Consider the following 71,002-nt stretch of genomic DNA (forward strand, 5'->3'; position numbering starts at 1 on the left):
AGTCTACTTTTTTTATTCACTTTATAGTTTTACCTTTCATCTTTAGGTTTTAATCCATCTAGAATCCACTCTTATATGTAGTGATAGGTAGGGATGCAATTTTTTTCCCACATAGGGAGCCACAATTTCCCACCATCAAATACTAAACAGTCGTTTTTTCATAGATTTGCTGTGCCACCTTTGTCATATATTATAAAACATACACACATAGGTCTGTTTCTGTTCTTACATTAATACCACCTTTTTTTGAGGATTTTGTAATGTATCTTAATATCTTATGGGACAAGTCCCTCCTCTTTAGTCTTGTTTAGGGTTGTCTTAGCTATATCTCCACATCAATTTTAAAAAGAGTTTATCAAGCTCTTCAAAAATCCAATTAGGAGTGCACTGAATTTATAGATTAATTTGGGGGACTTGACATCATCATAATATTAACTTGTCCCATCCTAGAGAATGAACTACCTCCTCATTCGTTCAGTTTACCTTCTATCTGTGTTCTTTACTGAGTTTAAAGTTTCCTTTTTAGAAGTGTGTTTTTAGTAATGTAATTCCTAGTTGCCTTATAGTTTTTGTTATACTGTGAATATTTTATTTATTTTTAAGTAAATAATACATGTAGATTTTGAATATCAAATCTATATGAAAATTATATTCTGAGAAGTGTCACTCACCCTCGTCCATTCTACCCAGTTGCCACCATAGATACCCCCCAAAAGTTCCCAGTTTTATTAGTTTATTTTATATTTGTCCAGTGTTTCTTTATGCAGATACAAACAAATATAAATGTATTTCCTATTCCATCTCTCTCTTTCTTACACAAAAGGTGACATACTATACATATAGTTACACATGTTGCTTTTTTCACTTAATACATCCTGCAGGTCCTTACATATCAAGCATTAGAAAGTTTCCAGTACATAGAAAGTCATTGTTTGGAAGTGTATCGAGTACTTCTTCAAAGTGTTATTTTGTGGATGTACAATGGTTTATTTAATGACTGCAGTACCCTATTGGTAGATGTTGGGGGTATTCTCAGTCCTTCGGTATTACAAATGGTGCCATGATAAGTAGACATTTCTTATGTATGCAAATATTTTTGTAGGATAAATTCTAAGAATCACATTTGTAACTTTGGTAGATATTGCCAAAATTTCCCTCCATAGGTGTACCATTTTGTACTTACCACCCATGTATGAGTTTATGTGTTTCACCACAGCTTCACTTGGAAAATGTATCATTAAATAAAGACTTTCGGATTTTTAACACTGTGATATGAGAAACGGTATCTCATTGTAGTTTTAATTTACATTTCTTTTATGATGAGTGAGGTTGAGCATCTTTTCATATGTTTAAGGGTCATTTTTGTCTTTTTCTTTGAATTATCTGTGTATATACTCTATATTTTCTTTTGGGTTATTGGCCTTTCCTCAATTTCTATAACCTTGTTATATAATTAGAGAGATTAGACCTTTGTGAATGATACCAGTTGTCAATATTTTTCCCAGTTTGTCATTCTTTTGTTTTTGCTAATGGATTTTTTCCAAACAAATATTATTTTTATGTAAATAAATGTATTTATGTTTTCTATTATGGATTCTAGATTTTGATTCATATTTTTGTGATAGATTGCATTAATGACCCCAGTTTTTCATGTGTCTTTGTATCCATACCCTTTGGTAGTGCCCTCCCATACTGACTGAGTTTGGCCATATAATTTACTTCAACCAACAGGATAGTAGCAAACTTGATATAAAGAACTGAAAAAGCTCTTGCATATACTACTTCCTCTCTTGGACCCCTGGCACTGCTATGAGAACATACTCAGGCTAGCCTGCTGGAGCAATCAGAGAGACATGCAGAAATGTCAGCAATTCCACTCCTGGGTATATATCCAAAAAAAACCAAAACCACTAATCTGAAAAGATATGTGCACCCCAATGTTCATAGCAGCATTATTTACAATTGCCAAGATATAGAAGCAACCTAAGTGTCCATCAACAGATGAATGGATAAAGAAGATATGGTGTGTATACACACACACACACACACACACACACACACACACACACACACACACACACACACACATATATATACAGATATACAGAGAGAGAGAGAATAACAATGGAATACTACTCAGCCATAAAAAGGAATGAAATTTTGCCATTTGCAGCACATGGATGGATTTGGAGGGCATTATGCTAAGTGAAATAAGCCAAACAAAGACAAATTCTGTGTGATATCACTTATACATGGAATCTAAAAAATACAACTAGTGAATAATACAAAAAAGGATACTCAACATATACAGAGGAAAAAAACTAATGGTTACCAGTGAGGAGAGGGAAGGGGGAGGGGCAATATAGGAGTAGCAGGGGAAAGGGGATTATTATGGGATTATATGAAATTATGTGTGTGAAACTTTAAAAAATTGTTAAGCACTATAGAATTTAAAGAATCATTTAATTTAAAAAGAAAATTGAGGGAGGGTATAGCTCAATGGTAGAGTGCATGCTTAGCATGCAGGAGGTCCTGGGTTCAATCCCACATACCTCCATTAAAAATAAGTAAATAAATAAACCTAATTATCTCCCCCCCCAAAAAACCCAAAATTTAAAAAATTTTAAAAGAAAAGAAAAGAAATGAACCTGGTCCTCCCAGCCAAGGCATCCTGTAGCAGCCAGCCTCCAGCCAAGCTGCCAACTTAGTGCAGACCCATGACCTAGCAGAGTTGAGATCAACAGAGCTTGATCCAGATTATAGAACCTGCCAGCTGACCATAAATTCTGTCTAAGTGTGGGTATCTAAATATTCATTTTGGGTTTTTTACAGAGAATTATTGTGGCAATAGTCTCCCATCTTCATTCTTTCAGAGATATGCTGGGCGCGCTTGCTTGTGATTTTTCCATTTGAACTTTAATTCAGCTTGTCTAGTTTCAGAAAAAGAAAAAATGGTACTTTTAATGAGCTTATACTAAGTGTATAAATTAATTTTACATCTTTATGATTTTGAGTCTTCCTGTTTAAGAAAATGGGGTGCCTTCCTATTTGTTCCTTCAGAGTGTTATAAATGTTTTCTCTGGAAGGTTTTAGACATTTTTTAAGTTCATTTCTAGGTCTTTGCTATAGACTGAATGTTTGTGTCCCCCCTCCTCCCCAGAATTTATATATTGAAACCTAACTCCCAATGTGATAGTGTTTGGAGGTGGGACATTAAGCCGGTGATTAGATCATGAGAGTAGAGTCCTCTTTTTTTTTTTTTTTTTGCAGCAAATGGCATTATTTTAATCAGAAATAGATATTTTTAAAAAGAGAAATACATTTGTAACATGTGTCTCTTTTTTTTTTTTGGTAGAAACTGTATGTTTTTGAAACATTTTTTATTGAGTTACAGTCATTTTACAATGTTGTATCAAATTCCAGTGTAGAGCACAATTTTTCAGTTATACCTGAACATACATATATTCATTGTCACATTTTTTTTCGCTGTGAGCTACCACAGGATCTTGTATATATTTCCCTGTGCTATACAGTATAATCTTGTTTATCAATTCTACATTTTGAAATCCCAATCTGTCCCTTCCCACCCCTGCCCCCTTGGCAACCACAAGTTTGTATTCTATGTTTATGAGTCTGTTTTTGTTTTGTATTTATTTTTTGTTTTGTTTTGTTTTGTTTTTAGATTCCTCATATGAGCGATCTCATATGGTATTTTTCTTTCTCTTTCTGGCTTACTTCACTTAGAATGACATTCTCCAGGAACATCCATGTTGCTGCAAATGGCGTTATGTTGTCAGTTTTTATGGCTGAATAGTATTCCATTGTATAAATATACCACAGCTTCTTTATCCAGTCATCTGTTGATGGACATTTAGGCTGTTTCCATGTCTTGGCTACTGTAAATAGTGCTGCTATGAACATTGGGGTGCAGGTGTCATTTTGAAGTAGGGTTCCTTCTGGATATATGCCCAGGGGTGGGATGACTGGGTCATATGGTAAGTCTATTCCTAGTCTTTTGAGGAATCTCCATACTGTTTTCCACAGTGGCTGCACCAAACTGCATTCCCACCAGCAGTGTAGGAGGGCTCCCTTTTCTGAGTGGAGCCGTCTTGAATGGAAGTAGTACCCTTATAAAAGAGACCCAAGAGAGCTCCCTTGCGCCTCCTGCCATGTAAGGACACAGCAAGAAGATGTTTGTCTTTGAACCAGGAGTGGGCCCTCACCAGACATGAAATCTGTGGGTGCCTTAATCTTGGACTTCCTTGCCTCCAGAACTGTTAAAAATAAATTTCTGTTCTTTATAAGCCACCCAGTCTATGGCATTCTATTATAGCAGCCCAAACAGACTAAGACAGTATTTGTCTTTTTGGGTTCCTGTGATAAATGGAGCCTTCTTTTCCATGTATCTCCTAACTGAATGGTTTCTATATATTAAGTTTATATGCTGCTACCTTACTGAGTTATTTTGTTTGTAATAGTTTTTCTTTTGGTTTGCTTGGGTTTTCTGGCTCTACAGTCTTATCTATAAGTAATGATAGCTTTACCTCCTCCATTCCTATTGTAACTTCTAATTTCTTTCTTTTTTCTAATCACAATGCTTTTGCTATCTCCAATATAATGTTAAATTTTAGCAGAGAGAGTAGGTTCCCTTATGTGATTTGTGATTTTAGCATATGATTGCTGCTAGTGTTTCCTGGTTAAGTGGATTGCTGGATTTGAGGAGTTACATACACACAAACACACACACACAAACACACACACGCACACAATTTTATCAAGGAAGACACCATGTATTTCTTTTATTGAATGTTTTTATAAAGAATGGATATTGAATTTTGTCAAATGATTCTTTGACATCTCTGAAAATGCTGACACGATTTTTCTCCTTAGATTTAATAATATGTTAGATTATGTTAATGGATTTCCTAATATTGGGTGATTCTTGCATTCAGGGAATAAACTCCACACAATCATGGATTCTGTTTGCTAATATTTTATTTAGGATTTTGTGTCAATATTCATATGTGGAGATTGGTCTATATCATGTCCTTTTTCTTCTGGAATCATTGCTAGATCTTGTTATCAGTGTTATACTCACTTCGTGAAAAGAATTTGAAACTGTTCCTTCGTTATCTAGGCTCAAAAAAATAAAAATAGCATTCAAATTATCTGCTTTTCAGTGTTAATAGACTTCCCCTGTGAAAGCATCATGGCATAGTGCTTTGGGGAAAAGTAACTCTTTATTAACTTTTTCTATTTCTTCCATGGAAATTGGTCTGTATGGACTTTTCTCTTTTAGAGTTTTGGTAAATTACATTTTCCTAGGATGTTTTCCACTTCTTCCAGGTCTTTAAAATGATTTGCACAGAGTTTTATGAGGAAGTCCTTTATGGTGTTTAATCTTACTGTGGTTATGTCCAACTCTTCGTTTCCTGGTTTGTGTATTTGTGCTTTCTCCTTTTCTTGATTGTTATTTAATGGCTTATATGTTTCTTTTTTACAGAATCGGCTCATCTGTTTATTCGTTCTACAGTTACCTGTTTTCTAGCTCCTTTATTTAAACTTTTCTCTTTGTTAATTCTTTCCTTCTTTTCCCCTTAAATTTACTTTGTTTCTCTTTCCCTAACTTTTTGAACTGGGTGCTTATTCATTTAATTTTTCCTTGTTTTTAATATAAGTATTTTGAGGCTATGAACTGTCTTCTGACTGCTGCTTTGCCTGTATCCATAGATTCTGATATGTATTGTTTTCATTGTCATTATTGTCTAGAAATTCAGCAGTTTTGGTTTGAGTTTCCCTTTTGACACAAGAGTCGTTTGACAGTTTTTACATACTCAGATGGAAGATCTATTTTACATAGATTTCTAATTTTATCCAGTTGTAATCGGAGAACATTGTATTAGTTCCACTTTGGGGAATTTATTGAGATTTTCTTCTTAGCCTAATATTAATTTTGTTGTTTAGGTTTTCTGTATTCTTACTGGGTTTTTTGTTGTTCATTTATTCTGTCCTGGTATGAGAAAGGGGAGTTAAATTTCCTTGCTTTTGGTCTGTTTCAACCTATTATCTATTTCTCCTTGTACCCTTTAACATTTCAGTTTTGTGAAAGATGCTATGTTATTTGATACATAAATAATTTTATATTTTCATTGTGAATTGTGGCCTTTTTTGTCTCAATTAATGCTTTAAAAATTGTTTTTTAATTTTAGTGGGGAAGTAATTAGATCTATTTATTTATTTTTAGAGGAGATTCCGGGGATTGAACTGAGGACCTCATGCATGCTAAGCATGCACTCTACCACTTGAGCTACACCCTCCCCCCAATTAGTGCTTTTTTTAATAAGCTTTTTTGTTGGTTTTTTGGGGGGGGAGGAGGAAGGGGGAGGTAATTAGGTTTATTCTTATATATTTATTTTTATTTTAATGGAGGTACTAGGAATTGAACCTAGGACCTCATGCATGCTAAGAATGTGCGCTACCATTCTGCTATACCCTCCCCCTAATAATTAGAATAATTTTAGATTTACAGAAGAGTTGCAAAGATACTGCAGAATTTCCATATACCCTTCACCTAGTTGCCCCTCATGTTAATATTTTATATGACTACATTTGTCAAAACTAAGAGATTAGCATTGGTACATTGCTAATAACTAAACTCCAGGCTTTATTCAGATTTCACCAGATTTTCCACTAATACCCTTTTTCTGTTCCAGGCTCCAGTCGAGGATCCCACGTTGCATTTAGTTATCATATTTCCTCCAGTCTGTGACAGTTCCTCAGTCTTTCCTTTTTATAATGCTGACAGCCAATTAATGTCTCTCATTCTGAATTCCCAACTTGTCTGATAATTAAGATTGCAACCTCTGCTTTCTTCATTTGCATTTGACTGGTGTACCTTTGCCCTTCTTGTATTTTTAACCTTTCTGAATCAGTTTGTTTCAGTTGATCCTCTTGAATACAGCAATTGGGTTTTGCTCAGTGATCCAATAGAAAAATGTTTTTCTTTAAATAAGTGAGCTAAGACTGCTTATATTTATTGATACAAAAGGTTTGGTGTTAATATGTCATATTATTTTAAGTTTTGTATTTTTTAGCTATATGTTTATATATTAAAAGCATTTTGCTATGTAGTTTATTTTGTTTGGTTTTTTAAATTATCCTGACATTTAGAAAAGTTTATATTTTTGGTCTAGTGGTTAATTTTTGGTATCGTTTTTATTTCTTTTTTCTAGTTTATTGCTAATATAAAGAAATGCTATTCATTTTTATAAGTTGATTTTGTACCTGGCAACCTTGCTGAACTCTTTTTGATTCTAATTTTTATGTCTGTTGAATCTGTTGGTTTTATTTCTTTTCTTCCAATCCTTACACCCCTCATTTCTTTTTCTCCCTTTACAATATTGACCAAGACTTACAGTTCTATATTAAACAGTAGTTGATGTGGTAGAGTGCATGCTTAGCACGCATGAAATCCTGGGTTCAATCCCCAGTACCTCCATTAAAATAAGTAAATAAAGAAAGAGCCTAGTTACCTCCTCCCCATCAATCAATCAATCAATAGAAACTTTAAAAAAAAAACAGTAGTTGGTGAGAGTAAGTATCTAGTCTTATTTTCAATCTTTAAGAAAATGCATCTTAAGTTTCTCCATTTAGTACAAAATTTCATGTAAGATTTTGGTATGTAACCTTCAGCAAGTTAAGAAATCTGCCTTCTATTCCTAGTTTGGTAAGAATTTTCTTCATAAGTAGGCATGTAACATACATTTTCTACATTAACTGAGATAATCATATGATTATTCTCCTTTAGTCTATTCACATGGTAAATTACATTGATAGATTTTTCTGAGGTTGAATGCAGTCTCCTTGCATTCTTGGAATAAACTCCATTTGATTGTGATGTATTTTTTTTAACATACTGTTAGATTTGATTAGCTAATATTTTATTTAAGATTTGTGCATCTATATTGGTAAGTGAAATGAGCCTGTAATTTTCCTTTCTTTTATTGTCCTTATCTGGTTTTAGAACCAAGATTTCAAGATTGTACTAGACAAATAAAATGAGCTGGGTAGCTTTCTTTCTTTTTCTGTTTTCTGGAATAACTTGTCTTAGAGTTAGAAGTAACTCTTGAGGGTCTGGCACAATATACCTGCAAACCTATCTGGGCCTGGATTTGGGGAAAGGAAGGTCCTTGCCGACCATTTCAATTTCATTACTAGTTACTGGACTAGTCAAGTTCTCTACTTCTTCCTATGCCATTTTTATCATTTTATGTTTTTTTCTAGGAAAAACTTTACCTAGATATTTCCAATTATTTGTCTAGTTCCTAACAGTCAGGTTTCTGACTTGAGTACCTGGTCGTGTCTGTACAGAGAGCGGGGAATGAGAGGAGCAGCATGTCTGTCATTTGGAGGCCAGAGAAAGTCTGGCTACATCTGCACTTCCAGCAAAGCAATGGCTGTAATTCTGTGTTGCTTTGGATGTTTGTGACTGTGTATGAATGTGCACACTTCTATAAAGGTGTGTGTGTATACATGATGTGCTGGTGTGTTTCTGTTTGTATGAAAATGACAGGCTGAAAAAGAACAATTTTTCAAAGGGAAATTAGCAGGATGATTCTCTGTGTAGTTATTTTTCTGTATCTGTTTGCATGGGTCCCTGAGCTATGATGGGGTGAGTCCATGGATCTCTCAATGTCCCCATGTACATCTGCATCTCTGCCAGCAGGTAATTCATTCTGTGTGCTTTTCCATGTCTCAGAGTATCTGCAACTATGAGGGTTCGTGATTCTATGTGTATCTTTGTCTCTGCACATGTCTGCATCTCTAAGGGCGGGGGAGTCTGTATGCATCTCTGTGTTTTACTGTAGAAATATATGCATGGAGTGCACATGCTACGTGGCAAGTTCAGACTCTCCAAGTCTGGAAGAAACATTACAACAGGAAATGCTCTGGATTCCAGCTTCCGGATGGAATTTCACTCAGAAAAATACCCCTTCCTGGTCCTCCCAATAACTGCAGCATTCTTTGTCTTTCTTGAAGAGGCTGAGTTGAGGGGGGTTATGCTAACCTTGACCTCAGAGGCCATGTCTTTCAGGAGGATTTGGCAGAGCCATGAAATTCCACACCCTGCCACTCGCCTCTTGCCAGGCCTACTTCTTCCTCCTAAACCCTTTTATAGCTCCACATTATCTACCAGACCAGTTCTGATCTACATTGTCCAGAGAGGCCAGAGGAAGACACAGGGAGATGAGGAGAAAGAAGCAGAATAAAATTATTTTAAGGAAATAGATAAACAAAAACAGGTATGGGAACCAACAGATACTTACAGAAATGAGAACAGGAGATAAAGACAAAGAGACAGAGACCAAGAAATAGGGCCTGAATGGTGGGAGCAGATAGTCAGAAATGGTGATAAAGAAACAAACAAGGATGGGGGCAGAAAGATAGATAAATGGAATGGGCAGAGTGGAAAAAGACGGACTGGCAGAAATAAGGTAGGGATGTAGGGAGAGAGAGATGGGGACAGAGACAGAGAGACTGGGGTCAGAAAGGCAGTCCCATAAAACATGAGGACAGAGAGATACACAGATGATTATAGCCAGGTAGATAGGGAATGAATGGGATTAGACAAAGACAGAGATGGAGATGGTAAGGAGGAGGAGGAGGAGGAGGTTTATGATGTAGAACCTCCATCATCTGAGGGTTTGGTACATCTGAAGCATGGTTCTACAAGCTGTACATGTGTTAGTTCATTTAATGCTCATGGCAGTGCCAGAACAGGTACTGTTAGCAGCCCTATTTTACAGATGAGGACACTGAGGCTCAACAAGTCAGCAGCACAACCAGGATTGGAATACGGACAATCTAGCACCAGCAACCATATGTTTGACTGCTCTGTAAGTGACAGAGGAATAGAGACAGAGGGACAGGGATCTGGGGACAAGGTAGCAAACAAATGAAACACACATGGGAACAGAAAGATGGAGACGAGACACAGGCCCATGAGGAGCCACTCAACAAGAGAGATGGTAACAGGTAGAAAAGGGGTGATAGGGAGATGAGGAGAGAATCAAATAGGGAAATAAAGGCAAGAAGACCAACAGGGGTATGTGTGTGAGAGAGAAACAGAGACAGAGAATGTGAACGTTAGTGGGGGGGAGCAGGTAAAGACAGAGATTGGAACAGAAAGGTGAGAATAGAAATAGAGAAAGATAACACAACGTTGTAAATCAACTATACTTCAGTTAAAAAAAGAAAAATAGAGAAAGACAGGTAGGAAACAGAGACAGATTCATGCAGCAACACAAATAGAAAGATGAGGACTGAGAGACAGCCAGAGATAAGATAAATAGGTACAAAGTGAAGGAAACAGAGAGGCAGACAGAAAAGAGGCCAAGGAGCCGAAGGAAACTGAAAGAGAAACAGACAAGACAGAAAGTTTGGAACACAAATTCAGAAACAGATGAGGTAGAGTGATGTGGTATTATATATGTGAGGATGGAGACACAGACCAAGAGGAGAATCATAAGTTAGATGGGGATGGGGACACAGGGAATAGAGAGAGAGTGAGAGCAAGAGCAAGAAGGAGGGAGAGATTGAGAGAGAATAGAAGTGACAGAAAAGAGAAACCACCAGCAAGATGTAAACAGAAAGACAAGAGAACAAAATAAGAGACAAAGATATGGGACAGCCTGAGAGGTGGTGACATTGATGGTGAACTGGGGAGGAAGAGATAGTAAAAAGTAAAAAGAAATAGAGACAAAGAATGAAGTTATTTTTTTGTTTGTTTGTTTCGGGGGAGAGGGTGATTAGGTTTATTCATTTATTTATTTTTAATGGATGTACTAGGGATTAAACCCAGGACTTTGTGCATGCTAGACAGGCACTCTACCACTGAGCTATACCCTCCCCTCCTTATTTTGGTGCAACAACCATTCACAAGTCTCAGCTATATCAGGGCTGTCACTGGGCTCTGTGGTGCCCACTAAGCTGTGAGCTCAGAAAGGCAGAGCCTGGGCCTTTGTCATCCACTGCTGTATCCTACACCCACAGTATAGTCTCAGTCATGTGGAGGGCTACCATTTATTAAACATTACGTACCAGGGACTATGCATGCATTGCATGGATTATGTCATTGCATCCTCACAACTCTGATGTAGTAGGTATTCTTATCATTCCCACTTTACAGATGGGAAGACAGGCTTAGAGTGATGAGTAACTTACCCAGAGTCACACAGAGGAGCTAGGAGTGAAGCCCCAGCCTGGACTAATAGTGAGAGTATGTTAGGATGAACCCTGTTCTGGATTAGGATTAGGATGAACCCTGTTCTGTCTGTGCACCCAAGGTGCAAAAAAAATTCCACTCTGACTCCAAGGCCACTGTGCCTCACTGCTCCAGTGATGACTTGCCCACAGAATGAAGGAAGACTTCTAAACCAAGGTAAGCATGTCCTGATTCCTTACCCTCTGAAGCCAGCCCCCTTTATCTAGCGAAGGAGGCTGACGTGGCTACCCAGAGAGATTGAGAAAAGTATTATGAGTGGCAGGAATAAAGCCTTGTGGGAGAACCTTGGTCAGGAAAAATCAGAGAATCCTTCCTGGGGGAGGAAGTATTTCAAAGAGGACAGAGGCAGATTTACACAGAAGTCAATGAAGCTTCAGGGCCCCTCATTTGCACAGGTCCCTTCCAAGGCCCTGCTTAACAGTCAGTGAAAAATCAAAGAGTACTGATGATATGTCACTCTACAAGAATATTGAAATGCCCTGACATCTTACAGTTCTTATGTGAAAAAACTAAAGAGAAGATTTCCCAAATTTGACAAGTCCTTAAAATGTCCATTATTGTAAAGCTGAAACTTTTCTAAACTATCATTAGTAAAAAACAAATTTCTATCAACCATGCTATTAAGAAAGACTAATGTTTATGTTCTCTCTACAGAAAATGATTTTATCTCTTGCTTCAGAGATAAAATAAAAGCCATCAGACATGGGAGAATTGTTCCAGGACCCTCATCTTCCCACCGCTGAATCTCTAAACCTGCCAGTATCTGTGTTCATCCTTTGTCTCATTCCTTCCTGTTACAGTGAGGGGCCTGAAGACCTCTCCTCCTCTCTGAGGCCCAGTGCCCCAGACCCCGACCCCTCCTTTTCCTTCCATTCTTCCCTTTCTCTGCTGTGTTCCTGTCCTGTCCCTCTCTATGATCACTGGGTCATTCCCAGCAGCAAACAATTATAGTCTGGTATCTCCCATCTTAAAAAAAGTCATTCCTTGCCCATCTGCCTACCACCACCTTGGCTCTCTGGGCTCTGTTCTCATTCACAGTCATGTTTCTCAAGGGAATGGCCTACACACCTAGTTCCACTTAAGCAGAGGGTTGCAGGGAGGGGAGGGGGTTCTCTTCCGTCTGACCTCAGGGAAGGTCCTGTAACAATCTACACTCCCACCAGCACTCTATCCAATTATTCTGGTTTTTTTAGTTAATTTTATTTATTTTTCATAATACATAATAAATTTTAGAATAGACATATCTGTATAGTTTGAATAAGTTATAAAACAACTACCAATGTACCCATCACCTAGCTTCAAAAACATCATTTCTGGATGACAACACCCCCTGGGTATTCCTCCCCAGTCACATCTCCTTCCCCTCCCAGAGGTAACCACTGTCATCTTTCATGCCTTGCTTTTCTGTATGATTTTACAGCATATGACTGCATCCATATATTGTATAATTTTGCATGTTCGTCAATTTTGTATAAACATATTCTTTCATGACTTTTTTCAATCAGTATTAGGTTTCCTGAGTTTCATCCAAGTTGATACATGTAGCTAGAGTTCATTCATTTATTTCAGTATAGTATTCATTCCATTGTATAAATGTGTCTCAATTTATTCATCTCATGTTCTTGTTTCTGGTTCTTGATGTTACAAACAGGCTTTGGTGAACACTCTTGTAGTGTCTCCCAGTACGCATGTGGGAGGATTTCTTTAGAGAACAGTTCTTAAACTTTTTGGTCTTAGGACTTCCTTTACGTTCTTAAAAATCATCGCAGACCCTAAAGAGCTTTGGTATATATGGGTTATACCAATTGATATTTGCTATATTAGAAATTAAAACTGAGAAAGCTTAACTATGTTAATTTTAAGATAATAAACCCAGTACATTTAATAAAAACAACATTTTATGAAAAATACTGTATTTTCCAAAACAAAAAGAATGTAGTGAGAAGAGTGGCATTGTTTTACATTTTTGCAAATCTCTTTACTGTATGGCTTAATAGAAGACAGCTGGATTCTCCTATCTGCTTCTGCATTCAATCTGTTGTGCTATCACATGTCATGTAGCCTCTGGAAAACTCCACTCTACATTCTTGAGAGAATGAGAGTAAAAGAAGCAAATAACATCTTTCGAGTATTATGGTTTTGGCTCCCTTACCCCCCACCCCTGCCCCCAGGATCCCGAGACCACACTGTGAGAACCACTGCTCTGGGGTAGACACCTAAAATTGCTGGTCCTAGAGTATGTGCATCATTCAGCTTTTCTAGAAAATGTCCAACTTTTTCTAGAGAGTGATTGTATCCCTTTACACTCCTACCAATGGTGTATTCATTCCCTCATCATCCATTCTAGTTTTCGCTGCTACCACTTCTCCAAAACTACGTCTATCAAGGTCACTACCAATACCATAGCCAATGGACCCTTTTCAATCCTCATCTTAGCTGACTTCTTCAGCACTCTTAAAACATCCCTGACACACCCCTAATTATGTCCCTACCTCTTTACCTCTTTTTCAGTCTCTTTCCCACCTCCTACTCCTACACCCAACCTCTATAAAGTTGAAATTCCTCAGAACTCAGTCACGGATCTTTCTTTCTCTTTGCTCTGTCTCAGACTGACCTCTTCTCTTGTGGTTTTTAATGCTGTCTCTATACTGACAGCTCTCATTTATATATGAAACCAGACCTCTCCCCTGGGATGTACATACCACTATCTGCTTGACTTCTTCATTTGGCTATGTCAAGGGCAAGTAAAACTGAACTCTTGATCTTCCCCTGAAAACCTGTTCCTCTTTCTGTCTTCCTCATCTCAGTGAAAGACCTGGCCCCACATCACCATGTCCCTGGGAAGCATCCTTGATTCCTCCCTCTCCCTCCCACCCCAAAGCCACCATACTAAGCCCTTTCAATTTCTAAATATCTCAAATCTATCTACCTTTCTCCATCTATGCCTCCACAACTATAGTCCACTAACCATCATCTCAGATTACAGTAGCCTCTTAATCTTGTTCATCTCCAATCCAATCTACAGCAGCCAAAGTAATCGTTTTTAACTATAGTTAAACATTAACTATACCTGTGTCAACCCCAAGCTTAAAACTTTACAATGTAGAGTATTTCAGCATTTGGGGAATGTGAAGTATCTACAAAAGAGATACTATTTCATCATGATCATATATGATGCAAACTGAAACAAAACTTTCATGAAACATGCTCTTCCTACCTGATCCTGATACATTCTGCTATTTTCTATTCTTTTCTCAAAGTGATTTCAGTACCTTGTTCAGTTTGACCCACATTTGAAAGCACTGCTTCAGTACATTTTTATTTTTCATAGAATAAGATCCATTCAACTTAGCCATGACCTATAAAGCCCCACATAATCTGGCTCTTGCCTACCTCCTCAACCTCATATCCCACCCCTCTTGCCCTCAGCTCACTGTGCTGCAGCCACACTGGCCTTCCTGCACTTCCTAAGAACACCATTCCCCTTTCTTCCCAGGGTCTTCTCACTTGCCATGGCATCAGGTGGGAACACCATTGCCTCCATTCTTCTAACTCTCCCTCCTTCAGGTCTCAGGTTAAATATCAGGCCCTGCCTGACCCTCAGGCTAAATTGCCCCCACCCTTATTCTCTTTCCTGTCACCCTGTTCTGTCTCTTTATAGCCTTATCACAATTTGTAATTTGTATTTGTTTACCTCCGATCCTCTCCAGCACCAGACCTAAACTCTTGAGGGCTGAGTTTGTTCACCAAGATCTTGTTCCTGTCTGTCTGATTCACCACTGCATAACTAGTACCTCAACATGGTGCCTGGCCCAAAGTGCATGCTCAAAAGACACATCAAATGAGCAGAGATCTGAAGAACAAATGAAATGGCATTGGGGAGATGTGGAGAGAGTTTCTTGCAGATTCAACAGCATATGCAAAGACTTGGAAGCTAGACAGACTAAGAAACAGCCTAAGAATTTCAGCTTTGACTCAAGCATGGAGTCTGGAAAGGATGGCAGGAGTTAAATCATGAAGGGCCCAGCATAACCTTCCCTGTTGAGGAAGGTAGGTGTCCTTTTGAACCAATGGGGACTCACAGAAGGGTTCTAAACATGACGGTGATATGACTTGATTTGCCTTTTCAAAAGATCACACTGCCTACAGTGAAGAGTCTAGATTCCAGAGAACAAGACAAACAGGGAGGCCGTGACAGTATTCAGGTTAGAAATGGTGCTGGCCTTGATTAGGATAGTGGTGGCAGTCTCTTCATTAAGAGATGACATAATAAAATTTGGGAGATATTCAGAAGATAAAAATGACAGGACTTGGTAATTGCGTGGAGGAGAGAGGAGTCAGGGGAGTAGCTCAGGTTTCAGCTTTAACTGGGGTCATTCACAAAGGTAAGATAGAAAGAAGGACAAAAAGGTTGGGAAGAGAAAAAAAAAAGGTTGGGAGGAGGATGCCTTGAGTTGGAAAGAAGCTGAGGTCTTAGGTGTCTCTGGGGTATTCAGGTAGAGCTGTTGAGTAACCTGTTGAATGCATAGGTCAGGAGAAATACCTGGACTTGAGGTATCAAATTAGCAAAGAGATAATAACTGAAGCCATGGAAGTGACTGTGATAATTTTAGGAAAAAGCAGAGAGACAGAAGACAAGAGAGCTCAGGCCAAACCCTAAAGGGCAACAACATTTAAGAGTTGGACAAGGAGGAGTCTGGAAAGTAAAAAGGAATTACCAAGGAAGTAGAACACTGAGAGTGTGGTGTCATGGAAGGGGTTTAAGGAGGGAGTAGTCACTAGTGCCAGATGCTACTAAGTCAAGCAGGATAACCTCTGAAAAGATTCCATTGGATTTAGTGACACAGGCCATGGCAGATCTTGATAGGAGCGCAGTATCAGGCAAGTAGTAGAGGCAGATTGGAGTGGGTTGAAAGATACGTGGGAAGTGGGAAAATTAAGACAGTTAAATGTAGGCGACTCTTTTGAGAACATTTATAGAGAGAAGAGAGGGAGGTGGTTGGAGAGGGAGTTTTTTTGGTGATTGCTTGTTTTTAGATGGAAGAGACCTTCGCATGTTTAAATGGTGATGGTAAGGAGCAAGGGACAGATTCTAGGCTTGGTGGAAGAAGTCAAGAACTTCCTTTTTGATGACTTCTGTTTACTCTCTGAAGTAGGAGGTGGGGTCATCTGCTGAGGGCTAGGGGGCAAATGGAGAAGTTAGGGGTTTGAGGAGAAGGGAGGTTAGAAATGGCTGTTGTGGAGCACGGGAGAGAAGGTTGCCTAGAGACCCATAGTAGAATTGTGGGTCAGCACCGAGGGCCTGGTAGAAGCTGGGGACCATGAGTTTACAGTGGCATGAATCTGTGAGGTTGAATAGTTTTCTCCAGTAGTGTTTAGCTGCCTGGGCGCAGATATGGAAAAGGCGGACAGTTGGACTGATCCAAGGTTGGGATGTTGCCAGGCGGATGCGACAATCTTGGGAACTGATGCTACTGGCAAGAGAGTGGCGAAGTAAAGGACCACGATGTCAGGTCTGAGCAGAGTAAAGAGTATCAAAGGCAAGTCCCCTATGAGCCAAGCCCTAGGGAAACTCTGGAACATGTGGAAGGGCTTCTAGAAAAGAGATTGGAGGAGAGCAGAGGGAGGAAGACCTGAGGTGGGACAGAAAGGCAGATTTAGGGGGTTGAGCCCGTAGACTAGGTAGTGTGGGACCAGGGAAAGGAAGGGAGGGCAGGCATAGGGGGAATTTTTAAGGGGAAGAAGGAGGGCCTTGAGGGCGGCCGCTGCGAGAATTGAGGCCGGCCCGACTGAGGGGGCGTGGCCAGGCGCAAATCCCGGGCGAGGGGGCGGGGCCCGGGTAACTGGGTCCCAGCGCCTCTGTGGCTGCGGCTGCCTCAGCGACGGCTCCCGCCTCCCCACCCCCCTTCCTCGGGCTCCTTCCCGCCCGCCGCCGCGGAGACCCAGGCCGAGGCTGGGGAGGACGGTGGAGCCGGGCCCAGGCTGTTCCCCTGCCCCCGCGGCTGGAGCGTCGTCCGGAGGGATTGGCTGAGGGAGAGTCCCGCAGCCCGAGCTCAAGGCGCACACGCGCGCCCCCCGCCACCGCCGTCCTCTCTTCCCTCCCTCCCCTTCCCTCTCCTCCCCTCCTCTCCGCCCCCCAGCCTCCGCTGCGGCGGGAGGAAGAACCCTTTCCGACCAGCCAGGAGAACCCAGATCGATTCCCATTTGGGGAGAAAGAAGAGACCCCGCACTCGGAACAGACCGGCAGCTCGCCCCGGGGCCACGGAAGTGGCTCGTCGCTGAGGAGAGAGCCCTTGCCGAGCGTAGCCCCCCGACCCTCACCCAGCCGCTGCCGCATAGACAGCGCTCCCCAGCGGGCCCCCGGCCCCGCCGAGCCCACACCCCGCGCGGGGCCCGGGCCGGCGATGCCTGGCACCGCAGCGGCGGTGGCCGCGGCTGCTGCTGGTATTGCCACCGCTGCCACGGCTGCTGGTCCGGGCCCGGGCCGGGGGCTCAAGTCTCCGCAGTGGGGCTGAGCCCGCAGCCCCGCCCCCCGAGCCTGAGGCCGCTGCTCCGCCGGGCGCCGGGCCTCCTCCGCCCGCGCCTCCGCCCCAGGAGCTGGAGCCAAGCGGGGAGCCTGGGCCCCGCGCCCAGGCCCGGACCATGCATGGCCACCGAGCCCCGGGGGGCGCCGGGCCTTCCGAACCCGAACACCCAACCGCGAACTCCCCCGGCATCGCTCCACCGGCCTATGTCGACTCGGACCCTGGAGCTTCGGAGCCTGGACTGCCGGTGCCCAGGGGCTCAGGTTTGGCTCTCGGCACCCCCTTGGATTCCCAGTTTGCCGGACCCTCGGACGCCAGCCTGGGCGTTGCTCCAGGCCCCCGGGTCTTGCCCTGCGGCCCCAGTCCTCAGCACCATCGGGCCCTGCGCTTCTCCTACCACCTGGAGGGCTCACAGCCCCGGCCTGGTGAGTGATCGAGAGAGCATGGGAGCCCGGGCCACGGGCCTGGGAGCGGGTTCTTGTTCTCGGGCCCTCTAAGCCCCACCTCGGGGCCGGCCCGTTCATCCCAGCCCTTCGAGTCTCCTCATCCCCCAATCCCTTCCTTCGCTTCTCGGCCTTCGTCCAATTCTTTCAAACCCTGTCCCCTGTCTCCTTTCTGTCCCCTGTGCCCCCTCAACCCTTCTGACCCCCTTCTCTTCTTCTGTCTGCTGAGGCTAATGGGAGAGGGAGCACTCTAAGTAAAGGGAGCAAGATTTCAAGGCAGTAAGGGGGGTTTGGTTGGAGGAACCGGGGTTTGTTTGGAGGAATGGGAGAAAAGGAGTCTCCCATTTGCCAAGCGCCTGCATTGTGCCGGGCACTGGGCTGGGTGCTTTACATGGGTTCTCATTTCATCCTCAGGAGCCTCCTGTGAAGTAGGTATCATTAGCCCCATTTTTTAGGGGAGGAAACTGAGGCTCAGAGAAGTTAAGTAACTTGCCCAAGGTCACACAGCTAGTATGGAGACAGGATTCAAAACCAGATCTATTTGAGTCTAAAGTCTGTGGTCTTTCTGCTTTCCAAACTGAGGTTGGAGACCATGAAAGTAATGCCAAGCCTTCTGCTTATGTGATTTTCTCCTGTACTGTTCAGCAGCTCTGGAGTATGAGTGGAAAAAAAAAAAGAAGGATGGTGGATTGATCCAAGGTTGGGGTTTTGCCAGATGTGTGTGGCAGGAGGACAAGGGAAGGAGGGAGTAGAAGGTGCTGATGAGAGAGAAAGGTAGAAGAGGTGGGCCTTGAGGGCCAAGCCAGAGGGGAGGGCTGGAGGGGCTGGTAGGCAGGGAGACAGCAGAAAGGTGAGGGGGAGGCAGAAGCCAGTTGTAGCAGAGCTGGAGAGCTGCAGGCCTACAAGGTTGTGAGGAGAAGTCAGGATGCTTGAACTTGGATTTGCAGAGATGGGGCAGCTCTAGGTCAGAATGGGGCCACAGACCACTGCCTAGAGAAGCCTTTGTGCTGCACAGACTTGAGTGTCTGAGGAGTCCAGCAGGGCCTCCTCCATCTGGGGACACCCTATGTGGACCTGAGCCCAGGAGCTATGGAGGAAGAGCAGTATCTTCCACTGGGCAGCACTGAAGGAGCTATTGAGCCTCTGGGGCCTCCCAGGGCTCACATCCCAGGCTCCACGGCTTGGGGGGCTGTGGCCCAGCACCAGGTAGCAGCAGTAAAGCATAAAGTATGAGCAAGATGTGTCCCTTGCTGCTCTTATGACCTTGGGCTAGTCATGGAACCTCTGGGAGTTTTCAGGGGCTCCCTGGGTGTGGGGCCAGAGATAACCAGCTGACAAGAGGCCTTTAACACCCTGCCCAGCATGTTGCTCCTGCTGACTTTCCAAACTCCCCTTGACAGACACTGTGTGGAGCAGGCTACTTGCCCACTTTACTGCAGCACCTTCTTTCAGATCCCAAAATAATGCCAGAAGCACTACCACCTCAGGGCGTTTGCATCTGCTTTTCCCTCTGCCTGGCAGCTCTTCCCCCTGCTGTCCACCTGGCTTGTTCCTCATCTTTCAGATCTCAGCTCAGATGTCAGCCTCCTCTGAGAGACCTTCCCTGATCACTTTAGGTAGGGCAACTTGTGGGTCTCCAAGGAAGGCACTTCCATGCTTGCCCTTAGTACATCTGCAATTAGCTTCTCCTATGTGCCTACTTATTTATTGCCTGTCTTTCACAACTAGAACATGAGCTCTGTGAGGGCAAGGGGATTGTTTCTGTTTTGTTCACCGTTGTATTCCCAGCAGTTAGCATAGTGCCTAGCACACAGAAGGTGCTCAACAAACCCTTGTTGAAGAAGTGCCTGAACAGATACAAAGGGAGCACATAGTAGGCCATCAGTAACTACTGTCTAAGAGAAGGACAACTGAACTCTTACCCTCCAGATACTCTTGGTGTGGGAGTCAGTAGCTGGGCAGCATCTAGACCCCAGGTCTCTGGCCTCTGGCCTCTGATCAATACACAGTGGTGATTCTGAGTCGCCTTCCCACTCCCCCAATCCTTCCAAATTGCCAATCACAGTACCTATCCTGAACCACACTCCCCTCCTCCCTGCAAAAAAGCAACACAAAGTTCCTGCAATACTTTTTCCCTGTGAAGTCCCTGCCTCTGTAATTGGTGGGTGTCTTTTTCTTTTTCTATTTGTTTTTTTTTTTTTTCACTTCAAGATGAGGATTGGGAATAAGAAAGGGGTCAGGGAAGGACCTGGCCTTCCATCCAACTGTTCCTAACTGACTCACTGTGGGACCTTGGGTGAGTGACTTCCCTTCTCTGAGCCTCAATTTCCTCATCTAGAGAGTGCCATGAGGAGTCTATGAGATACTGGTTGCAAAGCCTGCAGAATGAAATGAAATTTAAAAAAAAATAAGAGAAAAACCTTCTGAAGAGGAGGTGGAGGAATTACTCAGGCCCTGGCAAGACAAGCGCTGGGCCATGTGATTCACAGCAACATGGGGTGTGAGAGGCCCGCCTCCCCCACTGCCCAGCCAGCCCAGGGGTAGGCACAAGTGACTTGCTTCTCTCTCCACAGGACTCGCCTATAATTGGCCCAAAGAGGGCAGGGTTGGCAGTTGTAGGGTGTGTGTGTGTGAGAGAGAGAGAGAGAGTCTTGAGCTACAATTAAAGGGTTGAAACATTTTAGTCCACATGTTAAGATTTCTGTGTGCCTCCCAGCTTCCTCCCTCAGACTGCTGAGGCCTTTATTGAATCACCCTTCTTAAGGGCCAGTGGCCCCATCCTGGGGGGGGGGGTACTTTTAAAATTAATATATGTTATCCATGTGAAAAGTTTTGAATTGCTTCAAACTGCTTTCTCTTTTAGTTACCCTGATTCCTCATGGGAGGATGGGGGGATTGTTTTTATGCCCATTTCCTGGGATGATAAAACCTAAGGCCTTATTGGGTTACTGAGATAATTCATGAGATACCAGAGAGGGCTCTGAGAGAGTCAGAAAGGAGTTCCCAGATGATGGTTTGCTCATAGAGATTTAGGGGGAAGGTGTGAGAATATCTTTCCAGGTGCTGGGTGAGGGATAGCTTGGGCCTGTCCTTAGCTTAGTTGAAAGAGTTGCACCTGATGTTAAAGCCTTTTCGTGGGTAGTGGAAAAACTGGTCCAGTTGAAGGGGTAGCAAGAGGGGCTGCTCCTTCTGATTTGGAGCCTGGGGCATCATGAGAGACTCTAAGAGTTAGAATTGGAGCTGGAAAGGCCCCTAGTCATTGTCTGGCTCTGGGTTTCCCAAACTGGATGAACATCAGAATCTCTTGTTGACTTTGAAAAAAGTAAATGTGATTCCCAGACTCTATGTCCAGAATCTTAGGGTTGCAACCCAGGAATTTATTTTCAAAGCTCCCCAGGTGATTCTGATATATAGCCTAGAATGGGAACCATGTTTGAGCTGGGGCATTGGAGGCTCCAAGAGGCAGTTTAGCCTGGTCCTACAGTGAGTCAGCATCATTAGGATGCTACACCAGCCTCCACTCTAAGGCCCTCTCCCCAAAGGCCCTATGTGGGCCTCCCACCATAACTCCCAACCTTGAAGGGAGGCATGGGACCTAAGCTAAAGGGAGTAAGTCAACCTCTCACCCACATACACACAAACACTAGCAGCCTCAGTTTACCCTTTATGCCTAGCTCTCGTGTATGGCTGCCATTTGGCAATTCAAGCTGAAAGGAAGTTGCAGTTCAGGGACTCTAGGCAGAGGAAACCCTGGTATCAGCAGCACCCAGTGCACGGCCTGACCCAAAGGAAGGGCTCTAGAGGGGTGTCGGCAAGGTTTGTAGATTTAGGAGGAACTGGGAGGGCAGTTCAGGTAGGAAGTTTGGTGGGAGCAAAGTCACAGAGACATAGGGCATCCTGGGATGGGGGCTGGTATTGAAAGGGGTGAAGAGATAAGGCTTCGAAAGGGACTTTATCCTGAGGGCAAAGGTAGGGGAATGATGTGCTCAAATGCCGGTGTTTGCGAAATCCCCGTAGCTGCATGTGGAGAGTGGATGGTAGGGGCTCAAGAGTGGGATCAGGGAGACAGGCAGGTGGGGGTTGCAGTCATCCCAGCAAGAGGTGATGGTAGCTTGGGTTAGAGCGATGGCAGGAGAGGAAGGTAAGATCTGAGAGATATTTTGGTGCTCACACAGACAGGTATTGGTGGTGGCTTGTATGTAGAGGCCAAGGAAGAAAGAAAAGTCCAGGATGAGCCTGGGTTGTTTTCTGAAACCAACTACAGTGACCTGGTGGATGATGGTGTGGCCATCTACATGCAAGAGAAGGAGCAGGTTTGGGGGCAGATACTGAGTTATGTTTGAGACTTGTTGCATTTGAGAGGCCTGGGGGGACATCCAAGGTGGATATGGTCAGCAGGCATTTGGATGTAGGGTTGGAAAGCCCAGAAGAGAGGTCTACACCAGAGATGTTTGGGAGTTCTCACCACCAATGTATACCACAGACCACATAGCGGCTCATGGGGAGAGTGTGCATGGTTCTGGGGGCTGGTCCCATCCTTGAAGACAGAGATAGTGAGGGGAGCAGAGTCACTCTGGGGAGGATCATTCATTACCTGCAAAACTTGTTTGCCTTAGAAGTGGCAAAGCAGTTTTTAAAACATTTGCATAAAGCTGAGACCCGTTTCAAATAAACTGAGGGTAGTTGCTATTGCAAAGAACCGAGGGAGTACTCCCGAAAAGCAAATCAAACACTGGTAAAGTAAATTCCTATGGCTCCCTTGATGTTCTCCCTGTTGAGGGCATCCCGAGAGGCCATAGGGGGAGGTTGCGCATGGAAGGGAGAAGAGGGGACTCATGACAGGAGGGGATGGTGGGCTCTGCTGGAGATTTTTGGAAAGCAGCAGTTTGAGATTCCAGGGTTGTGTCTGGGAAAAGGCCCAGATTTGGTGCCTATTCAGCTGGGGCCTTCCAGATCAATACAACCCAATGTAAAGACTCTGGGTAGCTGTGAAAAGGACTTCCCCAGACAGAACTAAAACAATTGAAGTTTCCAAGTTGCAAATGGTTGGCCTCTTCAGGTGCCTCTGCCCCAGGGGGAGGGCCTGGCTGGGGCTACCTGCTCCTTCAAGGGTGAGTGGCAGCTAACAGTGCCCCAGACAGATACCAACCATGGCTTTCTGGGGGCCAGTTAGCTAAATGTCTTAGGCAGATGTGGAGCTGGCCAGACATTGACTGGGTGGGGCTAGGACCTGTCTGGAACGAGGGCAGGAAGCGCAGTCTGCCATTGGCCAGCCCCGAAGAGTTAAGTGCCCTCATCTGGGGAGAGCAGACATCCTTGGAGCAGTGAGTCCAGTCTCCAGGCTTCAATACCAAGTTCCTTGGAGCTGCAAGAACTCACACCTCCAAAAGGTGCCCCAAGATGCAGGGTAATAGCACTCCTGACTCTGCCCCTGGTTCACTGTGTCCCCAGGCTTCCCTTCCCACCGCAGGGTCTTAGTTTCCCCGTTTGTAACATGGAGGACCTAGTCATCGCATTTGCCTGGCATGTAATAGGGCATCAATAAGTACTTGGTGAGCAAATAGAGCATTTCTCCATTTAACAAGTTCTTATTGAGTACCTACTACGTGCTTGGCCCTGTGTGAGTTGCTGGGTGGCAGCAAGGCAGGCACAATCCCTGTTCTCATGGAGCTCCTTTCTGGCAGGGAAGACACACATTCCTGACAAGTAATTCCAAGCGCAGATGCTGCAGGACCATATGAGGAGGAAGCGGGCGGGGAAAAGAGGACACTTGAGTTGAGATCCGAAGGATAAATAGGAGTCCAGAGGTAAAAGAGAAGCAGAAAAACCGTTCAGGCCCATGGGAATGACATGTGCCAAAGCCCCAGGCAGAGGAGAGCACTTTCGAGGAACAGACAAGAGGCCTTTGTGGCTGGAGGGTGGGGGTGGGGAAGTGCTCACGAGCTGGGCCTTACTTGTCCCCTGCTCAGGAGTTTGGAGTTCACCCCGGAGGCAATGGGAGCCCTTCCCCAGACTGCAGGAATTGAAGGGGACTGTGTTTTCACAAGCCGGTTGTGGTGTGGAGAATAGCTTGTAGAGGGCCCTGAGGATGGGCGGGAAATCAGTTAGGAGGCTGGAGTGGGAGGGGGGAAGTCTATGGATTCCTGAGCTCCTAGGAAGTTGAATCTGCAGGGCTTGGGGTCTGGCTGGATGTGTGAGATGAGCGAGAGGGAGGAGTCGCAGAGAAAGCCCAGCCTCTGGCTTAGGGAGCTGGGTGGATGGAGGTGCCTTTCCTGGGGTGGGGAAGCAGGAGGAGGAGCCACTAGGGGCTGGGGTACGCCTGTGGTTCAGGATGCCCTGAGTCTGAGGAGCCCGAAGAAGGGGAATCTAGGTGGCAGTGCCCAGTAGACATCAACCGTGCCCATCTGGGCCCCAGACTGAGGGTAGAAGGGTGAGGGGCACAGGTGTGTTGCTGAGGCCCAGAGAGGGAACTGAAGGCTTTTCTGGGTGCTGGCGCCTTCTCACCCTCCGTGGCACTTCCCCATGGCCCGTGCAGAGAAGGGGTTAAGTCAGGGAGGGAAGGCTCCTGTAGAAAGAGGGAAAAAGGCGGGACTGGCAGGGCTGGCCCCAAGGAGCTGCAGCTGGCATAGAAGCCCTTCCGCCTGGGCCTGCTAGGCCCTCGCCGCCGCCTACGCCGCCTTCAACTTCACCTTCACCTTCCCTGCTCCCCCTCCAGCTTCTTCCTGGCTCCCCTAGGCCGGGCCTCCCTGCCTAATGCATTCCAGGTGTAGACTCAGCCCCCCTCCCCCACCAGGGTAGGCCAGGGAAGGGGGCAGGGAAGGTGCGGGTCTCTTTCACTCTGCATCTCTTAGGGGCTCCCAGTCTCCAGATCTCACTGCTTGTCTCCGGAGAATTCCTTCAGGGCTCTCTGTTTGGGCCCCTTGTCTCTGGCAGGGGCAGGCAATGGTGAGAGGCCCTCACAGCTCTGCCACTTTCTGGCTTCATGTGACCCTGGGTGAATCAGCTCATGCCTCTGAGCCTCGGTTTACTCATCTATAAAATAGGGTTATCGGCCCCACCTCCTAGGGTTGTTAGGATTAAATGCCACAGGTAAAGCACTCAGTATGGTACATTGTAGCCATGTTCAACAAGTGGCCCTGGCCTGCCTTTTTGGTCCCTACCCCTTTGCCTCTCTGGGCCGTCATCCCTCACTGTCTCTGTCTTCTCGCTTCTAACTTGTCCTCCCTTTTTTTCTGTCTCCTCCTCTAGCTGTCTAATTCTCTAGGTCTCTGTAGTTTTCCTGTCTTCTTCCTCGTCTTTGTCCCGTCTCTGTCTTTTTCCCTCATAATCTCTGTGTCGCCACCACTCGATTTTGACCAGGCCTCTGGGGATGGGGGAGGGGGGAATGGGTGGGTGTTGGGGTCCCTGGGGTTACACACAACATGGGTCAGAGGGGCCATCCCCTAGCGGCTTTGTCCTCTAGGGGAGGGAAATCCCGGCCAGCGTGGCAGCCCCAGCACCGGGTAATTACTGCCCCCAGTGCTCCCAGCTGCAGCTCCACTCCCTTCCCTTCCTGTCCTCTGAAGTCCCCAGCCCCTCCCCGGGGGTGGAGCTACCACCCCCAGCCTTCTCTGGCCTCAGGTCCAGAGACGCTTGGGAGGAGGTAGCCAGGCCCTCACAGCAGTCAAGCAACTGGAAGAGGGATGGGCTGCCTCACAGCGGTCAAGCAACTGGAAGAGGGATGGGCTGCCTCTGCTCCCATGTGGCTGTGTGGTTTGTGTGTGTGTGTATATGTGTGTGTGTGGGGGGTGCGCACACGCACACTAATATGCCTGGCTGCCTAGCTGTCTTTGTCGCTGTGGATATCTTAATGTTCTTGTTTCTATATATCCATGTGTATGTTTGAGTATGTGTCATTATATATCCGTGTGTGTCTGTGTGTATCTTTGGGTCTGTATATGTTATATGTTCCTGTATTCCTACTTGTGTGGCACCTTGGCTCAGTCTGAGCCCCTGAGGGCTTTTAGATGTTTCTGCATGTAGGTCTCTGTAGATCGTGTGTGTGTGTGTGTGTGTGTGTACGTGTGTGTACGTGTATGTGTGTGTGTTTCTGTGCCAGTGTCTGTCTCTGTACGGCCCCTATGGGTCTGTATCTTGGTACTAGTGGTTGGCGTAGGAGGAGGGTGCCTGTCTGTCTTTTGGCCTTTCTTGCCCCTTCCTCCTGTTCTGGAACTTTCTGGCAAACCCAGGACTCTGTTCAGTGTGCCCTTCAAACACACTCTCACCTCCCCACCCCTAGTATCCACACCTTTTCTCACTTTTTTTCCCTTGCCTGCAGAACTATAACCCGAAAAAATGCACCCCAGCCTGGACAGCTGAACTCAAAAACCATTTCCTTTAGAAAGGCCTCTCCCCTCCCCCTTCAAATATGCCTTCTTTCCCAACTCAGCAAATGTTGACTAAGGATGTGCTCTGTGACTCCTGTCACAGACGCACTTGGGATCCAGTCCCAGCTCAAGCACTTCTAGCTGTGTATCCTCAGGTAAATTATTTTGCTTCTCTGTGCCTCAATTTCGTCATCTGTAAAATGGAGCTAATAACATACAGGGTTGTTAGGAGGATGCCATACAAGAAAATAGCAATACAATGCCTGGAGCAGAGTAGAAACAACAAACAGTTGACTCCCCCATACCTTATATCCTCCATTAAAAAGTGAACACCTCGAGTTCCAGAGAGTTCTAAAAGTTCTTGCAATCCCCTCCTGTCTTCGCCCGGCATCCTGCACAGGGCAGAACGTAAACTGGACCAGACAGAACAAAAGGCAGATTCCAGTTCAGGAACTGCTGACCAGTATCGCATGAGCCAACTTCCTGAGGCTGCTCAGGCCTAGAAGAGACTGGGCCCTTCACGGGGTGGAGGAGGGGACCTCCAAAGCTGCCGCCCAAGGGCCAGAGCACATCAGATAGAGCAGGAGGTAAATGGCAGAGGTGGAAGGAGCCTTGAGGACCATCTAACTAAGACATTGCAAAGGGGTGGCCCACAAGTTGAATTTGACTCACAAATTTCATTTGGCCTACTCATTGTTTTTAAAATTAGGATATTTCACATAAAAGCCTGGATTTCTGATTCTTTTGAAATATTGGAAGACCTGAAATTTCAGGGCTCCTTTACTGCAAGGTGACAGAGGGGAGAAGCTGCTGTCCCTACTTTAGGTGAGGCTTATGCTCTCCCATTTACCCCTGTCCTCACCATTCCCTATTGCATTATTGTCCCATTTTACAGAATGTCCTCACTTTACACAAGGGGCCACACTTTACAGAAATGTGCTTCACTTTACAGAAGAAGCCTCACTTTACAAAAGAGTTCCTCCCGTTTACAGAACAGCCTTCTATTTTGTCAAAGAGCCCTTCATTTACAGAAGTCACCCATTTTACAAAAAGGTCTTTATAGAACTCTCCTCACTTTACAGAATGTCCGTCCACTTTGAAGAAAGCGCCTCCGTTTTGTAGAAACTTCTTCCCTTTACAGAAGGGGCCTTCTTTTTATCAGAGAGAGCTCCATTTTACAGACTGTTTCTCCATTTTTCAGGAGGGAAGCGCCTTACTTGCCAGAATGAGTCCCACTTTACAGAAGTGCCTTCACTCTACAGAAGGTGCCTCCATTTTTCTGCAGAATCCTTATGTTCACAAGACCAGTCCACTTCAAGAGAGAAACCTTCAGGCTACACACACAAGGTTCCTGTAGACAGCACCCCTTGCACTTCTGATTCTTGACAGAGCTTTGTGTTTAAACTTTCAGAGAGAACATCTGCCAGGCCAAGCAAGGCCTGGGTACAGTCTGACCGCAAAGGAGGAACAGGGCAGCTGGGCTGGACCTCACATTCAAGGGGCAGGTGGGAAGAGGTGGGGCAGCTACGCCTTTACTCCCTGCTTTTTTTCTCAAGCTGCGGAACTCTCCTTCCCCCACGGAGCTGGCTTGCCAAAGGACACTTTCTTATTTGCTGTTGTTCTTTTTTCTCCACTCCCTCTGTTCTTTTTCCCCACCCCACCACACCCCACCCCACCCCCAGGAATTCCAACTGTCCCAGGGGCCTACCTCAGCCTGGAGAGGCAGAGATCTGGGGGCTGCTGGGAGAAACGTGCACTGGGAGTCAGGAGGCCTGAGTGCTGGGGCTGGCTTCTGCCTGCTCTAGCATCTCATCGGTTCCTCATCATGAGAAGCACGCACATATTCTCCCCATTTTGTAGATGGAGAAATTGGGGTCCAGAGTGGTGAAGCAGTTCTCCAGGTCACCAGGGAGTTAATGGCTGTGATCCAGCCTGGGGCCCTATTAGCAGTCTTGAGGTTAAGCCAAGTCTACAGCTGGAGAAGGGAGATGGGGTGCTGCTGGCCAAGGGAGGGGGAGAGCTGGGAGCTGAAATTCCCGGGAAGAGGTGAGGGTCCAATTCCAGTGGTAATGGGAAAAAGGAGGAGTCTTTGCCCTCAAAGTCAGCTAGAGGGTACACCTGCTCTGCCAGTAAGCCCAGAAGCACACACTCAGGGCACCTTTCAAGCAGGGGCATGAAGCGACCAGCGACAATTTTTGGAAGGATTTTTGCTATTTCGGTAACAGTAAGTTGTCATGGGAAAATTCCAAAGTCTGCTATACTTCTTGACACTTATTTTGTTTTTGGTTTATATATTTGAATTGAATTGGAATTGGGGAGAGGGGATACCATTGTCTTTTCTCTGCCATCTCGTCTCTAGTAAGAATCCCATCCTGACTTGAAGAGCTGTCAAGGAGAGTGGGGCTGGATTCTGTGTCCGTCTCTAGCTGGGTTTGCTCATGTTTCTTGGTGTGTTGATAGCTCTGTGTTGGGATGCTGCCTGCAGCCTGTGGGTTTATGTATCTGTGTGAAGAGTTTTGTGTCTTTGTAGATGTGCGGTTCTGTTGGCTTTCAAGTTCAACCAACGTTGCTCTGTGGGTGGGTGGGGGGCACTATGCTCTTTCCCTTCTTTGTGTCATGGACTCCCCCAAACCAGGGAGCTGTGATTATTATACTATTTTCCAGACAAGCAAACTGAGGCTCAGATAGATGGCGAGGCTTGCCCAGGGTCACACAGCTAGCGAATGAGGCTACTGGGATTTAACCGGGGTCTGTGTGATTCCTGAACCAGATGTTCCTAGTGAAGGCTCCGCAGCACCTTATCCCGTGTAGTCTGGTCAGTGAGTGTCATCACGCCACTCTTCTTAGGAATAGTCAAGTACCACAGGTGTTTAATTATTGATTTTGTTTTTTAATAAATAAGACCAGATTCAAGGTTGTCCCTGAAATAATGTCACTGTCACAAACATTTAGGTGCCTATTACAGGGAAATTAGGTAGAGCCCACAGCTTGTCTGAGGCTTAAATGGACAAGAGTCTGGGGGGCCCTGGCTGCCAGGTGCCACCTCAGAGGCCTGAGTCTGCCTCATTCATTAGAATCCCTTCCTGACTAGGGTTGCTGGAATTCACCACGAAAAAGTACAGTTAGATTTGAACTTCAGTTACACAGCAAAGGTTTTTTAGTATAGCATAATAAATTTTAGTACAAGTATGCATGAGGCATGCTTATACTAAGAAATTATTCATTGCTTATCTGAAATTCAAACTTAGCTGGGCATCCTGTCCCGGGCCTCTCCCTCCCTTGAGTTTCCCAGTCCCGACCGGCTGACCCCCTTGCACTTCCTTAGCCGCACTTAGCCCTTCCTGCATGAGAGTCTCTTGTCTTTGAGATTGGGAGCTCCCTGAGGGTCAGGACCAAGATAGCCCTTCAGCCTGCAGAGAGCTGGTTGGAGCACACACCCTCACACCCACAGCAGAGACCAGGCAGAGCCCAGGCATCCTGGGATGCCCAGAGTGGGCTTCCTGTCGGCAACAAGAGACCCCTGAGTGTGGTTCTGTGTGCATAAGCTTGTGCTAAGCATGCTGCATGTAGATGTGTGAGCATCTCTGTGGTCCTCACTGGGTCTCTGATTGAAGGCTGTGCACAGTGTATGGCTTGGTACGTTTTCACAAAGTGTCATGGTGTCTGCTCATGTGACTTTCTGTTTGGGGCATGGGTTGGGGCTCTTTGTGGACTCTGCTCTAATGGGCACTGGGGACTCTGGTAAACCCAGTGGTCAAGGGTACAGTGCTAGAGGAGGACCTTGTCAGTATGTAGGTGTGGGTGTGGGTACCTGTGTGAGAGAGAATATCATGGATTATCAACCTTAAATAATGGAATGGAGAAAATCAATGCAGGACCTAACTAGGGGCGGGGAGGTGGAGTATGTGTAGGGGATGGGTCAGTGGGAAGGGCCATGGTACCTAGGGCAGGAGACGGCCTCCCCTGGGAGCTCCTCTAGGAGAGAGGTAGGATTTTCACACACTCCAGCACAGAGTCTACTGGGCTCAGAGCAGGGCTCAGAAATATTGGGGGACCAAACTAAGCCAAGGAGAGCCAGGGTGTAGCATGGTCGTTAAGGGCCAAGAGGCCTAGCTGAGAAATTTCTATTTTCCCTACAGGCAATGGGGAGTCATGGAAGGTTCTGGTGCAGATAAGTGTCATGACCTGAACTGGAGGCCCATCTAGTCACCTAGAGGTGACCTGGAGCCAAGGGGGCCACTAAGGGGAAACATAGGAAGAGACAGGGAAATATAGGCAGAAGGACAGGGACAGGGAACCCTGAAATAGGAGAGGGAGGGATCTTAAATCTTCTTCCCTCAGGGAAGCCCTGCCTGGTTCTTGGCCAGACCTTGTCTCCTGAACTGGAACCCTGTTGCTATAATCTGTGGGCAGGCTTGAGGGTATTGCTCTCACTAGCCACACCAGCTCACAACTTTCTAAAGCACTGGGGCACACCCCTGCCCCTCTGGGTTCCCCTCTTTTCCAGCTTCCTCTTGGAAAGCAGGGTTAAGAAAAGGAGTCCTGTCTAGAATCAGTCTGCTGAAAGTCTGTCACTGATTTGCTGTGTAACCTCGGGCAAGTCACTACCCCTCACACTGCCTTCATCTCCTCATTAGAAAATTGGGTTGACAGTCCATGCCCCTCTCACCTGGGAATCCAGGGTGTCCCTGAATATTCAAATCCCATTCTACAGGGCTGCCTGCAAGGAGGCAGAGAAAGGAGGGACTGTGGGCTCCTGGGTGAGGTGGGTGAGGAGGGAGCAGAGAGTGAGCCAGAGCAGGACCATAGAGGGTGGTATGGTCACCTCATGCTGGGACAAACAGTGGAGAGAGGGAGAGGCCCCAATCAGGGGCCTCGCTGCCCTGTACAGACTGGCTTGCCCAGGGAGGCCCGCCTGCTTTGAGCTGTGGAGACAGGGCCAGCAGGGCACCTCCAGGCCCAACGAGGCAGGCAAGGAGCACCTGGGATCCGGGCACCTATATGTGTATCCCTGAGAGGGGTCTCTGCACAGTGAGGTGCCTGGCTTTGCTCTCTGTGTCTCTGGCCCTGTCAGCAGCTCTCCGCGTCTCTCACTTTCTCTGGCCATGTGTCTCTCGAACTATGTCTCAGCTTGTGCCACCCTCCAAGGTGATTCATCCTCCTCAACCCCACGCCCAGGGGGAGGGCAGGGCAGGACCAGACCAGGATGTGCTGAGCAGGGCAGGGTGAGCAGCCCAGCTGAGCTGAGAGGAGCACCTCCTCCCAGCCAGGGCCCTGCCTGCTCAGGTGGGAAAGGAAGTGAGGAAACTACACCCAAAGCCAGGTAGAGGGGTGGGGGAGGGGGGCTCAGCCTGGGACCTGAGGCACCATGTTCCCTCAGGGCTGGGAGGGGACCTTTAGCCTGAGTCCCCTGGGGCCTATGTGACTAGATTATGGCCTGGATGGAGTCAAGGACCCAGGGAAGCTGCTGGAGCCCTGTGGGTTGGGCTACTCCTTCCCTCCAGGACTGGGAGACTTAAAATTCCTTGCTGCTTTCTTTCTTTTTTTTTTTTTTTTTTTTTTGCCTATGTGACCTGGTCTCTGTGTGTGTTGTAGCTGTGTGTTTTTGCTCCAGAGACCACATGTGACACCATGACTGTTTAGACTAGGAGGCAAGTGTCATGTGTATGTATACTTGAGCCCCTGGGACACTGTGGACATGTTTGTTTCATTAGTATAACATAGTAAAATTATACCACGTGTCTGCGATTGTGTGTCTGTTTCTGGATACATGGCATGTGACTTTGTGCTGTTTTGACATTGTGTAAGGTTGTGTCTGACGTGGCATAATGACCGTGTAGCTGTAGTCCTGTAACTGTGAACCATTTGCAGGTGTGTGAACCTGCAATACCATATTATCGTGTGTATGACACTCCAATTGTGAGTGGCCTTGCAGTTGTGAGAAACAGTGTAAATGACACTGTATTTCTTTGTGACTCAGTGGATCCCTATTTGAAGACTGTATAAGTGGGTATGTGATGGTAAGTGATTAGGGGATTGTATGAGGCCGTGTGTGAAACGGTAAGTTTGCCACTGTGTGACTTACGTCTTTGTGACTGTGCATGACCATGTTTGCCAGTATGAGGCTGTGTGATAATATGTGGAGTTGTGACTGTGGGTCTCTGTGACTATGTGTGATGAGGCTTTCAGGAGAATGATGGCATGTGATTGGATGTTTGAATTTGTGTGGCCCCACAGTTATGCAAAACAGTGTAAATACCACCACATGTTTATGTGACTGAATGGGCCCATTTGTGATTGGTCATGTAGGACACTGTATGACATGGGGTGAGAGACCCTCTGCAGCTGTGCTGGGGCACAACAAAACCGATACCACACATGGGTGGGAGCTCTGGGGGCTCTTGGCTGCCACTCACCCTCTCGTCCTCACACCGGTTTGCTTTCATCCCTCCCTACACGGCAGCCTTGCATGGCTCCCTTCTGCTCAAAGGATGGTCGCCCAGCTCCTCAGACTGCCATCCAGAGCCTGCCCTCTCTGCTCTGCCCTGCTGTCCCCCTACCTCCACCCCAACTCCCTGACCTCTCTATTATCTGAAACCCGCCAAAGCTCCCTGCCCAGCCAAGCCCACACTCCTTCCCTCAGGATGTGTCATCCCTGTGGGGCAGGTCCCTCACACCTCCCAGTCTGAAACTTCTCTCCCAAGTGTGACCATCTCCCTCAGGACCAAAGACCCCCAGGTGGGTTTAGGGAGCCCACAGTGAAGGAAGAGGGACAGTGCAGAAAGGCTTCCCTTTTCCTCAATTTTTTGCCTTGTGTTTCAAAGCTGTTCCTGTGACCTGAATTCTGGGTGCTGGCTGTGTATGGGTGTGGAAATAGAGGAGGGTAGGACAGATTAGTAAGAAGCTGGGATTTTAAAAAGCAAAACTTTTGTTCATGAAATAAAATTTCATCATTTTCAGCTATATAAAATTGTAGAAAAGGAAGTCCAGATATCCTTAGAATCTTAAGAAAAACAGTGAAGAATGGTTTAGGCTTAGCAAACTCACTGGGGGTATATAAACTTGTACACAAACTGTAGGATGCTTGCGCCCACCTCCAGCCTAATTAAATTCCCCAATAATAATTCCTGCTGACATACAAGGCATCAATGTACTAATCACAAAGAACTCTTGTCTGTTACTGAAAACAGCCAGCTACAACTCTGGGCCTGCTCTCCATCAGAGGGCTGGAATAGGGGCTTCCCAGAAAGGCAGTGTGGCCAGGAAAAGGGCTCAGTAACCCCGATATTGCAGATACCTGCTAAGACATACAAGTCCCTCGTCTCCTTTAGGGTAATGTCAGTTGCTTCATACCCAGTTTCTCCCTTTCTGCAGGGCTGCACCAGGGGAACCGGATCCTGGTTAAAAGTTTGTCCCTCGACCCTGGCCAGAGCCTTGAGCCTCATCCAGAAGGTCCCCAGCGGCTTCGCTCAGACCCAGGTCCCCCCACTGAAACCCCCAGCCAGCGTCCTTCGCCACTGAAGCGGGCACCAGGCCCAAAGCCACAGGGTAAGTGGTTCCAGAGCAGGGCAGAGAAATGGCCCAGGAGAGGGGACAGAGGAGGGGAAAGGTTGGCCAGTGGCAGAGGAGAGGGCTTGTTAGAAGGATAGGAAGCATCATGGTCTAGAGGCAGAGGGCTGTGGCCTGGGGCTAGTGTGCACATACTGGCATCTCATCTCAGGCCGGCTCTGTGTGTCCCTCAGGACAGAGGTGCACACTGGGGTTTTGTGGAGGGGCCTGTGGCCTGGCTATGACAGCAGACTCCAAACTCAGCTCTTTAGGATCTCTCCTCTCTCTTTTTCCCGCCCATCTCTCTAGTTCCGCCGAAGCCCAGCTACCTGCAGATGCCCCGGATGCCCCCCCCACCTGAGCCCATCCCACCTCCGCCATCTCGCCCACTGCCTGCAGACCCCCGAGTGGCCAAGGGCCTGGCCCCCAGGGCAGAGGCCAGCCCCAGTTCCGCAGCAGTATCCTCACTGATTGAGAAATTTGAAAGGTAAGTCTGGCCCCTGGGGGACTTTGTGGAGGGGAGGGTGGGCTTGGGCTAGGAAGGACAGTTGTAAGACAGGCCTCTCAGCCAAGCTCATACCCTGCCTCCATGTGTGTCCACCACCCACCTCAGAGAGCCTGTGATTGTCGCCTCGGATAGGCCAGTCCCTGGCCCCAGCCCAGGTCCCACAGAGCCAGCCATGTTGCCACAGCCACCCCCGCAGCCATCAGTGTCCCAGCTCCCCGAGGGCGAGGCCTCCCGCTGCCTGTTCCTGTTGGCTCCTGGGCCCCGGGACGGCGAGAAGGTGCCCAATCGGGACAGCGGCATTGACAGCATCAGCTCACCATCCAACAGCGAGGAGACCTGCTTCGTCAGTGATGACGGGCCTCCCAGCCACGGCCTCTGCCCCGGGCCCCCTGCCCTGGCCAGTGTCCCTGTTGCTTTGGCTGACCCCCACCGGCCCGGCTCCCAGGAGGTTGATAGTGACCTGGAGGAGGAGGACGACGAGGAGGAGGATGAGAAGGACAGAGAAATCCCAGTTCCCCCGATGGAGAGACAGGAGTCTGTGGAGGTACTGATCCATGTTCACTGAGAGGCAGGACCGTATGGAGAAACCAGGAGCCTGGCTTTCACACTTGGTCCTTCCCCCAGCTCAGTATTTCTCGAAATAGGGCATTGTTTCCACTTGGAATCTTTGGCTTCCCTGGTCTCTTGGTAACTAAATATCAGTAGCAAACCTGTACCCTGCCCCCCATCACTGTAACTACAAAAAAATGACCATGCATAGTTCCAAATGCCCACTGGGAAAGTTGTTGTACCCTCATCAGAGAACCACTAGCTGGACCTCAGTTTTTCCATCTTGGAGATGGGCATCCTGGTTGGGGATCTTTAAAGTCCTGTTCCAGACAGAAAATCCCCAGATTCAGTAGCTAGGTGGCATTGGGCAAATCTCTACTGCCCCACCACAAGCCTTCTTTGTAAAATGGAAAGTCTCTCACATCCAGAGAGACTTCCAGACAGCTGGCCTCTGGAGAGGCACAAGAGCTTAGAGCCCCCCCCAGGAACCTGAGGCTGTGGGGATGAAGGCTCTCAGCAGCAGGAACCCCTTTCTATGCCCCAGCAGCCTAACACTGCTTCCCAAGGCATCCTTGCACTTTAATTAAGTCACAGCCAGAATACCTGCTTCATCAGAACCCAACTCAAAATTGGGGGCTGAGGTCAGGGACACAAATATGTGTCCAGCAAATAGGCAACTGGGCCAACAGGCAATGAGTTTTCTACATTTTTATACTTTTGTGTTTTCCTTATACCCCAGGCACTCAGCAAGCCTTTGCTGACAGTGAACTGAGTGGCTGAATAAATAACTAACATTTACAGTCTACTTAATCTGTAGTCTGCTATGTTTTCTTTATATTGAATCATCTAGTTGTCACAATTACAAATGGACTTGGGTCCTATTATTATCTGTATATGTAGATGAAGAGACTTAAATACAGAGCGGTTACAGAACTTATGCAAGCCAACAAATGGCAGAGCTAGGATTTGAACCCAGGAAGTCTGACTTCCTAGCCCACACACTTAACCACTACACTATGCTAAATGAATAGAGAGAGCAGATGGCTGGGTGAATGAGTGCATGGCATCAGAATTGAGGGGTGGCCTTTAAAATACACTGGAAAGTTAGGGATGAAGCTGTGGGGCTTATGCATCTAGGGATGGGAGGTAGGGTTATCTCGAAGTGGCATCAGGCTTAGGGTAGTATTTGAGCTGTTCTAAGAATTCTGGGGGCTTGGGTACAGGAATATGGACCAATGATTGCCTCTTCTCTTTCCAGTTGACTGTGCAGCAGAAGGTATTCCACATTGCCAATGAGCTCCTACAAACAGAGAAGGCCTACGTTTCCAGGCTCCATCTCCTGGATCAGGTGAATGGCCCCTCAGGGATGCTGGGGCACCAGGACCTGGTAGGTGGGTGCCAAGGAGGAAGTGATACGGCTTGAGCCCAACTCTATCACTGGGGCCAGAATCTAGAGGTGGTAAAGCTCCTCTCTCACCTTGACCCTCATCCTGTCCCTGAAGCCAACCCTGATGAATGACCCCAAACTTGATCTTTGTACCAACCCTCATTCCTAACCCTGAGCAGGTATACCAGCCCTGACTGCAACTCTGACCCAGATCCTCAATTAACCCCTGGCTGTGAACCAGACCCTGACCCTCATTCTAACCCTGGCCCTATTCCTGACCCCCAAATCCACTAGAATCCCTAAGGGTAGGAATTTTTCTCTGCTGTGTTCACTGCCTGGCACACAGTAGGCATTCAAAAAGATTTGTTAAATGAATGGATCTAATTCTCTCTGACCCTGAGTTGAATTCTGACCTTGACCCTAATCTTGACTTCTCCTTGTTCCAATGCCTACCTCCAGATCCTAACCTTGACAACTTGAAATCCAACCCCACATATAAGCCTAACTCCATTCCCTCTCTCCTCAGTCTCAAAACCAGTGCTGATCCCAAAGCTCCACAGAGTTGCCCACAAACACTGCCCTCACCTGCAAACTGCCCCTTTGCCAGCCAAGCCCAGACCCCTCTGGGCTGAGCACCACTGCCCTGCCCCACAGGTGTTTTGTGCCCGGCTGCTGGAAGAAGCTCGGAACCGCAGTTCCTTCCCGGCCGATGTTGTCCACGGCATCTTCTCTAATATCTGCTCCATCTATTGCTTCCACCAGCAGTTCCTGCTGCCTGAGCTAGAGAAGCGCATGGAGGAATGGTGAGGGACCCCTGACCTAAGCCGTCTACCCTCCTGTCCACTTGCCTGCCAAGCCCAGGCCAGATGTGTGCTCCAGAGTTCATTCTTGCCTGCCCTCTCCCCTCACTGCCTTTCACAGAAAGAATCAGGCCCAAGCTCTGCCTTCTAGGCCCTCCCAATCTAATATGAAATGCTGATCAGGACTCAGAAAATTACAACAGAAATAGCAAAGCCCTAAAGAGTACGAGGTTAGGAGCCAAATCAGCTGGGTTCAAATTCCAGCTCCACCAATTGCTAGCTTTATGATGTTGAGCAAGTTTCTTAAATTACTGTGCTTCAGTTTCTTCAGCTGTGAAATGAGGGTAATAGTAAGGTTTATTTTAAGTATTAGATACATGTAGAGAGCTTAGAACAGTATCCAGTATAAAATAATTGCTCAATGAATGTGAGCTATTGTTATTTTATCAGTGCTATGATAGACCTGAGAATGGGAGGCTATGGGAATCCAGATAAAGGCACCAAACCTAACATGGGGCTTAAAGAAGGATTCAGGGAGGAGGTGATGTCTGAGCTGAGTCCTGAGGTTGAAGGGCAAGGTTTATCCACAGTCTCCCAGCCTCCAGGCTCTCCTCTTTCAATTCATCCTTTAGAGTCTACACCACCTAAACAATAATCAGACCATGTCACTTCCTGCTTAAGTCATCTCCACATGCTCCCCACACCCACAGGATAAAGTGTGTCCGCCTTACCAGACTGACCACAGACAGCTGGCATGAAGTCACTTCCTACATCTCCCCAACTACTGTGACCACTGAGGGCTGAACCAGGGCTGGTTCTTGTGGCTCCTCCAGCAGACTGACCAATGAGGGCTGAGACCAGGTTTGGTCCCATGTGTCCTCCAGGAGACCTTGACTCCTGAGGAGTGTGACTAGGCCTGGTTACTTTGCCTCCCCTACCTGACAGTGACCCTCTCAGGGCTCAACTAAGTGTGACTCATTTGTGTTCCCCAGAATCACCCAGCACAAAGCTAGGCACAGCATCAATAATCAGTATAGAAAGTGGCCCTTGCAGTGAGGTCAGAGCGGGTGTTCTAGGATATGTCATTCCTTGTAGTCAAGCAGCACAGAGTTGGGGTGAGTGGCAGCCCAGGCCAAGGTCTCAAGTCAAGCTGAGCCTTTTGGTCTAGTTAGTCTATAACATAGGCAGCATTTCCAAAAGAGCAGGCTGGCTGAGAAGTAGATTTCCAGGACTGAGATGAGAATGGCCTATAGGGTGGGGACACTCTGGGGGACAGGGGTCAGCAGGACCATGTTAGCCTCTGCTTCCACTCCAGGGACCGCTACCCACGCATCGGAGACATCCTGCAGAAACTGGCACCCTTCCTCAAGATGTATGGCGAGTATGTGAAGAACTTTGACCGGGCCGTGGAACTGGTCAACACCTGGACAGAGCGCTCCACCCAGTTTAAAGTGATCATCCATGAGGTGCAGGTAAGCAGTGAAGCTAGATCTGGCCAACTGGGGAGGAGAGATCTGCAAGGACCTGGTGGGGGGGTGGTCTTTGACCAGACCTGAGCTCCCCTGCTTCTGTCTGTTCCAGAAGGAGGAAGCCTGTGGCAACCTGACGTTGCAGCACCACATGCTGGAACCCGTGCAGCGCATCCCCCGTTACGAGCTGCTTCTCAAGGACTATCTGTTAAAGCTGCCCCATGGCTCCCCAGACAGCAAGGATGCCCAAAGTGAGTACACACAACTGGGACCTGCCCCAACCCCCTACCCCAAGACTTAACTCACAGTATCAGCCTTCCATTGCCACGTAATTGTGATCTCAATAGATCTGTAAACTGAAAGGCCTACATTGAGGGTCTAGAATAAGACCCCAGGATGATCCTCCAGGTTAAGATCTGCCTTAGCACCCAGACAGAACATTCAGGAGTCCCCCAGTCTAAAGTTTCCTGCTGGAACCCCAGAGTTTGAGGGGCATATCCAGAATGGTCCCCTGAAGGGAGCCATCTGTTTCTTAGACTGAGAGACCTAGACTTGTCCTCAAATGAAATTGTTCCAAGTCCAAAATGAAACTGAGTCTAAACACCCAGGGACTGAGCCCTGTTTACTGAATCTCCACAGCTGAGCTCCCCAGAAAGAGACTTGTCTCATCAAGCCCCTGACTTTCCAATCTCTACATTTAGAGCTCTCCTCCATGTCCACCAACCACTACCTGGAACGATCCTTCCCGAAGAACCTCCAAGTCTGATCAGAACCCCACTGAATTACCTTTCCAGAACTGAGCTCCCCAGACCAGACCTCATATTTTCTGCCTCCCAGATTTGGATCTCTAGGCTGAGATACCACCTCCCTAGATGAGTCCTCACACACTGAACCACTAGAAAAGTGTTTCATTCTGATTCCTTCAGTATGAGACGCACCCCTCGGGGTCACACCCCAAGAGTGCTCCCCAGAGTCTCCCCAACTTTCTCTCCCCAGACTGTAATTTTCATTCATTCCTTTATTAACATAACAGCTATTTACTGAGCACTTCAGTGTTCTGTGCATTGTCCTAGGCACAGGGTATAATGGAGATGAACAAGACAGACAAGGTCCATGATCTCAGGGGTGTATTCTAGTTGGGGAGACTGACAATAAACAAAAGTCATAAATAAACAGGAGAACATTAGATAGGTGTTATGCATCATTCAGAGAATAAGAGAGTGATGTGACTGACCAGGGGGTCTACTTTAGACTGAGTGACCTCTCTGAATAGAAGATATTTGAGTCAAACTCAAATATGAAGAAGGGAGCCATATGCTGAGTAGGGAGAAGCACATTCCAGGCAGAGGCAATAGCAGGGGCAGGGTTCCTAAGCGGAGGAGAGCAGCTTGCAAATCTCTGGACCAACAGGAGGACCAGTGTGATCATGACCAGTGAAAGTAGAATGGTGGAAGAAATAGGGTTGGAGAGAGGAACAAAACTTTGAAGGCCAAGATAAGGAGATGGATTTTATTCTGAGTGCAGTGAGTAGCCACTGGAAGGTTTTGATTAGGATCACTTGGGGAGCAAGAAAGGGAGCCAGGAGACCAGTTAGAAGCATTTAACAGTAATCTAAGTGAGAAAAGTTGGCTTGGATGAGGATGGTAGCCATGGAAGTAGTGAGTTGTGGTTGGATTCAGAATATATTGTATTTGAAAGTCGCACTAAAAGAACTGGGGTGAATTGGGGGTGGGGCTTGGGAGAAAGAGTAAAGAATGACTAACAAGATTTTTGGCTGGTGGTGATGGTTCCTGAGATGAGGTTAGGAGTTTGATTTGGGGCATGTTCAAAGAGAGCTGCCGGTTAGGCAGTTAGATGGGTCTAGAATCCCAGGGAGAGAGATTTGGATGTCAGTAGCACATAGACAGGATGCAAAGCCGTGAGGCTAGCCACAATTACCAACGGATTAAGTGTAAATGGAGAAGAAAAGGGGCCAAGGACAAAACTGAGGAATGTAGAATCAGCAAAGGAAACTTAGAAGGAGCAGCCGTAAAGGTAGGAGGAAGACCAGGAAAGTGTGGGGTCATGGAAGCCACAAGAGTCGGGAGCAGACAGTTGTGTTCACTGCTATGTCCACTACACAAACAGCCCCTTCCACCCCACAAGACGGGGCACTTTGCTACCAAGACCGGACTTCTAGAAAGCTAGGACCCTAGAAAGTCTGATAGCTGAACTCTATAGACATCTGCAGACTAAGTGCCTCCTTCCTCTCCCCAAGAGAGTCCCCACTGTGGTACTAGGATGAGCTACACAACGTAAACCTCTAGAAAAAGCCTTCCAGAGTGATTTCCCTGGGATCAGCGCCATGGACTGACATCCCCAACTTGAGCCCTCAGGCTGAACCCAGTCTGAGGTCCCAGTTATAGATCCTCCACATTGGTTTCCCCAAACCAAGATCCCCAGATTGGGCCTCCAAAATGCTCTCCCCACCCTGGGCTCTGAGAATCGGTTCCCAGTCAGAGCCCTCAGTCTGAGGTCCCAGAGGGAGATGCCCCCCAAAAGAGCTTCCCAGTCTGATCTTGGCCATTCTCCAGATGGGGATTGCCAAACTGAGGACCCTAGATTAACTGCCCCCCAGTTTATTATTGTCCCTCACACTGAGACTTCTAGCCTGAGCCCCAAAGACTGACTCTCAAGATCCATCCCGCAGACTGACAGCACTGAGCCCTCAGACTGAATTCCTAGAGTTCCTTAGTGTGAATGCCAGAGGGAACCCTGAGATTCAGCTGCCTAGTTTGAGCTCCAGAGATGTCAGATTGTGTCCTCCCTAGCCCAAGTCCCACAGAATGAAGGACCCTATTTTCCACCCTGACCCCCCACTGAGTCCTTAGACTAATGCCCTAGATTGTCCTCTAAATTAAGCTACCCACTCCAGGTCTGATCTTCCCAGTCTCAACTTCCAGACTGATTTCTCCCAGACCGAGGCCCCCATTTCCTACCTCCCACACTTGGATTCATGGATTGAGATTCCCAGGCTGAGCTCAGCAGAATGAAGTCTCCAGACTGAGCCCCCTACTGCGACCTGAGAAGGACACCTCACTGCTACATTGAGTGTCCACATTTTATGTCCTCTGACTGTGGTCCCCAGAAAAAGCCTCCCATCTCATTTCTCCACTCAGAGCCCATGAAGTCTAGAATCACATGTCCACCTTAAGCTTCCAGGACTGAGTTCTGCAGTTTTACTTCCACACTGGATTCCTACCGTGACATTCCCAAACTGAAATTCCCCAACTGAGTTCCCTGAACTGGACCCCCAAAGTGAGCCGCCAGTGTAATCTCCATAGACTAGGCCTCAGATAGTCCCTTTTACCAACTGTGTATCTCTGGCAAGCTGCTCAGCCTCTTGGCCTCAGTTTTCTCAGGTGTAGAGTGGGAATGATGATACCTACCTCATAAAATGGTTTTAAGGATAAATGAGATAATCCAGGTAAAGCTACTAGCACAGTGCCTGGCATGTGGTAAAAGCTCAATAAATGTTCGCTGTTTTTATTACTGAATGGCTGATCCCCTCCATATGGAATGCCCCCAAAGTCACCCCCCAGATGGAATTCACCTAAGTCCCTGTTTTATACCAATCTCAGTCCTACCTGCATCCCTAAAGTGAACCTCAGAGCTTGAGCTTGGCTGATGGAGCTCCCCACACAGAGCACAAAGATGAACCCCCAGAAAGAACTTCTCAGTCCAGTTTCCTGAGCTGCTCAGAATGAGAATCTCTGAATGAGAGCCAGCCCGAGATGTGCTCACTAAACTCCCCAGCCCACGATCTATTTTTTTTTCTTTTGCCCCTCAGACTAAAATCCCCAGGGAGAGCCCCAGAAAGTGCCTCAGGTCTGAGCCCCACTGAATCATATCTCTGGTTCCTCAGACTGACTCCCTTACTCTACTGAACTCTGAACTCTGAACTCTGGATCCTAGCCTGGGCTCCCCTAACCAGGCCACCTGAAACTCCTGGCCTGAGCTGCCTACCCTGAGCCCAAGATTGAACTCCAAACCAAGATCCCAGACTGCCAAGCCCAGACTAGGCCCCACCAGAGCTTCCAGGCTAAGTTCCTACATAAAGCTCCCCAAACTGTACTCCCTCACCTAAACCCCTAAATGAAATCCTAGACTGACATCCCCACACTGAATCTCTAGGAAGAGCCTGCACACACTGGACCCCTGGAAATGCCAGTCTGTACCCCACTCAAAACATCTCCAGACAGAGTTTCTGATAGCAAAGCTTCTAGTCCGAGGCCAGTGGCCTCCACAGGCCTGAACTTGTCTGCCCACAGCTTGCCAGAGTTTTCATCCTGTCCCCTTCCCTGGGCAACTCCTACCTCCACGGCCCAGCAGGCTCCTTGCCCTGGGGTCGGGAAGATGCAGAATACTTAGGAGAAAGGGTGGCTGGGAGGTCAGTCCCAGCTGATGTCAGCTCTGCTGCCTCCCAGGCATAGGGCCTAGGGCCACCACCACTTCTCTCTGGGTCTGTTTCCTCATTGGACAAACAGGGCACAATCACACCTATCTTGCAGGGTTGTTGTGAGAATTGGAGGAGTTAATCTATGCAAAGCCTCTGTTCTGGAGCCCTGGAGAGGGTGGTGGGACCTTGGCCCCATCCTAGGGAGCTCCTAGTCTACTGAGGGATGCAGATGTATAAATACACAATGAACACACCATGTGACTGGAGGGACAGAGGGGAGCAAAGGGGAATGTGGGAACCCAGACAGGATCCTAAGCAAGCCTGGGGACTCAGGACTGGCTTATTGGAGGAGGTGAGCTGAGTCCAGAAGACTGAGTTGGCCAGATGCAGCAAGACAGGATATGTTTAGGGAGCTGCAAGTGAAGAAAGCTGGAGAGGTCAATGGAAGCCAGATCATCAAGGGCTTTGAATGCCAGGCTAAAGGGCCAGGTTTTTACCCCGCAGGCATAGGGGAACCATTGACGGATGTGGACAGAAGAATGACAGCAAGCTGTGTGTGAGAAAGCTCCCGCTGGCAGCTAGGGTGGAAGAGGGCTTGGAGATTGGAGACTGGCACCTGATAGGCCTCAGCTAGGTTTGGGGCCACAGATCTTGAGCACCAAGACTTGGTCATGGAGAGAGAGGCTCCCAGGAAAATAACACTTGGTTTGCCAACCAAATGGACCTTCTTCAGAAGCACCTGTGCTCCCCCATTACAGGCATATTTTCTGAGTGGGAAAAGCCAGCACCATACAGACAAGAGTGGGGTGCAGAGCAGCTGGGCCTCAAGCATGGGCAAAATTTGTTAGTGTGTGGAGAAGTATAGGGATTTATTTCAGGATTTTTTTTCCTGCTGATACCTGGTCACAGTAGGAAATATGGAAATACAGGAAAGCTTAAAGAGGTAGGAACGAAAATCACCTATGATATGAGCCCCCAGAAAATAAGCACAGAGAACACTTTGACATATTTTCTTCCTGGTGTTTTTTTATACATGTATATTTGCAAAATTGAGGTCATTCGGTACATACAAGATTGTATTGCTTTCTTTTCTTAAAAATATCCTGAGCATTTCATAGATTATGAAAAAAGAACATAAGCATCATTTGTAAAGGTAGTTTAGGTTGCTTAGTATTCCATTATATGAATGCACATTAATTTATCTAACTGAACCCCTACAGTTAGACATTTCTGTTTCTGGCTTGACACTGTTCTAAACACTACTGCAATGAAAGTGTATTTGTACATAGAATGTGTATTTTTTTAGTGTAAACTCCTATAATCAGAATTATTGAGACAAAGAATAGGATCATCTCTTTGTTTCTTTATATGACTTTTTTTCTGATTACAAAAGTAATACATGTTCTTTGTCAAAAATGTGGAAAATACAAAAAAATCTAAAGACAATAAAAAACCACCCATAGTCCCACCATCCAGAGACAACTGTTAAACATGGGTGTGTTTCTTTCTAGTTACATATGTGACCATTGTTTTTCAAATGGTAATAATAATCTTGTTAAGCTTGTGTTTTATTGGCTACCAGGTATTCCATACATTTTGATTCTGCTGCTGTGACATTAATTGAGTCAGTTTCTGGTTTAAAGTGATATTGCTCTAAGAACATCTTTGAGGCTGGCACTTTCTGGGATGGGGAGGGTATGGTCAGGCCAGGAGGAGGTATTCAAGGAGCATAGAAGCTCCCAAGAGCCCTTTCTCTGCTAGTCCCCCATCTGACCTCTCACTCTGCCCACAGAGTCTCTGGAGCTGATAGCCACAGCAGCAGAGCACTCTAATGCTGCCATCCGCAAAATGGTGAGTGGCCCTTCTAGCCCCTGCCCTTTCTTGGCCAGCCACTTATCTCTGGCTCTGTCCTAGATGTGGGGCTTATGACTTGTGGACATCTGAGGGGAGGCCAGCACCCCAAACCCTGCCTTTGACTCACTGTCTCCCGCCAGGAGCGAATGCACAAGTTGCTGAAGGTATATGAGCTGCTGGGGGGTGAAGAAGACATTGTCAGCCCCACCAAAGAGCTCATAAAAGAAGGCCACATCCTTAAGCTGTCAGCAAAGAACGGGACCACTCAAGACCGATACCTCATACTAGTAAGTGCCATGGGTAGGGTTGCAGGTGGGCCCCCCCGGCCCCCGACATTGACCTGGTACTTGCTCAAGGCTCTACTTCCTGCTAGCCAGTCTTTCCTCTAGTAACTTATTGTATTTTCACTACCTATACTGGGAATGTTTTCTTCTACTTTATAGATATGTAACTAAGACTTAGAGAGATGTGACTTGGCTCTTTCCTTGCAAACTTTGTGCCTGATCTGAACTGTGTTTTCTCCAGCTATTGTCTTGAGTCCCCAGCAGTAAAGCCTCAGGAGTCCTCCAGGGGAAGGGAGCTGGGCCACACCCCTCCTGGATCCTCCACACATACATTGTAAACCTTTTCCTTCCTAGTTCAACGACCGCCTCCTTTACTGTGTGCCCAGGCTGCGGCTCCTTGGCCAGAAGTTTAGCGTGCGGGCACGCATCGATGTAGATGGCATGGAGGTGAGCACCAGGAGGTGGAAAATGGGGACCTGGAGTGGGGCCTTGGCTCTGGGAGGAACAAAGACATTCGTCCCCAAGCGTGTGCATGTGTGCAGAGGGAGGGGGCGCTGTGGAGCTCGGTAGGCCTCACAGAGCCCCTTTCTCCCTCCACTCAGCTAAAAGAAAGCTCCAACCTCAATCTGCCTCGGACCTTCCTGGTGTCAGGAAAGCAGCGCTCCCTGGAGCTCCAGGCCAGGTACTTGCCCTTGCCTGAACCTTCCCTCCAGCCCCCTCCTCTCTTCAGATATGCTGAGGCATCCTAGGCCCAGCACCAGGAGACAGGCTACCTCCCTAGAGGAGAGGCTATTCTAGAGAACAGGTGGGCACCTTGCCCCAAAGATGCTTGCTCTTCTGATGGGTTTTGTTAGAGGAGGGGGAAGAATAAGATAGTAATCCAAACATGAATAACAACAACACAAATAATTTATTGTAGACTCAGAGATTTAAGAGAAATAATGGCCAAATGCAACACGTGGTGTGAAAGGAACCTGGTTTGAGAAAAACAGCCATAAAAGACATTTGTAAGACAATAGGGAAAATCCTAAGTGTGAACTGGGCATTAGCTATTGGGGCATTATTGCTAACTTTCTCAGGTGTGATAATGGTATAGACAGATAACAAGAGAATGGCCCTTTTTTTTTTTGGTGATATATGCTGAGGATTTAGTATCATGATATCAATAATTTATTTTTACATGGTTTATCAAGCAAAAAATATATACATATATACATATACACAAACATATATACCTACATATATAAATATATTCATATATTCATATATATGAAGTAAATATAGCAAAATATTTTAAGGTTTGCATCTATATAGTGGGTGTATGTTTAATGTACTTGTGCTATCCTGTCTACTTTCTGTATGCTTGAAATTTTTCATAATAAAAAATTTTTAAATAATAACAAATCTTAAAATAATGCCCAACCACTTAACAAAGGGACTTTCATATCCATCCTCTACTTGGATGATTATTATAATAGCTCACATGTAATGAAGACTTGCTCTTATGCCAGGCAGTTTTAAGTTAATTTTAATTTAAAACAATTTAAGTTTAAATTGACTAACTGAATTCTTAAAACAACCTTTGAAGTAGCCACTGTTACCATCAACCCCATTTTACAGATGAGGAAACTGAGGCACAGAAGTGTTTCATACTCTGCCCCAAATCCCACAGCTGGAAAGGAGCAGAGCTGGAATGGGAGCTCATGTTGCCTTCTGAGGGCCCAGGTGGTAGGGTATCAAGGTCATGGTCAGGGCCAGAGAATGGATGCACATGGGTAGATGATCTGCTTCTGACAGGCTACAAGAAAGTGAGAAATGAGAGTCAGAACCCTCATTGCTGGGACTGTGGAGGCAGGAGAAAAAAATGAATGTGGGCTAGAGGGTGTCCTGGAAGAATAGAGAGGGAGTTGGGTTTGATGCTCCAGGAGACTGAGAGAGCATCACAGAGGCCTGTGGCCAGGAAAGTGAGAACAAAGCCAACAACGGGCACATCCAGGGAAGGTAGGTGTGGGTCCCAGTCAGGCCTCAGTAGAACCTAAATGACAAGCCCTGTGACTGAGACAGGTCATCTGCTGGGAGGAAGAGAAGGTGGGGGCTGCAGAAGGATGCTGGACCCAGAAGGCTGCACCAAGCAGTGCAGGGTTTCCTCCTAGTGGCAGAGGGAAGGAATGGACAGTTTGCTCTGCCTATGCTTCTGCTGCCCTTTAAAAAGTTTTTTTTTTTTTAATGAAAAATTCCAAATATTCAGAAAAGTACAAATACAACAAACACTCGTATGCCCACCACTTAAACAACTGATTCTCACCTTTGGTGACACATAGGAATCAGCTGAGGAGCTTTTAAAAATACTGATTTCTGGGACCTACCCCTGGAGACTGATTTAACTTATCTGGGGTGTAGCCTGAACATGGTGGGGGTTTAAAAACTCCCCAGATGATTTTAATGTGTGTACCAGGGTTTAGAACCACTGACTTAGGAGTCAGTATATATTTTGCTATGTGTATGTATATGTGTATGTGTATGTGGGTGTGTATATATATATATATATATATCTGAACTATTTTAAAGTAAGTTACTGACATAACACTTCACCCCTGTATATTTCAGCATGCATTGCCAAAAACACTACTGTGGCTCTTAAAAATCAAAAGCAATATTGTTCAGTGCAAAGTTAGAAGTTAGAAAATACAGATAAATTAAAAAAAGAATTTTTTAAAATGAATACAAAAGGATTAAAGTAAAATCCCCTAGAGTTGTACCACCCAGAGATAATCAGCGCTGATGTGTTGGCAGAACCCCTTTCAGGCTTCTCCTCTGTTTGCATATGTAAACACACATATAAACACACAATGTTTTCTTTCCATATTTTATTATGAATATTTTCCAAAATACAGAAAGGTTTAAAGGATTTTACGGTGAACACCCATAATCACACCATATAGATTCAACAAGTGTTAACATTGTGCTGTATTGACTTTATCACAAATCCATTCTTTCACCCATTCACCAGTCCATCTGATTTTTTTAATGCATTTCAAAGTAAGTTGCAGACAGCACTACTCCTCACCCCTGAAGACTTTGGCATGCATCTCATTAACTGGAGTCCAGTATTTGTTTCAGGTCTCCTCCTTTTTCTCAAGGCAAAATTTTCATAGAGTAAAATGCACAGGTCTTAAGTATACTATGGATGAATTTTGACAATTGTAAAAACTCATGTCACACAAATTTTTAAACAAAAAGGGAATGTTGTGTGTATTTTTTATATGTTGTTTTAAGTTAACATATTAGATACAGCTTTCTCGATTAGAAAATCTTTACATCATGTAAGTTGTCTGGCAGTAGTGATACACTATTTTTTTTTAACCTGATCCCTTGTTGTTGGACACATAGATTGCTTCTAACTTTTCTCTACAACAAATAGCATTGCAATAGACATTCTTGTAGCTATATATTGACTCATATCCTTAATTTTTCATGAAGTGGTTCTAAGGATATAGTCAAACTTTCATATTAGAAAAATACTTTTGATGTCTGTACTGTAGATGTGGAAGGAGATGAGCAGAGGCCAGGCAAGAGTCAGCCAAGAGGCTGGATCTTATTCCTAGCAAGCAGTTGATGGGGCTGCACTGGGGTGGAGGCCTTGGAGACTGTAGGGCAGACAGGAGAGTTGGGGAAGGCAGGCAGAGGGAAGGGCTGACACACTGACTGAGTGCCTAGTATACCAAGGATTGTGCTGGGCACTTTACACATCACCTCAGTTACTGCTCAGAACAACCCAGACTGATAATTATCGTATCCATTTTATTATTATTATTATTATTATTATTATTATTATTATTATTTTATTATTATTTTATTATTATTATTATTATTATTATTTTGTATCCATTTTACAAGTGAAGAAAAAAATAAACTGCCCTCCTTTCTCAAACTTGACATTCCAGCACCAGGGAACTATTTATGGTTTCTTGTATGTTTCATACTCTTACTCATACACCTCACGCTTACCCCTCTACCTGAAGGCTATTACCTCCTTGAGAAAACCTTTCTTAGTAGCCCCCATCCAAACTCCAGCCTGGGACAACTCTCTTCTGGATTCCTCAGCCCTATTTTCCTTCTGTCACAGCACTGATCCCCTGAATTGTCCCTGCTTGTCTCCCCCTAGACCATGAGCTCCTTGATGGTAGGGTCCTGACACCCAAGTTCTTAGCGCACGGTTTGAAAAATATTAATAACTATTGAATAAATAAACTCAGACATGTGAAATGACTTGCCTAAGGTCACACAAGTAATAAGTGAAGAAGCAGAGAGTCAAACCCAGGTCTTTCTGACTCCAAAACACTTGCTCTTTACCACTCCAGTTGCTTTTGATTGGCCTGCCTAACCCAACATCTTTCTTTCCCTCCCTGACCCCCAACCTCCCCACCCAAGGACTGAGGAGGAGAAGAAAGACTGGGTCCAGGTAACATCCAAGAAGGCTCTGTGGTAGGGGGCTGGAAGAGCACTAACAGGTCTCCTAGGGGGTGGTGGATTCTCCCCTAAAATTCACATCTGACCAGAATGGGCCTGAACACCTGCCTTCCAATGAACATTACCATGCCCATTTTACAGATAAGCAAACTGAGGTCCAGAAAGTAAGCAGAAACTCACCAATTCGTCCTTTAGAAAGCTGGCTCCTCTGAGGGTGTAACCCCATTGAGTTAAGCCCTGTAAAACCTTAATCCCAAATAGAAGCCAGGAAGCCCTTCTGAGGTTTTTTTCAGCCACTGATCCCCCTTCCCCATTTCATAAAGAGAACTGAGACCTGGATTTGGAGAGACTTGCCCAAGGTCATAGGCCTAACAAGGGGAAGAGGTACACCTAGAACCCAACTTTTCTGACTCCAGGCTAGGTTATAGGATGGTGTGATGAGGGTGGAAATGGGTGGATTTTGAGGTGTTCTGACCTCTTATTTCTTACACCTCTGCCCAGGCCATCAACTCCACCCTCCTGAAGCATGAACAGACGCTGGAGACCTTTAAACTGTTGAACTCGACAAACAGGGAAGATGAAGACACCCCCCCCAACTCTCCGGTAAGAGTCCCTACCACCTCCTCCTGCACTGGGACCCCTTCTAGGCCTCCAAGTCCTCACCTTACCTCGAGATGCTCCTCTCCACTTCCCAGAAAGTAAAGACCAGAAAGGCAGTGCATGACCTCAGAAGCAAAGTTGGTAGGGCCACAGGGAAATAAATCACTGGGGAAACAAAGGCCCAGAAAGTACTGACTTGTCTTCAGTAGCAATGAGGTAGAGCAGAGCCAGGACTCAAAGGCAGGTCTTCTGAATATTATCTGCTGCCTCCCAGTGATGATCCAAGCCTTGGGGCAGGGGCAAGGGCTGAATGAACTGGACTGGGGAGTAGCTGTCTCTGACCTGGGACCTGGCTCTCTCCAGAACGTGGATCTTGGGAAGCGGGCACCTACGCCCATCCGAGAAAAGGAAGTCACCATGTGCATGCGCTGCCAGGAGCCCTTCAATTCCATCACCAAACGCAGGCACCACTGCAAGGCCTGCGGGCATGTGAGTGTTGGGAGGCAGGGGCCGAGCTAGGGAGTGGACAGGCTGGCAGCCTGAAGGCCCACTTGTGAGTGGGCACCCTCTAAGTGGGGGGAGGCTGCGAGTCTGCTGTGGGAGTTGGCATACCGAAGCAGGAAAGGCTCGCTGGAATCAGGCTGTTCTTGCCCACTTGCCACCCCAGGTGGTTTGTGGGAAGTGCTCCGAGTTCCGGGCCCGCCTTGTCTATGACAACAACCGCTCCAACCGTGTGTGCACTGACTGCTACGTGGCCTTGCATGGGGTGCCCGGGAGCAGCCCTGCCTGCAGCCAGCATACACCCCAGCGCCGGAGGTCCATCCTGGAGGTAAGAACCAGGTCCCCAACTAACCCGTCCACATCGTCCAGATGGGCCCCACCCAGTGTGACTGAAGCCTGGGCATCTCTGAAACCTTAGGAGTCCATGTGCATCCATTGAATAAGTGACCCAGGCTTGGAGTGAGTAAAATGAGTCCAAGGATGAATAAAAGAGTAATTTTTATTTAAGTGCTTTAGACATTTCATCTTCACCATAATTTATCAGAGTCCAGAGTGCTACCCTTCACAGTAATTTATCAATGCTATTACTATCCCTATTTTACAAACAAGAAAACTGAGGCCCAGGGAGGTTATCTGCCCAAGTTACATAGCCAGTTAACTGGCAGAGCTGGGATTTTTTTTTTTAACAAGTTACCCTTTTTTATTACAAAGTAGGATATGTGCACTGAAGGAAATTAGACAATATAAACAAAAATAATAAAAATACCATATTCCTTCAACCTAGAGGTTACCACTATTAACACTTGTGCTTCCTATCTTTCTAGGTGTGTGCACATATGTACATTTTTGGGTTTTTTTAACTAAATTAAGGTTTTTAATACTTAAAGAATGTTTACTCTGTGTCAGACTCTTCTAAGCACTTTGCATATATTAATTCATTTAATCCTTACAATAGCCCCCAAATGCTCTTCCAAGTAAGTGTATTTCCATCTAGGGCTGTGATCGCTACCCACCCACCCATCCCTTTAACTACAATGCTAGTTTGCCTCTCACTGAGTGTAGGGAATGGATGTGATGAAAGAAGGAAAAAAGATCAAGTGTAAATGCGTAAATGACTTGTGGAATAAATGGACTGGTGGAAGAAAGAATGCCTGACTGGCATTTAGGTGTCTCTGCTGAGAGCTATACACCATCCCACCAACCCTTAGAGGCAGCAGCCGTGGCCTGAGTCCAGCAGACAAGCCTGGCTTTGAATCTCGACTCTGACTCACTGGGTGACAATGGGCAAATCACTCCTGCCACCTGAGCTTCAGCGTCCTCTGAATATTGAACATGGGAATAGCAATCCCTAAGCTAGGGGGGTGTTGAAGCCAAAAGGAGCCAGGCTAGGCCTCCTATCAACATTGATGCCCTCTCCATGTCTCTGGCCACAGAAACAGGCCTCAGTGGCTGCGGAGAACAGCGTCATCTGCAGCTTCCTGCACTACATGGAGAAGGGCGGGAAAGGCTGGCACAAGGCGTGGTTTGTGGTCCCTGAGAACGAACCCTTGGTGCTGTACATCTATGGAGCCCCTCAGGTGTGCATCCTATTCCTTCGGGTCCTTTCAGCCACCTGGAAAAACCAGGCTGTTCTCTTTCCCCTGGTCCTTGAGATCTCCTTGGCCTTGGAGGATAAGGTGAACCTAAGGGGAAATCAGAACCCCTACCCTTGGGAGACAAAGACCAGCTAGAGACAAGGAATGATTGCAGGTCAACATTTGTAGACAAAAGTGGGGTGAGTTGGGGGGGTGGCTAGCTTCCTAGAGGAAGCTGTAATGGAGACAGGGCACTGCTTGGTCCAATTTGGTGTGGGGAATAATATGCAGATGGGGGCAACAGCCCAAAGGCCTGAAAGCATTATATGCTAGACTAGCCCAGCTGGTTTTGGGTGTGGAAGGCAACAGGTATTTGAACCAGCCTGCATTCTAGTGCAGCTTCCTGTAGCTCAGTGAAGCCACGGAAGGTTCTCAAGCAGGGGAAGGAAAAGAGGGGTTTAGCAGATGCAAAACCAGTGAGAAGCCCAGCCCCAAGGTGACCCCTGGCTCTGTACCTGTTCCCCAGGATGTGAAAGCCCAGCGCAGCCTGCCCCTCATTGGCTTTGAGGTGGGGCCTCCTGAGGCTGGAGAGCGGCCTGACAGACGGCATGTCTTCAAGATCACCCAGAGTCACCTGAGCTGGTACTTCAGTCCTGAGACAGAGGAGCTGCAGCGGCGCTGGATGGCTGTGCTTGGCCGGGCAGGCCGTGGGGACACGTTCTGCCCAGGGCCCACACTGTCTGAGGACAGGGAGATGGAGGAGGCACCGGTGGCAGCTTCAGGAGCCACTGCTGAACCCTCTGAAGCCCCCCAGACCCGAGATAAGACCTAGAGGGTTTGTGGGGAACTGGGGCCCCCTGCCCCACACTCTAGCTGCCCATGTCCAGTTGGGGGCCCCAGCCCCCTCCCTCCCAGCTCAGTCAATACTTGAACTCCCATCATGGGCACTTTCAATCCTGAATGCTGGGTCTTGGGTTTTTTAATTCATCTTTTCACAAAACCTGGGCTTTTAAAAAAATATTCCTACAGTGATGTTAATTTTTTTTAAATCCTTTCCCTAGGGAGGGTGGGAGCTGTTGCTAGACCTGCCTGAATTAGGCCGTTTTTCCCCATCCCCTCAATACCCTACAGATCCTGCCTCCACCCAATTCCCCCCAAAGCACCGGAGGCAGCATATCTGGATTCAAGTGCCAGCTCTGCCACTGACCCCATGGCCCTGGCCCACCCCTGCCCCCTCAACCAGTGTTTTCACACATATGATGCTATGTGGGGTGGTGACCAGACCCCTCCTGCCTCTCCCACGGCTTACAGCTTCTACCTGGCCCCAAGGCTACCCAGTATTTTATCGTCCAGACCCATGGCAGGGCCACCGGGCAGGACAGGGGAACGGGGGGAGGACAATGAATACTCTGTTTTGTTTTTTAAAGAAAAATACAGTTTATTTCAGGCTTATGGAAACTTTCAGAGCGCTGCTGTGCTCCGTTCGTCCTTCTGTCTGTTTGTCCAAAGTACCAGGCTGCTGGGGTGGGCCCAGAAGCCATACCCTTGCTGAGCTCTGAAGCTCAGCTCCCAGAAGGCTGACTCCAAGGCTATTCACAGGTCAAGCCACAAATTGAACAATAAGGTATTATTTATTGAGGTCTTAAACTGCATCCCAGAACTTGGATGGGATGAGAAGTTTGGAAGGAGGTTAGAAGAGACAGAAAACAAAGCCCAGGTCCCCCAAGCTCACCACCTAGCCAAGGTCTTAGACTTCAAGAAGGAACCCAGGGCTGGAGGCTAGACTGCAGGAAGAGAGCATTCCTGGGGGGTTCCAATTTCTGGGCAAGGGTACAGAGCTGCTCTGGGAGGGGGGGACAGGGGGTAGGGAAAAGAGGGAGAGGAACCACAACTACCTTCATTCACATCTTCATCTGATCTCTCCATTTGCATGTTCATCTCACCATTCCTGACCCAGCAGGAATATTGTTTCTCCTGCTGGTCCTCTCCCTTCACAAATCCACCTGCCTACTATCAATCAGCATTTAGCTTCTCCTTCAGTCACTCCCACACCCACTCATCCCTCCCTCTTCACAATGACTGCACCCAAGAGGCACTTTACTGGGAAACCCAGCCTTATCACTCGGATAGTAACTTCAGGCCCTGGTGAACCAGGTTCCACCACCCCAAGACCAAGGACCCCAGGGCTCTTCTTCCCCTGGAGGGAACTACACAGGGGAACAGGGAGAAGGTAGAGATGGGGCAACCAGTCCAGAGGTCCACGACCCTCCAAAAAAGTCCCCAGTCAACTAGCAAGCAAGGGCCCAAACCGTTTCCAGCCCCACTCATTTCTTTCTCCGGACAATGGTCCAGCCATCCTCCACTATATCCTCTTCCTTAATAGTCTGGGAGCCTGGTCCAGAGGGTTCAGGCTGGGGGCAGATACCATCTGTAGCTGCCCCATCATTCGTAGCTGTGACCTGGAGAAGAAATAAAGCAAAATACAACACCTTCCAGCTGTGGCCAGTGGAGACCCAGGCTCTCCTCCCAGCTTTCCCAGGATTGGCTATGTGACCTTAACAAAAGTTTCTTGCCCTCTGTGGATAATATAACCCCCCATCACTTCCCTGTGAAATTAGCTGATCTCCCAGGAAACTGAAAACATCTACATCTCCCCACCCAAGAGGCACCTCCTTTACCTCCATCTCCTCCACGCTGTTTGCATCATCCTCACCCTCATCAGTCTCTTTGGCTGCTGCAAGTGCAGTGGCTCTGACTCTGCACTTTCTTTGGGTGATGAGAGAGGCCATCTCCTTCAGAGCATCCTTATCACCCCTCTGGAAGTGGTGGAACATGGTCTGCAGCTGCTGGCTCACCTATCAAGAAAACAGTCAACCAGCCTGGATTTTCTAGACAACCTACAATACAACCAGCCCATGTTTGCAGGAAGAGTGGGGGAGGAGTATGGAATTTTCCAGAAGAGAATGGGGCTCTTTCCTTCCCAAGGAGTTCACTAATGAAGCAACCACATATGAAGGGTTCAGTAAGGGCCTGAAGCATTGAAGGAGGGCCTCCTAGCAGGGAAGACATTAGACTAGGTTTAAAAGACAGAAGATGTAAAAAGGGAAGGCAATCCCAGCAGAGGAATTGATGTTAACCAGAGCAGGGTGGAAATGTACCTGGCTTGACATGCCCTTGAGATGGGGGTTAGGAACAGACCTAGCTGAGAAAGATGTATGGAGAGAAAAGAGAAGAGGTGGTGTTTGGAAAGGTCAGGGAGACTAGACTTTTTCCTTTAGGCAACAAGAAGTCATAGAAGTTCTTGCACAGGACTCAAGGAAAGAGTGGTTATAGCCAAGAGTGTTGGTCTAAAACAGATAGTTGGGGAGAAGACTGCAGGCAGGGAGATGGCAGCTGTATCCGCGATATGCTCACCTGGGGCAGACTCCCATCCTCCACAACCGTATCAAACTCGTTTGTCATGAGCTCCCCGAGGAAGTCCTCCACCTCATCTAGCTCCAAGTCAGCTGAGTAGGAAAGGAAGGGGCTCTATGGTCAAAGACCAGCCAACTTCATCACTTCTGACTGTTATTCTTCCATACCTACTTGGTAGAGCCACATCTGGTTGGTGGGTAAAGGTTCACACGGTGAGCCTTTTATTTGCTGAAATGCTCTACACTCCAGGTTTTAACATGATTTAAAAAAAAAAACACTAAATAAAATTCCTAATTTCCAATACTTGCATCCTACCAAGCCCTCTATTCCTGCAGCATCCCATCCACACTTGCCATCTATCATCTGGCCGATTTTTAACCAGCCTCCTCTCTATGTGACCTTGAGCACATTACTTATTCATTGCCAAGCCTCAGTTTTCTTATCTGCTAAGTGAGGCTAATAGTAACCTCCTTGAAGGTCTACTACAATGAGTCATCCAAACAATGCCTAGCACAGGGAAGACCCATAATCATGTTAATTTCCAACAATCAAAGGCTGAAGTTTTGTGAATGTAAAGACTCTTCACAACCATGGCTCCAACAATACAGAAGGCCATAGACCAATGGGATAGGTTAGAAGAAATGGATGTAAGCATCTGCAACAATGAAATCATCACAGCCTTGACATCAACATCCCATGGTATGACTTTGGTGGAGCCCTCCTCTGTAGGCTTCAGTTACCTTATGGGCCCATGCTCTATTTTTTTCTGAATTAGGAAGTCTTCCACAAAGCTCCTTGCTCTCTCTTGCCTGTGGCAGAGCTCATTCACCCCCTTGGCTCTCCCTACCACTCTAATATCTCCCAGATCTGTCTCCAACCCAGGCTACTCTCCACCTGTGCCACAGGTACCTCAGACCCTCTATATCCAAAGTCAGACCCACTACTTTACCCTTCAAACTTACTTCTCCTTCTCCAATGTTCTATTCCATGAAAGGTACCTAATCCACCCAGAAACCTGCCTCCTTTTCCTTCCCCCTCTGCAGCCAAACAATTTCCAAGGCCCTAATCCACCCATTCTTTCCCATGACTATTGCCATTGCCCTAGTTCTGGCCTCATCATTTTCTAGACAGAAACAGTCTTCCCCTCTCCAGTCTATGCTCCATAACGACTACTTCCTGAACTTTCTAGCCAGCAAACCTCATACTATCAGAACCTGCTCATGAATTTTTTATCACCTACTGCAGTATTTCATATTTTGCTTTTGAAAAATGACTGTCCTGCTGGGTTTTAAGGGAAGCTACTCAGAAAAAAACCAATGAAACAAAGGTAAACAGGTTTCTTTCCGGTGACTCTTATCCTTGTCCAAGGCTTTATTATGTTAATGGTTACTGTGACTTACGTAGGAGCTGAAGAAAAGAGCTTTTCTTATATAATTTGAAGAAGCTTTTTCTTCACTGAACAGCTAACAAAACTAGTCTTCTATAGCATGCACTGTGGCAAACGCTGGCCTAGAGGACAAAATCAAAGGCACATAAGGCCTTCTATGTCTCACCCTTTTCCAGGGGCCTCCCCCAACCCCCAGCTTCATTCTCCACCACTCCTCCCTCCCACACACACACAAGCACACACACCCTTACTCCAACACTGAGCTCCCTCCCACTTTCCAAATATAACATCTAATCTCCTCATAGCACAGAACTTATTTCTGAGTGTTGCTCTCTCTGCCTCCCCCACCCAGTTAACCCCTTTTCATCCCTTAAGACTCAGCCCAATCACCACCTCCCCCTAACAATCTCCAAAAGAAGCCTCCTCCCCAGTCTCATATTAACCAAGAACCCTGAGCTCCTCTTTATTAGAACACCTCTCACCCTGTGTATAAACGCCAATTTACTAATCTGGATCCCTCACTAGATGGTAAACTTCCTTGAGAGGAAGGACTCTCTACCTTATGTCATCTCCAAGGCTAAAAAACTAATTAAAGAATTCTGTAAAATTCATACCCAGCTGAAGACCCCCTGCAGGGCCCGTATTTTTATACGACCCTCAAGGCACATCAAAGGCATAGATCTCTGCTGTCCAAATAGTCAAATGTGGTTACTGAGCACTTAAAGTGTGGTTACGCCAAATTGAAATGTACTAAAACTGTAAAATACCCACTTTTGAACACAATACCAAAAAAAAGGATGTAAAACATCTCACTAATAATGTTTTATACTGATTACATGCTGAAATATTTTGAATATACTGAGTTGAATAACATTAACTTCATTTGCTTTATCAAAGTGCCTGCTGAAAAATTTTAATTTACTTGATATGACTGGCATTATATTTCTATTGGACAGCTCTGGAGGGGGAGATACTTTTACATCCATTTTACAAATGAGGACACCGAGTCTCAGGGGGTAAAATGACTTGTCCAACGTGATACCATGAGTCAACGGCATTCGAACTCAGGATTCTGATTTCAAAGTCTGTGTTCATTCCACCTCGCCCTCAGGTACCAACCGACAATTGCTCAAAAGTAAGTGAGGACTCGCCAGGACCGGCTTCCTCCCCCCGCCCACCCCCTAAACCTCCCCCGCCCCACAACACACAGACAAGTTCTAGCGCCTCACATTCACTCACCATTGCGGAAGAAGTACTCCTCCACTGCACCCCCCAGCCACTCAGCTTTCTCCTGGCTGTGCACACCCCCGAAGCCGTTCTCCACAGCGATCTGCGAACACAGGCCCAAGCCCACCACGTCAGCCCGGGAGCCGACCTGTGGTGGCGCAGGAATCCCCTGCTTACGCCGGCCAACTAACTAAGCCTCAGGTGGCTCGCCCGGCCAACTTCTGTTCTATCTCAGTCCCTAACCTCTCTTTCAGCCCTGGCCCCACTCACCTGCAAGGCGGGCCAAGCCTCCAAGGCCGCGCGGACTCCAGCTCCGAAAAGCGCTCGGGAATCCTCAGCAGCACCCGCCATCATCCGGCCGCCCACCACGTGATGCCCAGGCAGACCAATCCCTGCGCAGCACCGCCCAGGCAGAAAGAGCCGGCAGCCGAGCCTGAGAACGCAGATTCGCCTTTCCGCTGATCTGGCAGCAAGACTAAAGCAATAGAAAAGTCTGTAGAGCAATCGATGACACCATCGCTGTTACTCACAAGTAATAATCAAATCTAAGGAAGCCAGAAGTGGAGGACATGTGGGACCATGAGTTCCGGACCCGTGAGTACTGCACAGAAAAGATGTGGCGAACTTATTAAAGATACAGATTCCAGGCCCTGGGACAGAATAAGCAACCTCAGGGAGCGTAGTCTATAAATCTGCCTTTAAAAATGCATCTTAAAATCTACAGAACATTCCACCCAGCAACAGTACAATACACATTTTTCTAAAGTGCACAAGGAACATTCTCCAGGACAAACCATATATTAAATCATAAAGCAGACCTCGGTAGATTTAAAAGGGTTGAAATCATACAAAGTATGTTCTCTGACCACAATGGAGTGAAATTAGAAATCAGTAACAGAAAGAAATTTGTGAAATTCACAAGTATGTGGAAATTAACACACTTATAAATAACAAATGGGTCAAAGAAAAAAATCACAAGGGAAATCAGAAAACATCTTGAAATGACTTGAAAACTGAATCACAGCATACAAAAAGTATGAGATGTGGTGGAGGGTATAGCTCAATTGATAGAGTGCCTGGTTAGCATGCACAAGGTCCTGGGTTCAATCCCCAGTACCTCCAGCAATAAGTAAATAAACCTAATCAACCCCCCAAACAACAACAACAAACAAAGATAAAATTATGAGGTGCAGCTAAAGCAATGCTGAAAGGAAATTTTATAGCTGTAAATGTTCATATTAAAAAAAGAAGAAAGATTTCAGATGAATAACCTGAGCTTCCACCTTAGGAAATGAGAAAGAAGAACAAACTAATCCTAAAGCAAACAGGAGGAAGGAAATAATAGGGAGAAAAGAAATGTAACAGAAAATAGAAAAATAATAGAGAATATCGGTGAAACCAAAAGTCAGGTTTTTTTTAAAAGATCAACAAAATTGAGAAACGTTTAGTAGATTGACTAAAAAAGAGAGAAGACGCAAATTACTGAAATCAGGAATGAAAGCGGTGACATTGCTACCAACTAGTCAAAAAAGCCCATATATTGTATGATATCATTTATATGAAATGTACAGAGTAGGCAACTCTGTGGAGATAGAAAACAGATTAATGGTTGCCCAGGGCTAGGGGAGGGTGAAAATAGGGCATGACTCCTAATGAATATGGGCTTTCTTTTAGGGGTGATGAAAATGTTCTAAAATTAGATGTGGTGATGGTTGCTGTTAGGGGCTGAGTTGTGTCCCCGCCCCCAAATTCATATGTTGAAATGCTAACTCCCAATACCTCAGAATGTGACTGTATTTTGAGGCAGAGGCTTTAAATAGGTAATTAAGGTAAAATGAGGCCGTATTGGTGCACCTTAATCCAATGTGATTGCTGTCCTTATAAGAGGAGTTTAGGGCACAGAGACATAAAATGTATGCATACACAGAGAGATGGCCATAACACAGAGAGAAGATGGACGTCTGCAAGCCAAAGAGAAAGGCCTCAGAAGAAACCAAACTTGCTGACACCTTGGTCTCAAACTTCTAGAATTTTGAGAAAATAAATTTTTGTTGATAAAGCCAGCAGTCTGTGGTATTTTGTTATAGCAGCCCCAGCAAACTAACATAGTTGCATAACTCTGTAAATATACTAAAAACTATTTAGTTGTACACTTTAAATGGGTGAAGTTTATAGATATAAATAATATCTCAATAAAACTGTTTTTAGAAAAGTATTGTAGGTGCTTCCCTCTTACAGCAAAGGTTGCAAATTTTGGACTAGACCATGTTAACAAACAGTACTGATACACTTGCCCTGTGCCTGGCCCTCTGCTGAGTGTTGCTGGGTCATGGGGTTTGGTCAGATGCTCAAGGAGCTTACCGTCTGGCCTGCAAGATTGTCCAAGGACCATAGGATATGATCAGTGCTCAGAGTAAATCCAGATTTTGAAGGGTCTGAAGCAGATAGAATTTTGCAATCCCTCTTTAAGCAAAATAGTACAAATTCAGATGTAAAAGTGAGTATTGCTTTAGATTTATAAAAGAAATTTTAAAATTTACAAATTCAAATTTTTAAAAAAGCTTACAGATGCCACAAACATCCTTAAAACTAGAAAAATAAAATATTTTTATATAGTCTGACTCACTTCTCTAACTTTTCCTTTTTTTTTTTTTGGCTGCAAACTCTTTAAAATGCTCTTGTAAATAAATATAACAATTATTTTATAATAACATTTTCCAGAGAGAATAAAAAGAACTCAGTTGAATTTAATTCCATTCAGCTGATCAATTTTTTTTATTATTGGTAGTGTAGAAAAGTTTCAACTTCACAGCTTATTATTAGTAAATATAAATTTTAAGATTGTTGTCAAATTTTGGAAAAATTCTACTAGTTTCTTTTACATGTGAGCTATAAAATTTCATGTATTTTAACTGTTCTTGTGCAGTGACAAATCTTAAATACTTCTCAAATTGACAAGGCTCAATAACCAGGTGCTTTGGAAGTGGCTTGTTTAAGTGTGAGGTGCAGAGGCTTAAGCTTTATTAGTTCTATGACAAATCCAAATCCATCTCTGTGCAATGCTAGAGAAAGGAGCACAGGGGCCCATGGGAGTCCAGCAGAGGGGATGCCTAATCCCAGCCTTGGGATTATGACCAGTATCTCAGAGATGATGCCTCAGACAAAGTTTGAGTGGAATATTGTCAGGTGATGGGGAGTTTGTGTACATGAAGGGTAGGGGTGTGTTTCTAAAAGAAAGAAAGGGCTTTTCATGCTGAGGAAACAATGTATACAAAGACACAGAAGCAGGAAACCACATGGTGTGTGGTGATGATCAAGAGTATTCCCAGACTGATAATCTCAGGAGACATAAACTCCTACAGAGCTCCCGAGACTCTTTCCTGCAGACTCAGACTTAAATTGAGTTCAAAGAAGCCCAAAGCAAGAAACCGAGATTAAGCACTTCTGCGTGAATTCCCAGGGCCTGAGGCCTCAAACGTACATGAAAGAGCAGGTTAGCTTCTGGTCATGGGTAGCCATGTGTGTATGTTGGGATTTCCTGCAACACCAACATCAGTTGGCTGTCCTACAATTCAATTCAGTTCTGGTAGGATCTGCGTGGAGATTGTGCCAGATCCCACAGGTTAAGGGCTCAGTCACACGAGACTGCCCTCCTCAGCAAGAAATGACAATCACCAAGTCCAGGTTGTCACCTGTGCTTCTGACCCATGGGCCCACATATCAGAGGTTCCAATGACCCTCATCGCCTCAAATTTGATTAATTTGCTAGAGTGGCTCACAGAACTCAAAGGAACATTTTACTTACTAGGTTATTGGTTTATTGTAAAAGGACACAACTCAGGAACAGCCAGATGGAAGAGATTTATAGGGCAAGATATGTAGGAAGGGGCAAGGAGCTTCCATGCTTTCTGAGCATGCTACTCTCCCTGCGTCTCCACGAGTTCATCAGTCCAAATACTCTCAGAACCTGTTCTTTTGGGGTTTTATGGAGGTGTTGTTACATAGGCACAATTGCTAAAATTACTGGCCACTGGTAATTGAACTCAGTTGAACTCAACCAGCCCCCATCCTTAAGTTACCTAGAGGCTTTCCAAAGGCCACTTCATTAACGTGACAAAAGACACCTTTTGTCACTCCCCATCTCATGGGAAATTCCAACGGAGCTCTGTGCCAGGAAAGAGTGAGAGACCAAATATATATTTATTAAAAATCACAGTATCACAGTAGGGCTGCTAAATGTCCCACACGTGGAGCCTCACCAAGGCTTCTGAATGAACCCTGAGAGTTAGGCTTGAAACTGAAGCCCGAGGCTGGTTATACTAAATGACAGACTTTGCTTTTTCTGTGCCTTGAACCCATCTGGCAATCTGGTGAAGCCAGTATATCTCTTCCCAGAATAATGTTTTTAAAGTCATAAAATAAAAGATAGAATTACAAAGAAACCAATTATATGAAAATACAGTTAACAAAATTAAACTATTTTAAGAGACCTGCTATGAAAAATATCTGTGTATTGGTGATAAAGTTATATGTACATTACTACTACTGTTGGTTGCCCACTTCATTATTGAAAGAAATGCCAAGTTTCATTGGAGGTTAGTGAAAATAAGACGTTATTTTTTTAGCATCCAAATACACAGACACTCCAAATTCTATGTATGATACTTTATAAATCGATGAATCCCAGGTTAAGTACTCTTATTCTAGACCCTATTGTAGAGGAAACATTTCAGGTTAGGTTAAGACTTCAGGTGAAGATGACCAGATTGAGCTGTTGAAGACTGAACTCCCCAACCTCACTCCCCAAGATGAGACCTCAGACTGAGCTGCAAGATTGAAATGCAAATTGAAACGCCAAACTGAACTGCTAGGGTTTAAATGCAGAGGGTGCTTCCAGATGAAAATTTTCGGACTAGGACCCAGCTTGGGATTCCAAGACAGAGCCCACCAGATAGAGATTCCCCAGGTAAGGTCATCACATCAAGATACCCTAAGGCATGACTACCCCAGATTGAGCTCCCAATATCTGAGCCTCCCAAAGCCAGCCTGACCCAGCCACGCAGACTGAGCCCTGAGCCTGGCGTTCATTTGGTGAGAGGTTCAGTCCTATCTTAAACCAAAAATCAGGCTCCCATATTGAATCCTCAGGTGTCTCAAGAGTGAACTGTTAACATCTAAACTCTCAAAGTCATGTCCCCATCATGAGCCTCTAAGCACAGCCATAGGACTGAGATCGCAAACTTAGCTCCTTGAAGCAGAATGGGGATGATATCTTGGGCTTGGGCTGAGTTCCCACTGAAGCTACAGCTACAATCCCCCACTGAAGAAAGTACCACCTGAGCCCATGTTCTGAAACAGGTTCCCTCAGACTGAAAACTTAATGTCTGAGCCCCCAAATAACATGCCCAGAATGAGCCCTAGAGGGAATCCCCAGAGAGAGCCACCAGTATGCACTCCATGGTAGCCGTGAGAATGCATCTCATAGGCTTTAAGTTTCATGGAGCATAATTGATCAAGAGCTCCAGTTGCTGTGTTACAAAATCCATCCCTTCTTCCCACAACCTACTCCCAGCCAATGACTATGTGTTGCAGGGATACTTTGATGACTTTGGTTCAAGGAATCCCCAACAGCCTTGCCAAACCTTCCTTGCACTGCACAGCAGTAGCACTTTCGCTCAACCTTCCCTCCTTCTCTCCTGAGTTTGGGACGGACTGCATTATTTTCTGATAGTTCTCCCAGCCTTCTATGGCACCCACCCCATTTTCTCATATGGGCACTTCCCCTGATAAAATCATTACTCACTTGATCTCATCTTGGTGTCTGCTTCTCAGAACTAACAGAAGCTCCCAGGCATGAGACTGTGAGGTTAATTGCTCCAGACTGAGCTGCCAATGTCTGAGACCCAAAACTCCCATTTTCAGAATAAGCCTAGAGATTGTGATCAGGAGCCAGAGTGTTCCCAGATGAGCTTTCAAGGTCTCAGCCTCAAACTAATACCTCAGTCTGAGTCCTCAGGCTTGTATGGAAGAGGGAGCAACCCAGGTAATCTCCAGAGGCTGCCAGATGGAACTCCCACCCTGAAAACCTTAGGCTTCTGTTCCCAGAATTAGCTGCCAAGACTGAGCCTCCAGTATAAGTGCCCCCAGAATGAGGTCCTCTTAACTGATACCCCTGAGGAAGCTCCCACACTGAGCCTCTAGACTGAGCTACCAGTGTCTGAGCTCCCAAGACACATGCTAGAAATGAATCCCCAGACAAGCATCCAGAGAGAGGGGGTTCCCTGACAATCCAGACTGAGGACTCCACACTGAATCACAAAAGTGATGACTGAAGTATAATCCACAAAATTGAGCTGGTTTTCTCCGATTGAGCCTCCAAAATCTGGGTTCACAAACTCAAAGCCCAGAATGAGGCACCAGACTGGCAATACAGAGGCTCAGACAGGCCCTGGACTGAAACCCCAGGTCAAAACCCAAGAATCAGGCTCCCAGGTTGAATCCTCACATTAAAATACTAGAATGATTTTATAGTCTGAGCACCCCCAGAATTCCAAGAATGGGAATCTGTAGACTGAATCTACCAGATGGTCCACAGACTCAGAAATTGAACTGAATCCTTCAAAGTAAGTTTTGAGACCAAGGTCCCCAACCTGTGATCATGAAACCGATTCCCCAGAATGAACTTCCAATCTGTATGATCCTAAATTCATACTCCCAGAATCAGTACCCAAAATTGTATCCACAGAATCAGAGGCTCAGACTGAGAATCTCAGGCTGAGACACCTGTGTAGCAAGGCTGTTAGCTTCACACTCCAACTTACATTCTTCATTTCCTCCTTTGGAACAGAACCCATATTTTTAGCTGGGTGGGCATAAGTCCAGAACCCATATTTTTAGCTGGGTGGGCATATGTCTAGCTAAAAGACTACATTTCCCAGTCTTCCTTGCACCTGGGTACAGCCATGAGTTAGATGCTTTGGCCAATGAGATTTAAATGGAAGAAAGGGGCAGTTCCTTGGGACTGCTTTTATATATGAGAAATCAAGGCTTCTGTCTTGTTTAAACCATCCTTATATGGTGGCTTTCTGTTACATGCAATTGCATCTCTGATGAGATGCTGAGCCCTCTTGAGTGGGCTGATGTTTGAGCCACAGTGACTCAGCACTCTAAACCCAAATCCTGATGCTGAGCACCCAACAATGAGTGATGTAGGTAGAGCTCTTGCTGACCAATACAGTGAGATTGATCCCTGGTGCTAAGCTAGCAGTGCCTCAGACCCTAGACAGTCAACCTTCAGATAGGTAGCCAAAACAGTTTCTAGACCAAACCCCTAGAATGATGTCCCCAGAACAAATATCCTGCATAAGCCCCCCAGAAAAGTTCCCCAGGGTGTGTACAAGAGATTCCGTTTGCAGAATGAAGTTTCAGATCCCCCTCCTGAAGCCACACTGAGCACCCTCTCCCCCAAATTAAACTCATAGTACCAACATTAGAATGAATCACTGGATGGAATACCAGTCTGTTGCGTCCAGAGTGAGCCCTTTGACTGTGCCTGGTAGACAGAGTACTCCAGTTGGTGCCTCCAAACTGAGTTCTCCAGAGTAGAATTCCCAAATAGAGCTCTCTGAAACTGATCTGCCAAACTGAGGTTCCAGGATTGAGTCCCTTAGGCTAAGACTCCAGAGTGACTTATCTGCAGTGATTTATAGTGCTAGGTGGTCCACTCAGGGAATTCAGATGGGACCCAAATATAGGCCCCCAGAGTGAATGCCTGGACTAGGACCCTGAACTGATTTTTCAGACTGAAATTTTCAGACTAAGCCCCTATACTGAAACTGAGATCACCAATGACAAGATTGAAGCTTATATGAGTCCTGTGTTCCTAGAAAGTCCAAAAATTCTCCAACCCTTTTGTGCTCTGAGAAAGGGCTGACTGCAAAGGACTTCCCTGCTCCCACATATTCCAAGACAGCTCTACCTTTCTTCAGTGACTCTTCAATGACAGCTAAGACCTGTCTCTGTCCTTCTTCATCACTCCAAGTTTCCCAGATTGTCTACCCTTGACTACTTGCCTCCCTAGAATCCCAGTCTCCATTTCTTTTCTTTGAGACATTTCTCTTTAGTGTAGAGACTATTGTAAGATCCTGAATAAAAGCAGTCCCTTAATTGTGCATTTTGTCTTTCACACCAATCTCAGCCCCTTCATTGAGTACTCAGATCCTCAGAGAAATTGCCTCTCTCATTCCTTCATTCACTCATTAACCAAATATTTATTGAGTGCTGAATACGTGCCTGGCAATGCACTAAGCACTGGGGAGCCAACAAGACAAAGGTTGTGCTTTCACAGGGTTTGCAATGTGAGTGAGGATAACAGGGGAGGGAAGAACAGTTTTTAATAGGGTGGAAAGGGAAAACACTACCAGGGATGTAACATTTAAGCTGTGCTCATAAGGAGGTGATGGAGGACAAGGAAGATGGTTCCAAGAAACGGGAACAAGCACAAAAGTCAGGGTAATGTTGGGCCCACTGACATCCTTCAGAGTCCAATGACCCCCATTTCTGGACTCTCAGATAAAGTACATTCTTTACTGGGCGTTTTTCTCCTAACAAACTAATAGCCCCAGGTAATGCCTACCTTATCAGAGTCAAATGCCACCACCCTTCGTGGACCCTAAACCTCTTACAATCTTACCTACAACCAATCAGAGACTTGTGCACAAGCCAGTCAGGCACCTTGTGATCTGACCTTATAAAAGACCCCAACAACCGGCCCTCAGCGCTCACACAGGCACCCCTTGCCTATGTGGCCCACTGTTGTCTATAGCAGCGTAACTGTTGAAACTTTCCCTGTTCTTCACCCCAGTGCTCATGCAGGCACCCCTCACCTGTGTGGCCCGCTGTTGCTTATGACAGTGTACCCTAATAGACTCCTGTCTATTCTTGTACTTAACCGCTGGTAAATTCTTTTACCAACCCACGTTACCAGCCCATCCCATTGTGCACACAACAAGTAACAGAATTTAATATGATAGGAAAAGAGCTATAGGACATCAGATGTGTGACACCAGCAAGGACCTTGTGAGTCATGGCAAGACATTTCAAAGTTATAGGAAATGCAATGGAAAGTAATCTATGCAGGGGAATCAAATGATGTAATATACTTTTTTGAAAGACTTCTTGTGTGAAGAAGGAATTATAAAGGGCCAAAAGTAGAAGCAGAGACACCCTTGAGAAGCTATTATGATAATTCAAGCAAGACACAATGGTGGTTTGGTGTGGGTTCATGGTAGTGGAGACAGAGAGATGTGGACAAATTCAAGATAAATTTTAGGGATAAAACCAATAGTACTCCATAATAAGTACTATTGAGTGTGGAGGAGGTGAAGGAAAGGGACAATTCTCAGCTTTCTAGTTCAGTAACTTGTAGTTGTGATACAGGAAAAAGTGGTGCATGGGGCGTGAAAGGATGGCTGTGATGGCTGTGTCCCAGGTCTCACTTGAGTCCCTGGGACACACCTCACAAAGTAAGGATCCTTGGCTTTGCACAGGAAAGAATTCAAGAGTGAGCCATAGTTGAGTAAAAGTAGATTTATTTAGAGAGATGTACAGGGTGGGAGGGTGGTTAAGTAAAGAAGTAAAGGTAAATACACACTCCATACATAGATTGCTGGCCATCTTGGAAGGCAAGAGAGAAAGAGAACATCTGTGAGGTGCAGTGTTGCTATTTTTTATATGCTAACAAGTGACAGGATTATTCCAACTACTTTGGGGAAAGGGCGGGGATTCCCAGGAATTGGGCCACTGCTTTCTCCTTGACCTTCCATGGTTAGCTTTGGAACTGTCATGGTGCTAGTGGGTGTGTCATTCACCATGCTAGTACATTACAATGTGTATAATGAAGCTCAAGGTCCACTGGAGGTCAAATGTCCCATCATCTTGGGCCTCCAGGTCTATTGGGAGTTGACTTTTCTGCCATCTTGGTGCTAATTGCTGTGTCATTCCTTCAATGGCTGTGTCCCGCCTCCTTTCCTCCTGTCTCAGTTGTACTAGGATAGGAAAGGTGGCAGGAAGAACAGACTTGGGGAATATCAAGATTTCTGTTTGGACACATTCAATTTCAGGTGCCCATGATATATTCAAGTGGAGATGATAAGGGGGCAATTGGGTCTACAAGTTCATGGAAAGCCAACAGTTACAAGTCTGCAAAGAAGAATGAGAATAGACGTGTTTCAAGAAGGAGAGACTGGTTGACTGTGTCAAATGCCACTGAGAGACAAGTAGGTTGAGAAAAGGAAAGTACCTGTCCGTTGGATTTGACAACATGAAGTTTTGGTGACTTTGACAAGAGTAGGTTGCATGGAGTGGTATGAAACTAGACTGGAATTGAAGAGTGACTGGGAGGTAAAGTGGAGAAAGCAATACGTAACCAGTATCTTGAGAAGTTTGGCTGCAAAAGAAGCAGAGAACCATGCATAGCAGGAAGAGCTCGTGGAATTCAAGGAGGACTATTAAAGGTGGTAGATGATAGAACACATGCATGCACTGATAGGAATAGCCCCAAAGAGGAGAAACTGGTGATTCAGGAGAGATGGGAATAACTAAAGTCCTGAAATAAGTGGGAGGAATCTAACACAGAGGTGGAGGGACTGGTCTTTGGTATGAGGAGGGACAGAAGTAGAGGAAGCTGGGTACTGAGAGGATTGTAGATCTGGTGGTGAGGTAAGGAAATTCCCATCTGAATACATCTATCTTCTTAATGAAGGGTGATGTGAGGTGATCAGCTGAAGGTGAGGACAGAGGCTGGGATGTTGGAGGTTTGGGAGGCATGGAGAAAGTATGAAATAGTTATCTCTGAGAGTGGGGAAGTAAGCACAGTAGGATTACTATGCTTTAATGCCCAGTTGAGGTCTGAAATCAGTAATATACAGTGAAATTAATGGACTTGTGAGTTTTTTGGTTTTCTCTAATAACATTCAGCTGCTCTGATACAGCTGTAGAGTAGGAGGGGCATTGTGATTAATCTGGGTTATGCTTGGCCAAGTCAGTATAAAAATAGGAGAGGGGGTGGCTATGTTAGTTTTCTACACTGCATAACAAATTGCCACAAACTTGGAGGCTTCAAAAAACATGCATTTATTATCTTACAGTTTCTCCATGTCTGGAGTCTGGGAACAAATGAGGTGAGTCATCTCCTTCAGTGTCTTATCAGGATGCAATACAGATGTCAGCTGGGGCTGCGCTCTCATCAGAGGCTTGACTAGGTTAAATATCCAATTCCAAGCTCCCTGAGGTTGTTGGAAGAATTCATCTTGAAGCTCTAGGACTGAGGTCCTCATTTTCTTGCTAGCATTCAGGCAGGGATGGCTCTCAGCTGCTAGAAGCCAAGTTCCTTGCCATGTGGTCCTTTCTATCAGCCCTCTCCCAACATGGGAGCTTACTCCTGCAAAGCTAGCAAGAGAGAGTCTAACTCCAGTCTGCTAAGATGGAGTCTTAGGAGAGTGACATCCTATCACTTTTGTCGTATTCTATTGGCTAGAAACAAGTCACAGGTTCTGCTAATACTCAAGGGGAAGGGATTGCACAGGGCATGAACACTAGGTGGTAGGGATTACTGGGGGTCACTTTAGGGTCTGTCAGCCACAAGGGCTAGAATAGTAAAGATGTGTGTAAGGGAGTGATTATAATGATGGATAATGAAGTCAGAGCTGGGTGTATTAGCTTTCTATTGCTACAGAACAAACTTACCAAATTAAAACAACACATGTTTTTTTTTAATTGAAGTATAGTCAGTTACAATGTGTCCATTTCTGGTGTACAACATAATGTCCCAGTCATGCATATATATACATATATTCATTTTCATATTATTTTCATTAAAGGTTATTACAAGATATTGAATATAGTTCCCTGCGCTATACTGAAGAAATTTGTTTTTTTAATCTGTTTTTATATACAGTGGTTAACATTTGCAAATCTCAAACTCCCAAATTTATCCCTTCCCACCCCCTTTCCCCAGTAACCATAAGATTGTTTACTATGTCTGCGAGTCTGTTTCTGTTTTGTAGATGAGTTCATTAGAGCCCTCTTTTTTCTTTTCTTTTTTTTTAGATTCCACATATGAGTGATATTGTATGTATTTTTCTTTCTCTTTCTGGCTTGCTTCACTTAAAATGACAGTCTCCAGATCCATCCATATTGCTGCAAATGTCATTATTTTATTCTTTTTTTTAAAGGCTGAGTAGTATTCCATTACATAAATATACCACAACTTCTTTATCCAGTCATCTATCAATGGGCAAAAACAACACATGTTTATTATCTCACAGTTTCCATGTGTTAGAAGTACAGACACAGCTTAGCTGGGTTCTTTGTTGA

General features: G+C 46.0%; 2 protein-coding genes across 2 annotated transcripts; one reads left to right on the plus strand and one right to left on the minus strand.

Annotated features, from left to right (window-relative positions):
* The first annotated feature begins 17,915 nt into the window (after positions 1-17,915).
* Positions 17,916-54,063, plus strand: FGD1 (FYVE, RhoGEF and PH domain containing 1). The gene is made up of 18 exons (XM_010970834.3): positions 17,916-18,233; positions 33,992-34,165; positions 34,475-34,652; positions 34,779-35,217; positions 36,481-36,570; positions 37,264-37,412; positions 38,725-38,881; positions 38,991-39,129; positions 45,109-45,167; positions 45,311-45,457; positions 45,809-45,901; positions 46,057-46,136; positions 49,886-49,916; positions 50,426-50,527; positions 50,888-51,013; positions 51,192-51,353; positions 52,459-52,602; positions 53,126-54,063. Exons 1-18 carry the CDS (start codon positions 17,927-17,929, stop codon positions 53,429-53,431), a joined length of 2,883 nt encoding a protein of 960 aa, XP_010969136.2. The 5' UTR covers positions 17,916-17,926; the 3' UTR covers positions 53,432-54,063.
* Positions 54,064-54,211: 148 nt separating this feature from the next.
* Positions 54,212-59,053, minus strand: TSR2 (TSR2 ribosome maturation factor). Its single transcript, XM_010970823.3, has 5 exons — positions 58,898-59,053; positions 58,640-58,730; positions 56,014-56,105; positions 55,278-55,454; positions 54,212-55,058 (listed from the first exon to the last, which is right to left on the minus strand). The coding sequence occupies exons 1-5, from the start codon at positions 58,979-58,981 to the stop codon at positions 54,924-54,926; spliced, it is 579 nt and encodes a 192-aa protein (XP_010969125.2). The 5' UTR covers positions 58,982-59,053; the 3' UTR covers positions 54,212-54,923.
* Positions 59,054-71,002: the final 11,949 nt, after the last annotated feature.

This window comes from Camelus bactrianus, chromosome X, assembly GCF_048773025.1.
Source record: "Camelus bactrianus isolate YW-2024 breed Bactrian camel chromosome X, ASM4877302v1, whole genome shotgun sequence".
In the NCBI taxonomy this organism is placed as follows: Eukaryota; Metazoa; Chordata; class Mammalia; order Artiodactyla; family Camelidae; genus Camelus; species Camelus bactrianus.

Coding starts and splice junctions, on each gene's coding strand:
- FGD1 (XM_010970834.3), top strand. CDS start 17,927: ATGCATGGCCACCGAGCCCCGGGGGGCGCCGGGCCTTCCGAACCCGAA. Junction 45,168..45,310: donor ATGCTGCCATCCGCAAAATG/GTGAGTGGCCCT, acceptor GTCTCCCGCCAG/GAGCGAATGCACAAGTTGCT. Junction 49,917..50,425: donor AGAAGAAAGACTGGGTCCAG/GTAACATCCAAG, acceptor ACCTCTGCCCAG/GCCATCAACTCCACCCTCCT.
- TSR2 (XM_010970823.3), bottom strand. CDS start 58,981: ATGATGGCGGGTGCTGCTGAGGATTCCCGAGCGCTTTTCGGAGCTGGA. Junction 56,106..58,639: donor GGAGTACTTCTTCCGCAATG/GTGAGTGAATGT, acceptor TTTCCTACTCAG/CTGACTTGGAGCTAGATGAG. Junction 55,059..55,277: donor ACAGCGTGGAGGAGATGGAG/GTAAAGGAGGTG, acceptor TTTCTTCTCCAG/GTCACAGCTACGAATGATGG.